At 39.0% G+C, this 72089-nt stretch overlaps 1 protein-coding gene and 1 long non-coding RNA gene across 5 annotated transcripts in view; one reads left to right on the forward strand and one right to left on the reverse strand.

Moving 5' to 3' along the window:
* Window positions 1–4245, reverse strand: part of LOC140501123 (uncharacterized) — a 13556-nt gene extending 9311 nt beyond the window's left edge. The window contains exon 1 of the long non-coding RNA XR_011966071.1: window positions 4156–4245. This is a non-coding gene — a long non-coding RNA (uncharacterized lncRNA). The remainder of the gene's footprint in view (window positions 1–4155) is intronic.
* Window positions 4246–8069: 3824 nt separating this feature from the next.
* On the forward strand, window positions 8070–51145 carry GATA6 (GATA binding protein 6). 4 transcript variants are annotated; one of them, XM_072604375.1, is made up of 8 exons: window positions 8070–8343; window positions 10052–11212; window positions 17033–17199; window positions 21117–21242; window positions 22395–22482; window positions 22580–22683; window positions 49559–49704; window positions 49905–51145. In XM_072604375.1, coding segments are annotated over exons 1-8 (1818 nt in total). In that variant the 5' UTR covers window positions 8070–8318; the 3' UTR covers window positions 49906–51145. The 4 variants fall into 4 exon arrangements, with proteins under 4 accessions (XP_072460476.1, XP_072460475.1, XP_072460477.1 ...); XM_072604374.1 differs by having other exon boundaries at window positions 49559–51145; XM_072604376.1 differs by having other exon boundaries at window positions 8070–8338; window positions 49559–51145.
* The last annotated feature ends 20944 nt before the right edge of the window (window positions 51146–72089 follow it).

Here is a 72089-nt window from a genome sequence, read left to right on the forward strand (position 1 = left end):
CAGGTCTCTCCTCACAACCCACCATTTCTTTTTTTCCTTTCTTTCTTTCCTCCCTAATAAAAATCATTCAGAAAACCAAAAACTGAAATTTAAAAATGAGAGAAATGAGTTGTTATGGGGTTTCTCTCCCAAATCACCCTGCATCTATTTTGTGTCTTTCTGGTGTATACTTATGCATGTACTCGTTTTCTCCTCTGAGCTTATATTCATAAGCTCCTTGAGGGAAGGAACTGTTTCACTTTTGTCTTTGTATTCTCAATAATGAGTACTTTTTGGTTTATTGAGCCAATGAACTTTAGATCTATTTTTGGTTATTTAAAAATATTTTTTCTTTTAATATTTCTACATTAATGTATCCCTGCTAATTTTCCCTTCCAGAGAGAAAGCCCTTAAAGGTACTAAAAAAGAAAAAAGTTCAACAAAACAAATTATCAAAAAAGTTTGACATCATACTCAGTATTACATACTTAGAGTCTTTGGCCTCTGTAGAGAAAGGAAGATGGTAGTGCCTCTCACATCTCCTCTTTAGCAAGCTAAATTATAATTTAATTAGAATTTAGGAACATTTCATTTTGATTATTTTGCTTTTTGGTTCTTTACTTTTTCATTGTTAGAGTCATCATATACTTTGTTTTCCTGGTGCAACTTATGTGACCTGATGCAAATTAAAGTAAGCAGAACCATGCATTAGTAGAACTTTGTACTTTCTCATCATTTTGATTGGGACTTTCCTGTTACTCTAAATCATCAGGGTTTGGATCTCTGGTGTTCTTCTATGCATGAAGAAAAAGCTTGAGGGAGTGTGACATGGCTGAGACAATGGATTCCTTTATGAGAAGTTTTATCTGAAGAGTTTCAAGTTCACCATCTTTCCTCAATGTTCAGTTGGAGTCTTCTATGAGATATTTCTTATATAGGAACATTGAGGGCTGAGTCAAGCATTTTCCTTCTTAAAAGCAATCAAAATCAAGGAATGAATTTTTTTCTCATTTCATCTCCTTCCTCATGTCTTTGGACATACCTCCATGCCTGGAGGAGGTTGGGGTTGAACCTCCATAGAGATACTGTTAGAAAAGTGGCTTTGAGAGAAAACTCAGAGGGCAGACAAGCTGGGCTACTCCCAGGAAGCAGTTGGGTAAGTGAAGATATTTAAATTTGGGCATCACCTATTCAAATTTTACATAGAAACACTAGTTAAGGTCCCCAGAAATGCCCTAAATATGAGAGAACCCTTTCTTTTCTGAGTCCCAAGTATGGAAGAGACTTGAGCAATAGTTACACTTGTGGGATAATTTATTTTCCCCCAAATATTAAGGGAGCAGCTCTGTCCTATGTTTCCTGAAAATTCTGCTTAATTGGAATTTGCCAAGTCTTCTTTGTAAGATTGCCAGTTGAGAGACTTGCAAATGCTTCAAATTCAGAGTGTGAAGTTCCTCTGCCAATACAATGCATGATCAATAAGTATTAAAATAATTAATTCTTGGTTTATTGAAAATTCTAGTACAGTATCTCAGTGCACAATGTCCTTGAGAAATGAACAGAGAAGAAGATTTGGTTAAAGAGATCTCTATAGTTCCAATTTATGTATCATTGCCCAATAGCAGGATTTTAAGTGTGACATTTTCAGTAAGTAATGGAATCAGTTGGGGCTTCTTTAAAAACAAACACAAAAAAAGTCCCTCCTAGATTTAGGAGATGTGTGTGTGTGTGTGTGTGTGTGTGTGTGTGTTACATGGGTTTCTCAGGCTTTATTTGCTACTACTTCCCATTCCTCTCTCCTTCTTTGAAAATAAATTGGAATTTATGCTGAGATGGCCTTGGAGGAGCCAACATTCACCTTCCCATAAAAAAAAGATGAGTATGGCAAGGAATACCTGAGACTAGTCAGTGGTGTTGGCAGCACTTTAGGGGAACAGGTTGCCTTTATTTGGGGTTGAAGAATTTGCTCTGTTATTCATAATCACCATTGGTCCCTTGTGTTGGGACCCCTTCTTCATCCAAAGATACTTTGGATGTGTGGGGACACAGAGGAGAGGGCTGCGCTGTTAGGAGCAGGAACAGAGTTGTAAAGGTTAAGCTGTACTTCAGTGGGAATGAAGCTGTCTCAGCTTTTCTTTTTTTCTTTTTTTGGTTGGATGGGAAGAAAGAGATATTGATAATTTCTAGGGTAGAGTAAAGTTCCATCAGCACTTACTCATGTGCTGCTATAGAACATCTTGGCAGCTGAGTAACTGGACTAGGTAGAGAGGCAATAAGAAGAGAAGCTAAGGCTGTCGATTGGAGTCAGAGCAACATTGTGTTCACTGCTGCTGAATCTTTCCCCATCTATTGAATCCTTGTTAAAAGCAGCAACTAAAGCACTTCCTTCTTGGTCTGGGGTCTAGGGGATAAAAGGGTGGAGGCATGAGAAGAGGAAATGAAATTCAGGGAGTCTTCTGTTTCCCTCCGCAGTCCTCAATTTCCTCTTGATTTTTCTTCCTCTTTTTCTCAGTCTTTTCTTCCTCTTTTCTTTTTCCATTCCCCCTTTTCCAGTGTCAGAATAGCATCCTCAGGGATCTCAAGGGCTCCCAAATTTCTCATTCCCCAAAGTGGGGACAGGAATTAGAATGGGAAATGTATATTTCTTTTGCTACTTTGGAACAAAGGTAAGGCAAGGGACTAAATTAAGGTCCCTGTGGATTTTCATGTTCTCTTTGAGTATTGGAGATTTAGAGCTAGAGGGGATTTTAGAAACATCCTGTAGTAAGTCAAAATGGATGGCAATTAATTATGAAAACAAATAGAATTAATTACAACCAACTCAGTTGTTACAAGAGTTGGACCCTTCCCTGTCTTGATATCCTTAATGTTCATTCCTTTATCTACTCCCGTCTATAGGAGGCTTTGTGATTCTGGGTCCTGTTCATCACCATTTTACATGAGGATCTGCCTTCTGTGTCTGGTGTTGATAGACCTTCCATTTTATTTGGGTGGAGGGAGCAAATAGAGGTCAATGGAAATGCTATTTTGTTTGTATGATTTATTTTCACAAAATAATAGAACGTCATTTTGACTTAGCTCACCTCCAACTCCATCTACCCAGTAAGTGGAATGGTTAGATGTGCTTCATCTTAAAAAGGGACTTAGTCTATTCAATGAACATTTAGTGGGAAAGATTGAAACCCTCCATATGGGTTCCATAAATCCCTTCACCTAAAACTGTTCCACCTGAGCTTTGAAACATTTCTGAAAGCACAGGAATTCCAGGTTTTCCTGAAGCTGTCTTGGCTCACCACATTCTACTCCTACCTTTGGGTCTGAGATCCTCAAAACTGCACTGGGTCCTGATAGTCTGACTGGAGCTGAGCAAACTCTGAAGTTAGTGGGAGATCAATCTGGCTAAAACTAGTTCAAGGTTTCTGGGTGAAAGAATACGTCCCAAGAGTTCCTAGGGATCATGGCAGAGAGAAGAAGGAGAATCGGTTTATTAGGGATGGAATTTTGATTCCTTTCTTTGTTATTGTTAGGAAGGGAAGATGAATTTTCTGTAGAAGACAACCTTTTGCCATCACTGATGTTTTGATGATATCTACTTAATAGCAAAATTAATTTGGTTTCAAAACCTATGACTGGGAGAGGCAGGAAGGGGAAAAATTAATTTCTTATTGGGTGGCCTGGATAACACTATTTAAGAAGGAAAGAAAGATGGAAGGATGGTAAGAAAAAAGAAGGGAGAGAAAGAAGGAAGAAAAAAAGGATTGAAGGAAGAAGGAAGGAAGGCAAAAAGGAAGGAAGGAAAGAAAAAGAATGGTTAAGGATTGAATATTAGGTACCTCCAGCAAGGAGTTTTTCACAATCACCCTCCCCCCACCCATGCCTGCTTATCTCGACTGCCATAGCTTACCAGCCGGGTATGAAGTACATTTAGCTATATAAACATGGTGAGGAGAAGAATGCTACCAGTGACCTTTCGTACTGTATATCCCACCTCCCTGCAGCAGCGGCCAGGCCCAACCCAGCCCCGCCCTCCAGGGGACTGCAGCCTGCATCCCCAGCAGGAATCCAAGCCTAGGAACCTTAAGTCTCTCGGCTCCAGGAGCCATGGTGCCTCCTTGATTCCCGAAGGATTGTGTTTTTATATGTGTTGAAAAGATCAACATTCACAGTTTTTCTTACCTGGGGTAGGGGATTGGGTTTGGGGAGGTGGATGGATGGGGTGGGAAGGACACCTGGGCAGAATCAGCTTTCACCATTCGGTGACCTTTCCTTGAAATAAAAAATAAACATTTTTGGATTTTAAACAATTTGTATTGTTTTTTTTTTTTTTAAAGGACAATACACCAAGGGATCTCTGGTGATCCACATTTTCTGAAAATCAAAGATTTCCCTTTGGTAGACTAGACTAAGATTACTGAGTCTCTCTCACTGGAGTAGGAATAAGGGTGACAGAAACATTTAGCTGGACCCAAACCTTTAAGCAGGAGATCTTTAGGTCAGAAGAAATATGGTGTATGAGGGGAGACATCACAAATCTGAACTTTCAAAAGCACCCTCAAGTCGAAAAAACTTTCTGTTGAAGATTTCTATTGAAGTTTTTTATTTCAGGTTTTTTTTCCCCCTGAAAGAAAACCATCAACTTTGTCAAATCAAATTATATTAGGCTTGACCTTGTAAGGGTATATTATGACCTTAATCCTCTTTTAAGCTCGTTCTCACCGCCTATAGAACAGAACTAAAAACGGAGCTAAGAACACAAATCTCCTCAGTTTTGTAACTCTTCCCGAAACTCAATTAACTGACGCATTATGGTTCAATTAAAACTAAGAATAATGCGTGCAACTCTGCCAAAATAAATCACACCTCCTGACAGGGGAGAAAACCCCAGAGAAGCCAAATTCACTCGACTCACTATTTTAATGAAATCATAGGGACCAGGTTTTCCTCCTCTCTCCCGGCTAATCAGATGGAAGTCTCTTGTCTTTTTTTATGTTCTGAATCTGACCGAGTGAAATGGTTTAAGATGAACAACTTTTTAAAAAGAGAGAGAAGGGGGGAAAACGAAAGAGAAAGAGTAGTTCCTAAGAAATCAGTAGTCTACTTTTGGAAAAAAAACACCATTTTTTTTTTAGCTCTCTCAAACTCTTGAATTCCCCCCCCCCTCTTTAAAAGAGATCTTCCTTTCCACACCTTCGCCCCACTCATTTCGAAAAATGATTTTTAGTGGGAGAAAGAAAAGAAGCCAGTCCAGGGGCTCTCCAAGTCAGAGAGTCGCTTAGTAGATGACCAAAGTATGATTTGGTTTCTTTGAAAATGTACTGCATTTTGCCATCGAAATAATCCCCCAGAGCCGAAAAAGGGCAAGTTAAAAGGAGCAAACCCGAGTGCTCCTTCAACCTAAAGGAATTAAATCTTTGATTTAGTACTTCTTGTTATTACTACATTATTTTAATCTCATTTTCTCTGAGATTTAACCAGGGCAGCCCCAATGTCAGCTCTGGTGGGAAATCAAAGCAAAAAAATGCATTGCTCAACAGAGACTTATACAGATAGTTTTCTTCTCTGTTTTAGGGGGAAAAAATTAAATAAAAAGTTTGGGAGTCTAGAGCCATAAGAGACTGAAATTTGTAGGGCCACTGTCTCTCTTCCTCTCATTCCTAGCCTAGGCAGAGCTTGGCAGAACTTTCTCTTAACAGCCGGTGGTGAGAGACGTGGTAAAGAACTGGTCAAAAGCATTCAGTTCCTTTGTAAAAATAGTAGCCCAACCCTTCAAACCTTCCCCTACTCCGCGCCCCACCTTCATAATCGAAAATTTCTAGATGGTATCCTTAGACTAGGTAACAAACATTAGAAAAAGTCTTGGGGACTTCAATGGACGTGTGCGTTCGGACTCCGAAGTTAATTACTTAGCTCATAGGCAAACCTCCATGAAATAGCTATTTCTTTTCAGAAATCACTAATTTTATGGGGTGGGGGATGTTAGTATTTTTTAATGGGAAAAAACCGAACAAAATAGTTGGATTCAATTGGAAAACACGTCTAAAGCAGCGATAGTTCCGACAACTTTAGAGCAAACAAATCTGATTTTAATTTAACTACTGCTTGCTAAAAAATTCTAAGGTAATTCAGGACTCAAAACTCGTTCACTTAGCAACTGAACAGAAGCCTTACTTTCTCTTCACAATTACACTCGATCAAAAGTGGATTAATTTTAAAACTACTCAATCGTTTGTATTTACTCTCTTCTCTATTTAACTTCCTTTCCAAACGCGACTGCAGTGAAATTGGGATACATGACTTTAACTGGAGAGGAAAGTAAGCAAAACTAGGAATCTTCACAGTAAAGATTTAAAAATCCCTAAGTGTTTAACAGAAATTTACAACGAAGAACTGGCGGAAGGGGGAAGGGTAAATTCTCCCTAGCTCATTCCCTTCCCCTCTAACCACCCTCACTCCCTACCAGTGAACCATAGTGCTCACAATTCAGTTTTTAAAGAAAGGAAATAAATTTTCTGTTTAGATTCGACACCGATCACTTAGACCCCAATAATATCTGAATATTACCTGCCTTGAGCGGTTCTATCAAGAAGCGTAAGAGAAATCTTAGAGAAACCGAATGCAAGAACAACAACAACAAAAGGCAATCAGGACTAACGCGTATTAGAAATGCTTTTACTTCTATTTACCTGGAGGAGAAAATGGAAAGAAAAAACGCCCCTCAAAACACAGCACTTCCTACCCCAGTTAAATTCTCTGTCCCCAGTCTTTGGGTCACGTCCATCTGAAGGAATGATGTTTGTTAGCTCGAGGGAGCGAGACAGACTTCACACAGCTCCCGCCAGATGAGACTCTCTCTGTACAAACTGATGCGGACTGATATCCAGCTGATAACCCCTGGGGAACGAGTTATTTTAATTCCCAGTCACTTTTCCTGCTAAGAACCGTGTTGATTTGTGCCCAGTTGTGATAACCATTTGGAGAGAGAAAAGAAAGGAGAAAATATGAATACTCAATTCTCACCGAGACCTGCCAGAAGGGAGACTTACCTGAATTTGGAGTGGGGTGGAGGTGGGCGTGTAGAGGGATATTTAGAAGACCAAACTGAGTATACAAAACCTGATAAAATTTATGGTTACTATTTACGCCTGAATATGGGAGCATTTTTCACTCACCTGATCCCATACACTTACATGTTCACTACTAGCCTGAATTGTAATAACAAGGGAGTGGCGGACGTGAACTTCACGGAACCAGATGAAAGATTGAGACAGAGACATAGTTGAAGAGGGAGAAAGAGAGTGGAGACAGGGAGAGAAACTGAGATGAGGCACAGAGAGAAAGGGAGAGCTGGTTAATTTAGCAGTGGAATTATCCTGTAGCTGTTTTAGAAACCAAATTCCCCCACTAGTGACAAGACTAGCAATCCCGGGAACCCCGGGGAAGCGGGTACTAAAGGTCTAAGGTCGGAAACAAACTTAAACCAACAGCACTCCCCGCCCCCCACTCGCTAGTAGCCAAGACCATCCCCCATTGTCGTGTTTAATTTGTGGGGGTGGAGGGAGTGAAGAGAGAAGGAACCTGATACCAATCGAATTTTCTCTTTTAGTCGAAATATTTTATTTGGTATATTTCTCTCCCTGTTTGTTTCTGAGTGGACAGATTGGGAAGAACCCAAGGGGAACTTTTTTTTAAGGACGGTGTGGGTATCGGGCGTCTCTAAGGTGGCAGGGTTGGGGTGGGTCTTGTGGGACACTTATTGACATAGAGACTTTAGCGGTGGATCTCAATCCTCCCACCTGTGCCCCTCAGGCGTTTGGAACCCGAGCTGCTAGCCATCCAGCACAGCTCCGATCCCCTGTACTCGGCGTAGTGGAACTAGTCTTAATTCTGGGACTGGGCTGGGACTGGGCTTCGCGGGCTACTCTCCTTCCTCACCCCACACACTGCAGGCTCTGTTCGAGCTCAGCCTCTTTCTCTAGAACACGCACAACGTCCCCTCCCCCTCCTCCTCCCCTCCGTACTGGTCCCCTCCCCTGCTCTTTGGATCCCTCCCCTCCCCTCCCTCTCTCCCTCCTCTTCACCTCCAGAGCCTAGCAGCTCAGAGTGAGCCGAGAGGGCCCGCTGGCTGGCACCCTTCTGGCGAGCGCTGTTTGTTTAGGGCTCTGTGAATCCAATCAGGAGCAGCAGGCTGCAGTTTTCCGGCAGGGCTGTGAGAGGCGCCTCCTCTCTCCTTTTTATACTTGAGCAGCTCATTGCCGCACACCCGGGACTCTCGCCTTCGCTTGCTTTCCTCGGCTCCAGCTCCTAGCTCTCGGGATTAAACACCACTGCAACCAGCCTCGATGCAAATCGACCACACTAGGTTTGGTTCGTTTTTCTCCCCCTGTCCCCCATTCCCTCCCCTTTTCTTCCCTTTGCCACCCTCCCTTTCCTCTTTTTAGTCCCCTGCTTCTGGCCTTGCCGTTTTCTCAACTCCTGGGGGGTGGTGGTCAGAGGGGTGGGGGAAGAAGAAACACACTCCCGCCACCAGAAAGCTACGTCCAGGATTCCGGGTGGGTCCTTCGCTTCCTTCTTCCTCGATGTCGGTAGCTGCTGCCGGGTTTTCCCAGGACAGAGCCTCCCGCGGGCAAACTTCGACTCTTTTTCTGAGCCTGAAATACTTATCAGCTCACACAGCCTTATCTGCGAGTTATCTCAAAGGGAGAACTGGGGTGGGGGGGGTGGGAGGGGTGAGCCCAGGAAGGGGGAGCAGACAGGCGGGCAGACAGACTCCTTTTACTCTCTGCAAGTGGCGATTGTGGGTGCTGTTACTTTGACTACGGTTATCCTCCACAGTCCGAAGGGATTTCAGAAAGCAGCCTCCGAGGAGGTGGGACTTTCTGGTTTCTTCCGTGGCTCGCTGTCACTTCACTCTTCTTTTGGGCGGACTTGGCTCTGGGGCGAGTTTCTTCCCTTGTGCCCCTTTTCTTCCCCCTCTTTCCCACTCCCCTCTTTTCCTTCCCTCCCATCCCGTAATTATGTGATCTTTTTGTTGCATGTGAGTATGGTCTTGGTGTGGAATAGATGGGGTAGAGGGACCAGGGCTACAAATCCTGTAGGAATGCTCGCGCGTGAGTGTGTATGTGTGCGCGCGTGTGTAAGTGCGGTCGGCACCGCAGGGCTTGTTGATCGTGGAACTGTGCCATTTCTAAGGTGTGCAATGGCAGCTACAGCGCCGACTGATGAACAAGGTTTGGGCTTGAGTCTCAATCCTTGTAACTATTGAGGCCCGCAGCTGATGGCGTGGCCTGGCACAGCCTCTCACCAGAAGGTAGTTGGCTCCATTTGGGCTCCCCGTCGCCCCCGCCTCCCAGTCTCCTAAGTCCTCTCACCACTAGTGCTCATCTTGGGATCTCTCTCTTTTCTTTCCCCCTCAACCCCTCCCTCTTCCCCACCCTCCTCCTTTCCTCCATGTCAGCTAGGAAAACTCTAGGAGAGAAAGTCCGCGGTTTCGTTTTCAGGGACAGGTTGCTTTTCTAGGGCTTTTGCTAGCTTTTACCCGGGGAAACCTTAGACACAGTCACCCAGGCCAAAGATGGAGTGAAAAGACAGGGACTAGGAACCCCCGAGTGCATGCCCTCATACACATTCTCTTAAAAAAACCCAAAAACCCTTGTGTTTTTCTGATCCCCTTCCCCAAGGGGAATTAATTAACTCCCAGCCAAAAAAGCTGCCTAAGCGAGACTTCACTAGATTGGACCGTGTCAGGGACCCTCTAGGGCTGATATTGGGTCCAGCAAAGGATGCTGAAGAGGTTGAGGGCAAGAGGCGCGGTGGGGGTGGCTGGGGGTGCGATGAAGTATTGGTTATCTCCGGGTGCGAGTGTGCAATAGATTACTGCTGCCCCAGTCCAAGCCTTTTTTTTTTTATCTCTTCCCCCCCCCCCCATGGTAGGAGAAAGGGGGCTTTTCAAATGACTGTTGAAAAAAGAGGAGAGAGATTTGGAACGCTCCCTCATTTTCTTATTTGGTAATATTTCGGTCTCTCTCTCTCTCTCTCTCCCTCTGGTTTCCATCCCCGCCCTCCCTTCCTCCAGGAGCTAGCGGAGCTGCTAGGTGCGGCGCCGGACCTTGGATGGCCTTGACTGACGGTAGTTGGTGCCTTTTGAAGCGGTGTGGGCCCGGGGCTTCCGACGCCAGCGACTCTTGTCCCTTCCCAGCGCGGGAGCCCTCTTCTCCACCTTCCCCCCTTTCCTCTTCTTCCTCCTCTTGCTGCTCCCGGGGGGGCGAGCGGGGCCCCGGCGGCGCCGGCTCCTGCAGGACGCCCCAACTAGACCCGGACGGGGCCGGGACCCAGGCTCGATCATTGTTGCTCAGCTCTTATACCCCACACCACTTCGGGCCCCCCCACGGCCCTTCTGCACCCGGGGTTGGGGGACAGGGGAGCTCCCTGTCGGGCTGGGAGGATCTACTACTCTTCACTGACCTCGACCAGGCCGCGACCGCTAGCAAGCTGCTTTGGTCCAGTCGCGGCACCAAACTGAGCCCTTTCGCAGCTGCGGAGCAGCCCGAGGAGATGTACCAGACCCTCGCGGCCCTCTCCTCCCAGGGACCAGCGGCTTACGACGGCGCGGCCGGCGGCTTCGTGCACTCTGCTGCCGCGGCCGCAGCGGCGGCTGCAGCGGCCGCCAGTTCTCCTGTGTACGTGCCCACCACCCGCGTGGGCTCCATGCTTCCTGGCTTGCCTTACTTACAAGGCGCTGCCAGCGGGCCTCCTAATCACCCTGGCGGCGGGCATCCCGGCTGGCCCCAGCCTTCAGCGGATAGCCCCCCATATGGCAGCGGTGGCGGTGGCAGCAGCGGAGGAGGCAACAGTAGCACCGGGGCTTCGCATACTTCTGCCCGCTTCCCTTATTCGCCTAGCCCTCCGATGCCCAACGGCGCGCCCCGGGAATCCAGCGGCTACGGGGCCAGCGGGAGCAGCGCAGGGAGCGGCAGCGGTGGGGGAGGCGGCAGCGGGAGCCTTGGGGCCATGGGCAGTCGGGAGCACCAATACAGCCCGCTGGCCGGGCCTCGGCCCCTGAATGGATCTTACCACCATCACCACCACCACCATCACCACCCGGGCCCTTATTCGCCCTATGTGGGTGCGCCGTTGACGCCTGCCTGGCCCGCTGGCCCCTTCGAGAACTCCGTTCTACACAGCCTTCAGAGCCGATCAGGGCCTCCGCTCACAGTGCCCCGGGGTCCAAGTGCAGGTAAAGTCCACAAAGCACCCCAAAGGCTGGGTCGGCGGTGAGAATCGGAAGGAAGCCAACCAATTGGATGAGTGGAGAATAGAGGGAAAAGGGAAAGGAAGCCAGCATACTGAGCTGAAGGGGAGCAGTCGGGGTGGTAGAGTTTATCAGAAGCTGGGAAATCGCTACTTGGAACGTTTAGCTTAGATGCTGGGGCTATGGGCTCTTTCTAAAATGTAGTTACTAGTACCCCCTTTTTTTCCAGGCAGTTTTGTGTGTGTGTGTGGTGTAAGTGTACTTGAGGGCACTCAGCTAAGTTATACTAATCTGGGGGCATTGTTATGTTTAATTAAAAAGGACTGTTTTCATTTAGCTTTGTATTCAAATATCTAGGATTTTATACATATTCGGGCAGGGGGCAGGGTGTTGTGTGACTTGTGGAAAGGGGGAGAGTATTAATTTATTTTGGTTCTTGGAAAAAACAGGCCTTGCAAGATAAACTCTCCCAAAAATTCTCTCCTCCATCTTCAAAAAATTCTCTTACCCTCTCACCAACATTTAGGGGTTTGCTATGAAAGTTGGGGAATTCTACAGCGAAGATGAGATTTTTGATTGACTGACTGGACCTTCAGGGATTTAGGAGGGCTTGGAAATTTTAATTATCCTCTCAGCCTTCCAATTCCCACAAACACATCAATTTTCTTTCCTGAGGAATTTTATTTTATTTTTAAAAAATATTTTAAGGGACTACACAGCAGTAAGGGATCGAATTTAACTTGTCTTCTCCCTGAGTTTCTGGAGACAGAGGAGCAGAGGTTAGCCAGTCTTGTCTTGGATTATGGGGGGGGGGGTACCATTTTCAACTGATAAATATACTGCAGAGTTGGCAGCTTGGGTGATTATTCCCTGAAATCCTATATCATTAATTTGCCGTTTTTTGAAGGAGACTGTCCTGCTGGTTGGTGTAAGTGAAGACCCCTGGGCCTTAGTAGCTGAAATCTGCTAGGCCTGCTTTGGGTTCCAGTGTTCATATTCACTGACAGGCCAAGTTTGGGTGTCTGGGGGTGCTCTTTGGGCCATTCTGATGGATAGATACTGAAGGGCACCTTCCGTTTCAGTCCGAACTGGACATTTTTCAGTTCATATGTTCTTTCTAAGCATTTAGGGCAATTGACCCATACAATAATTACTAGGACACTTAAACTGAACCAATCTCATTTATTTTTCATTTCCATCTAAGCCTTTCTCAGTCCTTCCAGGAGCACCATTCTGACCTAATGTTTGATAATCTGACAGATTCAGTGGAATATATTTTCACTTTAGGAGAAGGCGCAGATAGGAGCATTGATGCCAGAGAAGGTACCAACTAGTGTCAGATGCTCATTCATCTATATAGCTTCTTAGCGTTCTCCAAATACTTTCTTAGGTCCAGATGTTAAAAGTTGAAGTGTAAAAACAAACAGTTATGAAACAGACAAATTCTGGCATACCAAGCCCCCAACCCTTTAGAGGTCACTACAGGCATGGGTTGAGGCATCTCAGTGTATGGTGTGACTATGAAGTAAAACCACTAGTTCCAGTAGCCACAGGCCAAAATCAATTTTCTTATTTTATTTGGAGCAGATAAATTGGAGACAATTGGCACTGTCTTGCTCCCTGTCACCTCTCATACTTTTATTTGCCCTTTTGGTACATTCCCCCCTCCTCAGCTATCATTTAATGTTCATATGTTGAAAATCACCTGCATAAAAGCGTGTGTGTTGTTATATGTGTGATTTGCATGGCACTAACTAGCCACAAAACTTTTCCACTTCCCCACCCACCCACTTAAGATGACATGGGGGTCCTAAATCTGCATGGAAACAAATCCTATTTGTTTCTAGGAATGAGAATATAGAACCTTTTTAAAAAAGGAGATGGTAGTGCTGATTGGTGGAGGTATGCTTGTATTAGAGGAAGACCAGAAAACAGTGAATGCAATATATTTTTAGATCAATATTTAGCAGCTAAGGCAATTTATTGACAAAGAATGCTCCTTTATCTCTCCTCCTTTTCAAATTATTCTGGTATTTGATAGGATAGTGTGTGTGAAGATAGTTTTCTAAAGAGCGCTAAAGAAATCTTTGAATAAGCAAATTATTTTAAATGAAAAGATTTCTATGATATCTGTAATAGACGCATGGTGGCTTCTAATTTCAAGTAACACATCCATCTCAAACTTTGTCTTTTCTGCTATCCACACTCTTATCTTACCTTTAGGTCTTATTTTTCCAATGTGAGCAGATAACATTTGCGGACAAAAATTTTTTTTTTAATTGAATGTTGAAAATAGAATTATTAGGAATAGGGCTTAAAGAAGTTTTCCACGATTTGGAGAAGGAAAGCAGAGAGAACTCCCTGACTAGAAGGAAGGAGAAACTAAATATCCCTCTTTTCTTTGATCCCTAAATTGCAGGTGTCTCAATAACTAATGTCTTCTAAGGGCCAGTGTTACACTTAGCTAGCTTTCCACATCTCATCTTCTCCCTCCACCTTGGACAGATAGAGTATACTCATGAACAAGAGAACTAAAGCACGAACGAAAATCTTTTTTTCAGCATGTACAATTTAGAGTTTTGGAATCTAACCCATGTTCCTCATCCCTGGCTCCGGGGTTTCCTGTGAGGTAGTAAGTAGAGGACTCCGTTCAGTCGCCTTGGTCTTTCAATTTGCCGAATCTGCCACAACTCATTCTAATCTCATGTCCTTTTACATAATGATTCTCTTGTGGTGAACAGTGTGTAGTTAGTGATCACAGTTTAGTGAACACAGCCTGAAGGAAACCAAAGGAACCAAGACCTGGGGTGGTTTTTCCTGCTTTGTCTTAAGTCATTACTGTGTGGGCTCTGACCTTGGGGAAGAGGAGTGATAGAGATTGATTTACACAAACGTTGGGTATTAAAATGAATGAATGAAACTGCCAATTGAATCCAGAGTCCTTCCTCCCATTTTAAATCAAAAGTAGAGTTTAGATTTGTAGATGCATCTAAGCCAGATAATAATGGAAAACCCCAACAAACCAAACAGCAATCAAATTGTAAAACGAGTGTTTGATTTTCCTTGTGAATCTAAAAAATGAGTGAAATTCACATTAATATCTCAGTCAGATTTGGGGCATTATTAATATTCGTATTCTCTATAGGAGACTGCATACTTTCTGCAATTTCAAAATGATATGTAATGTGAACAGTGCAAAAAAAAATATAGGGAGAGGAGAGAATTTTCAAGGCAAAGTGAAATACTCCCTCTAATAGGTACTCTGAAAGGTAACATTTTAAAGTCAACAACCAAGACAAATAACTGTTTAACTTCAATGTCCTTGAAGTACTAAGCATTTTTACTGATTGCGGAATTCAATGGTAGCTTTTAGTGAGGAGAACAAAACCTTTGCCAGTGAAAACCTTAAAAACTGCGTTCTCTTCTACAGGATATTTAGTTCATTTCTGAAAGATGGAAAAAGAATCTTTTATAAGGTTTGTTTTGTAGATGAAATAGTGCAGTTTACTAATTGCAAACCTTAAGCTTATTTAACTAACCTTACAAGGAGCAGTGAGTAGAGTTTTTGTTCTTATTGGATAACAAGCAGTAAGAGGGAGTAAAGTCTGGTATAATAATTGATCAAGTGGTAATTTTATAAAGTATAAAGAAGCAGTCCAGAATTTCCAGAGAGAGAGAGGGATAAATAGAGAAAATGTGTCATCTACAATTTAAGGAACCTTAATGGTAAAAATATTTACAAAGATTGAGCTACATCTTCTTCGTAAAGTCTTCCTCCACGAAGAATCTGTTTATCCATCCATTCACATTCAGTTGTTTGTGTGTAGGGGAGAGTAATAAAATGTTACAACTATTTGCTCTTAATTAGTGGTTTTTATTAGCAGGTTTATTTTAACTGTGAGTCAACAGAATAGGCAAATCTGTGAATCAGGATTCCAAGAACATCTTTAATAGATCAAAATTTTAGTCTGGATGAGGCTAGATTTATGCGGCAAATTAAAATAAAAGAAAGGTTGGGGGGAGCGATATTTAATGCTGTCAGGCATAGTAGTTTTGAAAGGGGAATAAAATGTTAATGTTACAATGAAAAAAGAGGTTAGAGGCAGCTCTATATACCTCCCACTCTTTAAAATAGCCACTCTTTAAAATATAATTGTTTTACGGAGAAAGAAATGTTTTCAAGTAAGGTGTTTTCTCTTGAGCAAATCTTTTAGACTCTGTCCCATTAATGTTTATTTGGCTGATAATTTTTTCCTTAAAGGATATTGGTTATTTTTCCAATTAATTGACTAAGTTTCAAGAAGAATGACTACAGTTTAGAGAGAAAGAATCCCACCTGAGTAGGAAAAAAAAATTCTCTACAAATAAGTTTCATTTCAGCAGTCTTTTACTGAATTGTTGAAAGAGAGGAGGCAGCAGTAGAAACATTTTTTAAAAAACCATCATGTTATGCTTCAAAAATGTTTTAAGGTAAAATTAGGAAAAGATAAAATGCCACACTGCCTCTAATGTACTTTTCCCAGGTTTTGGGAGTGATGGTACACAGATCTGTGTTAATGTTTAATGACCTCTTCTGGATTGGCAAATAATCTCATTGTAACTGTGCAGGCTTCATTCTTGAAAGTGTTCAGTCTAAACTTGAAGAAAACTAGAGTGGGATAGAGAGGAGAGGGAATATTGGTATTAGTAACAGGTTCTCCAACCAAAGAACCTTCGTTCCTCTGGAATCTCTCTTTCTCAACAAAAGTATGCCAAGACCCCTGTTTTTTTTTTCCCCTTTAAATTGAAAACTATATAACAATATCAGCCTCCTTTTGTACAGTTTCCAGTGTGGCTACAAGATCAAAATTTCATTAACACTCCCCTCCCCCCCGCCGTTATAACTTTGTCAAATGCCAGGATGGTGTTGATCCACCAAACTTGTGGAATAAAATGCTGGAGAATAGCTAGTATTGAGCAATAGAAATGGGAATCAGACCTTCAGTTTCACTGGTTTAGGGATCTCCCAGGTGAGGAATTCACTCTTCCAGTGAAGATTGGTACTTTCTTTGTCAATTTATGATCTTAACTAGAGCAGAGCACCAAACTTATGGAGGTGGGGGTGCTATACCTAAGGATCCTTGGGTGGTGAGTATTATTAGATTATATTTTTATTTTATTTATTATTTCCCAATTACATTTTAATCTTGGTTCACGTCATACTGGCAGGTAGGCCAGGTGATTGAAGCCCCTGGCCTCCAGTTCTGAGAGGTTATTACTGTTCAGGTTCACACAATCAGAATTTTTTGGAATTGAGACTTAAACCTAAATCTTCCTGGCTTCGAGGTTGTTCTCTGTCCCCCACTGGAATGGGGGAGTTCAAGGAAAACAGGTCTTCTTTAGAGTAAACCCTGAATAATTTCTGATTTGGAGACTACCTTGGATTGTTAAGAGAAAGGAGGAGCAGAGAGAAAGATTGCAGTCGAATTTCAGAGGGAGCAAGGTAATTTTGTTTATAACTCCATTGGTTTAGTAGGGAGAGCCATTTAATTTCCAGATTATTTGGAGGAAAGCAGATAAGGGCAGCAGCTGCCACCTTATGTCTTTAGTATAGGCTACATCAAAGGAGATGTAGAGCTGAAAACTTAGAGATCCCTATTAGTTCAGCCCCATTCATTTATAGATGTGGAATCTGAGGCTCTGGGAGGTTAAGTTTTTCTTTCAAGTTCTTCATCAAGTTAGTGTTAGCTTCTCAGTCTCTAGATATTTGTATCAACCCTTGTCTTTTTTCTTGTTCCCTCTTGGACCCCCCCACCCCCACCCCAGAACTGCTGGAGGATCTGTCGGACAGTCGAGAATGTGTGAACTGCGGTTCTATCCAGACACCCCTGTGGAGAAGGGATGGGACAGGCCACTACCTATGCAATGCCTGTGGGCTCTACAGCAAAATGAATGGGCTGAGTCGACCCCTCATCAAACCTCAGAAAAGAGTGGTAAGTGGGAACATACGTAGAGCAGCCTATGTATGATTGAGGGAGCATTCACAGAGCAGCCTACATATTGACTGAATCCATATGAGGTTGAATTAACCCTTTTCCCTTTGCTGTGGATATCCCAGAATTCGGAGCACCCTGAGTGGCACCAGGAGATATGGGAATAGAGGGAAATCCTGTGGCTAGGACGTAGCCAGACAGTTCTCACAGACTTGTTAATAAGTAGGGGAGATAGAACGGACATAGAAAGCTGTTTAATTCCATCTGGGGCTGTGTGGGGCTGGGGCTTCTAGGTTAAACTGAATTCAAGCAGGAAGGAAAGAGGTTTGAGATGATTTCCCATGTGCATTCTTATTCACTTCTAGATTCCCTTGTGAGTTATCTCTTAGGCCAGCTTGCTTTTGGGTCCTTTTTAGGTTCCTAATTCCACTTTGAATTAAACATCTCCAGCTTTGATGAGTAGAATACTACGCATTCTTTTTTTTTTTTAGGGGGGGGAAGGTGTTGGATTTTGGCAAATCTGGGTCATTTTTGCTACCATTTTTTGAATTACTATTAGCTGAGACCTTTGAAACCTAGAAATTACAAGTCTTTCAAGTTTATGATGCTGAAAAGCTCCAGATTTTTCTTCAGGGATCAATTTCACCTCTGTGTGGAGTCTCTCTCTTGGTAAGAGAAGATTATTACTGCTCTATTTACTGGAGAAAACACATCACAGACAGTCCTAGTAAAACGACGGAACAACATTTATTTTAAAGAAATACCCTAGTCTCTAATGCATTTTAAAGTAAAACATTTTTCTCTAGGATGCTAGATTTCTTAAGTTTGTAGCTAATTTATTTGTTATATTCTAATTAGCTGGAGCAAATGCAACACTTTATTGTGCTAAATAGATTAGATTGAAATTGCATCACAATGGAAGTCTGTCACCTTATAGGGAGGCAATTAGTTTATGGGTTTGTTTCTAGTGTATTTAAAATAAAGTGGCTAAGGTGAATTTAATGAGTGTGAATGTATATGGTTAAACTTAATTATAACTTCCTACAAATTAAACCTCCCACAATTTATTGCTTCCCCGAAACGGCACTCTTTTAAGAACACAGTAAATAAGTACAAGGATATGGGGTGGGGAGCATGGATGTTGCTATAATATATTATATATAACTATATATAATATATGTATGTCTTCCTGGAAAATGTTACAAGGAAATTTTAATCTTTCCACATTTTAGTTAATGGATGATTTAGTTAATGATGAAAGCAATGAAACTACATTTATGGTACTGAAAAGCCATATTGAGTTAAATCCTCACTGAGCTCTGAAGGGTGATATTTTCTCCAATTTGGGTCCCAAACTTCACTGCCAAATAAGTTTGATCTATTCAAAAGAAAGATTCAGGTTTTGATAATACCATTGGTTATACAAATTTTGTGTATATGTACCGATAGCTAAGATTGCTTTTAGCCAGTGAAGAAATGTAGGGGTAAGAATTGAGAAGAAAACATAGAAAAAAAATCCCAGAGTTGACTTGTTTTCCTTCAGTGTAACAGGTGTTTTAGTGGAAACCAAGGTCAGCCAATATAGCTAGCAACTAGGCAATAAATGGAGCCAATGAGAGGGTGTGTCATGAACAATTAGTAGTCATTGTAGACTCCTTATTTATGGTCGCAGTGGATAGAGGATACTTCTTAGAAACTCAGTGCTATGCTTAAGTTTGTTTAACCTGCAGTACATAACCAATCACAGTGAATTTGACATTGCAAAATAACAGATTTATGGTGTAACTTGAATTCCTTGTTAGTGATGAATGTAACAGAGATCACTTGTTACAAGGGACTTTTATAACCCATTCACCTTCATTTCACATGTTTATGAGGACTGGCTTGACTTATGATATATGGTCAACAGTCATAAAATTTTTTTGTAATAGTGGCAATTTCTGATGCAGAGTTATTTCGCATTGCTTCAAATTCCACTGAAAACTCATAAATAACTTATTTACAAAATGGTTCTTGCTGTCACTAATTTACTAACTTCATATACTCCTAAAGAGGAAGCAATTATCACTCTTAACCCCTTCTCATTTGTTTTTTGGAGGTGGAGGAAAAAGTAGTGAGCTGGTCACATCTTAACTCCCTCAGTTTCTCTCACATGCTTATTTTTGTCATCATATCAAATATCACTCCAAATATTCATCAGATCAGCCAGGCTCATAAATTTAAACCTGTGAAAATCAAAACTGATTTTTAATGTGAAGTTTAATTTTCAGTTCAATGCACTGCTTGATAGGTCTACCAGTGGCATACTTTTATTTTTTTCTTTATGTCAGATCTTGAAAGAATGCTAATAGAAGCAGAATATAGAGATATAGAGATACACATGATGCTCAGTTTTTCTTTGCAGTTTAAGGTCTTTCAAAAATTAGTCTAGTATTGATCTGGCTTATTCTGTCCTGTGTTTGCTAGCATTCTCAGTGTATATAAAAAGATGAAATCCTTTAGTCCCTCTAAATTAAATGTTTATCCCTGATAATATGGATTATAATATCTCACATTTATAGAACTTCAACTGTTTTCCTCATAATAAGTTTGGGAGGCTGGTAGTACCTCTGTTATTTAACATTACTCATTTTATAGATGAGGAAACTGAGGTTCAGAGAGGTAAATGATCTGCCCAGGGTCACAGAGTTTCTAGTAAGTGCCAGAGTTGAGATAGGGAACCCTGTCTCCTTACAGTAGTTTATTCTTTCCACAACCTCAGGTTGTCTTTGAAGAGTTAGGCTTCTGTATTCTGATAAACTTTCAAAGAGTTTTGCCATTTTGTTGGTAGATTTATTACACTTTATAAGGTACTCTCTGGGTCTTCACAATGACTTTTTCTTAAATTAGAAAAATGCAAATTAAATGCAAATTAAAATGCAAATTAAATTATTTGCATAGCTAAGTTTTATTCCTTTACCGTACAGTTTTTTAAAATCAGCATAAATAAGACAATGTTAGCCACTAGCGTTAAAACAAAGAAAATATCTACATTCTTCCTCTGACCATCAGAAGAACAACAAATTTAGACAGGTAATAATAAAGATAACAATTGAATATAGGGCATACAACATACTCTTGTCTTTTGCTCTATACTATATAGAGATAATATAGCTCTTTCCCTATCCCTTCCCTCCTTGATCCTACATTCCTTTTGTCAGTCATTAGTTTGTTCCTTTCTGAAAAATACCATAATTATCTTAATTCTGCATTTGAGAAAATGAAGATGAAAAGTTCAAAGGGCCTCAGCCTAAAGTAATTCAGCAAATAGTGGCTCCTCAGAGATTGGGTTTCCCAACACTTCACCTAGATATAGTGATTGACTATTGACCATCCCAATAGGAAGGATGGTCATATTGTGTCCTTACCTAATCATAGCCAGTTGTAAGTTTGGAATATAAAATGCACTTGGTAACCTTTTAAACTGCAGACCTGACTGTTCCATTTAGACAAAACAAAAGCAAAACCCTCAAATATCAACAGCTAGAAAGTATTTCCAAGTTCTTATGAGAAAACACCGTTTCAAATATATTCTCAAGGCAATGGTGCTACTAATAGCTTTAAGCCAGAACCAATTACCTCGATATTGCACGGATACTTATCAACGGCTATTTTATAAAACAGAGTAATACACCATAGCAAATCTGCTTATCAGCTTTGCGAGATAAATCATACTATATAAGCATGTAGTCTTGATCCAGGAAGAATTGTAACTGATTAATTTTATTTCCTGCTTTTGCTTTTTTCTTTTTCTGGGTATTTTAGTTCCTACAAAAACTAAAAGATGTGATTTGCCAGTGTCAGGGATGCCAAACATTAAAGGACACAAACAGATGGATATTTCTCCCAAAGTTTGATTTATTTGTTCTTGTTTCTAGCCTTCAACACGGCGGCTTGGTTTATCCTGTGCCAACTGTCACACCACAACCACCACCCTGTGGCGTAGAAATGCAGAGGGTGAACCTGTTTGCAACGCATGTGGGCTCTACATGAAACTTCATGGGGTATGCCATTTAATGTGGTTGTACATCACTGATGCAATTGAATGTGGTTTTACATCATCAAATATGCAGTTTGGCTCTGGTAAGATTAGTATGGGCCCAATGAACTGAAATGTTAAAAACAAAAAGAAAAGAAGAGAAGCATTCAGGATATTGTGTTTGATAGAAATGTCAGACCTCTTTCACAAAGGTAAAGAAAAGCAGGAATAGGTAAGCAAGCAAACAAAAGTTCTAACAGAATTGTACAGACTGACCGGTTATGAGTGTGAGAAAATCAGTAGAGCTTTTTAAACTTACTTTGTGTATGTGTCTGTGTGTGTGTGTGTGTGCTCGTGCGCGTGCGCTAAATAGGTACAAGGTATCAGTGTTTTTGTTAACAATTCTAGCCATTTTCATTTTGAAACATGACAAAATACCATCAACATGTAGAGCTTCTTTATTTTAAAGGGTGGAAAGGCATAGCATATAGTAATAAGTATGCAAAAGTTATTGAAATTGTAAATTGGATTTACAGTTTTTCTCTAAAATGAAAAATTTAATCTATTGCCTTTCTCCCCCTTCCCCTATCCCCTCCATGGTTGATTGGAAAAAAATAAGTTAAAGTGAAGAAATAGAGATGTTCTGTTTAGCAAATCATTCCTTTTTTTTTTTTTTATGAAAAGATTCATTAACACGAAGCTTCATTATTTTAAAGGGATCATGGGGATAGATTATGTAAAAGTTATTGAAACCTCAAATTGGGCCTCCAATTTTTCCTTAGAATGAAAAATTAATCTCTTGCTTTTTCTTCTCAATAAGCGGGCTGATTGAAATTACACACACACACACATACACACATGTATGTATATATAGTATATATATACACATATATACAGATATACACGCTAAAATGAAGTAGTAGAGATGTTCTGTTTAGCAACTCATTACTTTTTTTTAATGAAAGAAGTGTATATAATATTGAGATGGAGACGGCAAGTGATGCTAGCTTTGCACATATGAAATTCTATTGCAAAACTGGTAGAACTGAGCTTTTATAGGTGTTCCTTTTACCTGATAGATGCGTCTGAAAAAGTTAGTTGCAGCTACAGTTTGATTTTTTTTTCAATGAAGTATTTACTAAACTTTAAGTTATGTGTGGAAATTTTTTTCTCCCAGGTCCCCAGGCCACTCGCTATGAAGAAAGAGGGAATTCAAACCAGGAAGCGAAAACCAAAGAACATAAATAAATCAAAGGCATGCTCCGGTAAATATAAGAAAATAGAATATTTTGTTGCAAAATCTTTGCCAAAGTTTAGAAAGGAAACTATGTATAGTGATGGTGTTAATTATGTCTCTTTCAGGTAACAGTAACAATGCAGTTCCTATGACTCCAACTTCCACATCTTCTAACTCCGATGATTGCAGCAAAAATGCTTCTCCTACCACACACACCACAGCCTCGGGGGTGAGTGATAAAAAGGCTATAGTACCTTTACTTCTAAAGTAGAGTTCTCTGTAGTTTGTTATCTCAGCTTTTATCTTATCTAGTGGTTACAATAATCTAAACCTACAGTTTAGTTTAGTTTAGTTAGCTGATACTCCAATAGTTTTTTTTTTTTTTTGAGGAAATTACATTTAAAGGTAAACATATGACAAACTTAAGTACTTTACAAACCTCTTAATTAAGATCCATATCATTTTTATGGTTAAATTAACCCATGTGAAACCAAGAAGTTTTGGTTTGAAGAGCCTTAAATTGTTTTACTTCCAAGTTTTTATCTGAGTCTAGTCACGTGTACCACAAATATAGATCAGAAAAAAATACCAGGTCAACAGCCAACTGGAATCTAGGACTGATGGTACTTAAAAAGTCAGTTACCATGGCTTATCAACTCTTGCTTTAATTATTTATTCAAAGTGTGGTATACACTGAACTCTATTTCTGCTTTCGCCCTAGAGTCTTGCCCTCAGCTGTGTAATATCTTGGTTTTTTGTATAACTTTCTTTTTTCAAACCATGTTAGTGAAGTCACTTGTCTTTAGCCTCATAGAAAGACTGTGGGTGGGTGAGTGGTAGGTAGGTAGGTAGGTAGGTAGGTAGTCAGCTGGAGGAGCAAGTCATTGTTGAGAAAGCAAGCCATAGAGGTTTAAGTGAGCAGAACCCAAGGCTTCTAACTCTTAACTGATCTTTCTGTTAGATGCCAACTTGTCTTAAAGATCCTATTTTTTCTATTTAATTTATAATTTGTTGTCAGAATATTTAAAAAACCCTAAATCTATGATAATGTGTCTTAAGCTTATCCTTTATTGAAAAACAAAACTCAAAATAAAAATTGTTGCTTAAAATGATTTTTTTGGGTATGTCTCAATGTTCTCTAACCCAAATTCCTTCCAGCTGTTTCATTACTGAAATATGCAGCTTCACTGTAAAAGTTTCAAAAAGAGGAAAAAAGGGAACCTTTTCCATTTGCTTTTGTTGTTTGTAGATGCATCTTAAAGAATATTTATTGACTTTAGAGGAGAAGAACTTGAGATGATGATTTTACAAGGAAGATAGAACATATTAACTTTTGAAGATCTTGAGTAGAATGCATTAAACATGGGAAAAGTAAATACTAAAAAGACACTGAAAATTTCTTCTTATTCCAGCCCTATAGAGCTATGATTATCTCCATAAATCAAATAATACGAATCCAGTTTGCTTTAAGCTTTATTATTGAGAGTTGAACAAACTTTTTTTTTGTCCAAGGCATTCTATGTCAGTAGACAATATTGCACAGTCGTTAGATAATTGCCAACCTTATTTTATGTTTTTATTTTGTAAGCTCCCCTCTCCATACCCAGCTTGCATCTCCCAGCATTATAATAACAGGCACATTTGCCCAACAATGGGTGTTGGGAAATAGAAACCATTCAGATAGAGAGTAGTTTATCCTTTTGTGGTTCCTATTTTAAAATGTCAGAATGAACGACTAGCGATTGAAATCTATTGCCCTCAAGGGGAAAAAAGCATACTTAGCAAACATATCTGTGGTCCTAAGAAGCAGTGGAATGTTGACTCAAGTCGCTTCTGTTTGGTGTCCTTGGATTTGAATACGAAGGTCTGCCCCAGGGGTGGGGTTTTCTTGTCACAGGTCTGGTCAGCAGTGGTTATTATTAATATTACTTTTAGTAAGCCACGTTGTTGCTATCAGCCCAGGGAGGGGAGAATATGGCCCACCTGGTAGGGAGCAAACTTTGGAAGACTGCAGAGGATTTTGGCTACTTAGTCTTCTTTTCTTTCCAGAGTAAAGGTCAGTTGCCTGTTTAAGGGCCAGGAAAGGCAAAACAACACATGGGCTTTTGGAGTTGTTTGGAGCTGTTTGGAGAAGGACAGATGAGCTTCATCACCAGTTCCTCTTCTGTTGCAAACCACATGTCCACCATGCTGGGCTGGGTCATCATGCCACCACTAGGTCCATTAGAGCCTGTAGCTGTTAGCTTTAGGCTGGGTCCCATTACTGCATGGCATGCTCATGGAGTAAGCGGGAAGTAGGAGATGTACACAGACGCATGCATGGCTAACCATCCTCCCCACACAAAGTTCCTTTACGAATATTTCATAAATGGAGATACTGATAATCCCAGTTAGTGGTTTTGGTCATCATCTCATCTCTACCCACTGCCATTTGGAGAAACAATTGCTGAATTTTGCATATACATATCTCACGTACATATACATGAGATAACAAGTATGTGTTATCTCCCCTCTTGGAGTGACACTTCTTTGAAGGTAGACTGATTTTTTTCTGTGTATCCCCAGGGCTTGGCACAATTTCTGGCATATAGTAAATAAGAGCTTATATTCTTGTTGACTGATTGAGAAACCTCTTTCTACTACTTGCTTTCACTGCAAAAACATGCTGTCCAGAAATAAAGTTTTTGTGATTCTTAGGCTTCTAGAGCTCTCTTTTCTCCTCTTTCTTTAGCCAAACTGACCCTCAGAATATCATTAATATCCAAACCTTGACATCACCTTTAGGGGGAGATTTGGGGCATTATGCATCTTGGGGAACTTTGCATATTTTAGGTTCCATATTGTAGGTTTTCCTTAAATCTTCTCTCTGACTTGAGTATCAGCCACTATAGATGAGGAGGGAGATGAAGCTTGAGGAATTCCAGAGGCTCTAAATTACTTAAGAGAAGGAGGGAGACTTGTCTTGGAATAGGGGTCATGGTTCTTTTGGTGCTTCATTGGCCGTTGTACTATTGTCATTAGTGTCTGCTGAAGATGAGTTGGCAGCAATAGCAGTACTCTTTTGTGTCATTTTCCCAAGTGACCTTAGTATGCAGGGTTATAGGACTATTTATAATTTTGTGGCTAATTTTTGTGGATTTTTAAATTCTCCCATCATCAATCATTATTCAAGAAAGAGACCCATTCATTTGCAGAGGAGGAAACTGAGACCCAGAAGGCTAAATGACAGAGGAAAGGGCACAAAAAGCTGAAATTCAAGTCTAGATCTCTTGATTTCTGGTCCAATACTATTTCTACTGTGACACAGAAAGCCAAGTTTCATTAGTGTAGTGGAAATATCACTGCATTAGAGGCAAAAGAATCCTGGGCTAAAATCCTGCCTCTCACCCTTATTTAATTACTTTGTGGAAATTATCTAATTTCAGGGCTGGAAGGGACTGCAGGGGCTATCTTGTTTTACTTGTATATGAATACTAACCTACGCTGCAACGGGCTCAAGAAGTGATCATCTGACTTATCCTTGAAGATCTTTAGTGCTGGAGAACTCACCACCTCTGAGCCCATTCTATTTTCAGATAGTTCTAATTGTTAGGTATTTTATTCCTATGTTGTGCTGAAATCTAACTCTTTGCAATTGCCACCCATTTCCCCACAGAATAAATAGTCTTCCTTTTCTACATGACAACCTTTCAAACATTCGAGGGAAATAATCATGCCTCCACCTAAGACTTCTCTTTGCCAGGATTAACATACTGAGTTGCTTCAGTTTAATCCTTATATGTCATAAACTTGAGGGCCCTGATCAGGATGAATGCCCTTCACCAACCTGGTTACCCCTTTCATTACTGCCAGTTTATCAGTGTCTTTTCCAATATAATGCCTATAACCGGACATAGTATTCAAGGGTAGTTTTTTTCGGGGTGCAGTATAATGGACTTTCTCCTTACTGGCCCCAGTATAACAATATATGCAGGGGCTTGCTAGAGTCAGTTTGTACCATCTTGAGCTGATTGTTAAGTTTTCCATGTGAGCTTGTACATATCAGAATTGATTTTATTTTTTTTATTGTCTAGATTTAGAAAAAAGTGGAGAAAATGTTAATAATGCAGATTAAAACTGTTTTTTTCCCCCAGAAAGCCTGTTGTTAAACGTTATGAATACACTAAACCATACCTCTCAATGTAGCCAAGGAAAGTATTCACTTTTTTGGAGGCCATATTTCACTGTTTGCTCCTGTTGAGCTTGGAGTTCACTAAAACATTTAAACTTTTCTAACATGATCTGTCTACTCATGTCTTCATATTGTACTCATCAAGGTGATTTTTTGAACCCATCTATAAGACTTTACATTTATTTATGTCTTTTGAAAGTCATCTCCTTAGCATTAATTTTAACTTGTCAAGATCTTGGCTCACTGACTTAAGTCTGCTTATTTTAGTCTTCCCTCTCTCCTTTTTCTCTTTTGGAAATCAGAACAACAGATGCCCTACTTTAGTCCTTCAGTCCCTCTCCCATGTTCCATGCTCCTTTTTCTTTCAAAGAGCACTGACACTGACATTTGTCTATTTTTTCAGTATCCTGGAGTGTAATATAGTATATCTAGGAATGGTGACTTGAACTCATCAGAGACATCTGAGTATTTTATTACGTGTTTAATTATCTTCAGTTTCAGCTCCCTATTATTATCTATTTTTGTTCTGTCCTTTCCAACCTAAATATCATTCTCTTTAGCAGGAAAAGTAGAAGTAAAGTAAAAATTGAGCATTCTTCCATCATCTGATATTGTTTCCTTCACCCTTAGCAATATCTGTTTTTTGACCTCTTTCCTTTAATATACCTAAAACCCTATTTTTCACTAGCTTTTTTGCCAACCTGAGCTCATTCTGAATTTTGGCACTTCAGACACAATTCTTCTAGGGCTATGGCATTCTTTTGTATTAATCCTCTGTGATCCCTACCCATGCTTCTATATCCTATATGTCTTTACAATTTTTTAAATTGGTCTCTGAGTCTTCTGTACATCCATATCACTGTGGTGTGCCCACATAAGAGTAGATGCAGAAATGAGACAGCTCAAAGGAAATGCGGGATGTGCAAAGTTAGAGAATCCATCCCAAATGTTCACACAGACTATTTGTGTCGCACCTGCGGTAGAACATTCCCAGCTTGCATTGTTCTGATCAGTCACAGTTGGACACATTGAAACTTAACTAGCATACTGGTGTCATTTTGGTCCTCTTCAAGAATGAAGGAAAACAAGCAACATACACACCAGTCTCTTTAGCCATGTCCCTCTTTCCCTCCTCTTTAGAATAGTTTCTCCTTGTGTTTTCAGAATTTCAGTCTTCAGAGTTACCTATCTGACCTTGCCTGGAGAATTTTCAATCACTGGAATCTCTTATTGCTTTCTCTATGAAATCTGTTCTTTCAAAATTTAGAGTGAATGATACCTGGCTTTCTTCTCTCATTTGTCACAAATAGTAATATGGTGTGTGTGTGTGTGGGGGGGGGGGCATTTCCCCTGCAAGGTTCCCATCATCTCTACTTTGGCAACTAGTTCCTTGTTGGTGAGAATTAGATCCCAAGAAAGAATTTTCCCTCATTCTTTCCTCCACCTTTTAAAGGATAAAATTATTATTAAGACTAGCCAAGAAATTATTACGTATTCTGCCATTTTGAGAGAGAGAGAGAGAGAGAGAGAGAGAGACAGAGACAGAGACAGAGACAGAGACAGAGACAGAGAGACAGAGAAATATAGACAGAGAAAGACAGAGATCGAAATGGGGTGAGGGAGAGACAGAGACAGAGAAAGACAAAGACAGAGACAGAACTAAAACAGAGAGACTTGGCATCTGTGTTCCTCATCTTTTTCATTTTTCTGTCCAGGTAATTTGTAGTGATTTGTAGTGTGGTCTAGTGACCACATTAGTAATTAGATGACATTATTAGTCACAATAATGTGGTCATTAGACCATTAACAAGCTCTAATGACCATATTATTTCTAATTCTGTCTGATATGATCTTCAACCAAATGTTCTCCAGCATGTTTTTTGTCTTCTTGTTCCTAGATTTCCCCACATGGCTTTATATGTCTTATTTAATATACAGTGATGTTCCACTCCCCATCCCCAACACTTATATTTAACCCATCCACTTCTACCTGCGTAACATATATTCTTCCTCACGGCTTTCATTTCAGCAAGTCCTTAAGGTCAAATTTTCTTCTCTGCATTAGCATCTCTGGTTTACTTTGCTTATTACCTGTAACTTTTGTATTAGTACATAGCAATCTCAAGCCATAGGTTTTATTGTCTCCTCTATTTGTGCTGTTATTGTCCTTTCTAAATTATGATTACATTTTGTAGTGTAGGATACATGTAGGAGATATTCTGTTTCCCTTTTGGTTCAAAGTGTTTTTTTTAAAGATTTGTGAGGTACCGGGCAAGTTACCTTATTCCTGACAGAGGAACTTGTCATTTCTATCTTTTAATCTATTTCCCAGAATTCCCAGTCCTGTTCTTCTATGCTATGTTCTTAAACGTTTCCCCAAATCTGCTTTTCTCCTCCAAAGGCCTTACTTACATTAGGCAGCAATGATGAAAATACTACTTGTGCCCCTATGATTCTCAATTTCTTGCTCAAAACTGTATAAATACTCTTAGTAATGTTTTCTTTCTAAGCCGTTTAACTCTCTGAACCTCTGTTTTCTCTTCTGTAAAATATAGTAATGGGCATATTTATTGCGAAGCTCACTGGGTTATTGTGAGGGTCGGAAGATATGTCTGAAAAGCTCTTTGCAAGTTATAAATATCAGTGATTATCATGACTGACAGTATTGCAGTCTTAAGTCTCTTATGATAATTGTTCAGTCTTGAGCTTATCTCAGTGAGGTGAGGAAACAGAGGAGCATTTTCTTTGTTTTGAAGTGAGTGGCTATAGTTGCAAACCAAAAGAAATTTGTTACGATTCTGACAGACCTATTCCTCTTTTATTAATAATAATAACAGCATCTAGCATTTATATAGTGTTTTAATGTTCCCAAATCACTTTACATCTATTATTCCATTTGATCTTCACAACAATCCTGGAAAGTGGGTGCTATTATTATTCCCATTTTATAGATGAGGAAACTGAGACAGAGGAAGGTTAAGTGATTCCCTCAGAGCCACATAGCTAGTAAGTATCTGGACCTAGATTGAACTCAAATCTTCCTGTATCCAGCTGCAGCACTATGTCCACTGCGCTACCTGGCTTAGGTTATCAGCCACTTATAGAGTGTTGTGGACCGCAATCTGTAACAGGTAGAGAAATCAAGTCCTGCCCAAATGCAGGGATAGTTGTGTCCTAGTAGGAAAGATGCTCAATGTGAAATCCAATGACTTGGGTTCAGATTTTGGTCTGATCGTTAATAGCTGTATGTTCTTGGGCAAATCACATCCATTCTCTGAGATCCATTTCTTTACCTGTAAAAGGAGGGAGTTAGACTAGGTTGTCTCTAAACTCCTTTGTATTCCTTAACACTACTCTGAGGTCTGTAATCAAAGGCAATCTCTCTAGTGGCTAGATAGAAATCTAGTTGGCATTCAAGTCACATAGAGGCCAAGGACTGAAAATATGTCATGGTATTAGGAAAGTATAAGTTTCACTTTCAGTTGGGAGTTGTAGGTTCATAGTTTTAGAATTGGAAAGCATCTTAAGGGCCCTTAAACTTAGCACAGTGCCTAACTCATGCTGTTCAATCATTTTTCAGTTGTGTCCAACTCTTTGTGAAACCATTTGGGGTTTTCTTGGCAAAGATGCTAGAGTAATTTGACATTTCCTTCTTTAGTCTATTTTATAGATGAAGAAACTGAGGCAAACAGGGTTAAGTGTCTTGCCCAGGGTCACACAGGTATTAAGTGTCTGAGGCTAGATTTGAACTCAGGAAGATGAGTCTTATCTGACTTCAGGCCTAGCACTCTATCCACTGTGCTACCTAGCTAATCCCTAAAGGGCTTACAGTCTAATAAAGGGATGTATTAACCCTAATTAATTTATTACACAATATTAGAGGATGCATTCCAGCCCTATCTTCTTTCCTTAGCTTTAGGTCCACATCAGTGACTGCCTTCTGGACATTTCTAACTGGATGTTCCGTAGGCACCTCAAACTCAGACTTATGGTTTTTTCTCCCAAACTGACCTTTCTTCCTTACTTCTTTATTTCTAGTGAAGGCAAAGCCATCACTCCAACTGCCTATGTCTGCAACACCAGAGTCAGTCACTCTCAACTCTACATTGACTTTCACTCTACATCTCTGATCAATGGTTCTGCCACATCTCATGAACCAAAACATGGCTACCACCCTAGTTCAGACCATTACCCATAATCTAGACCCAAGTGTGGGGAGTCTTCAGCCTCAAGGCCACATGTGGCTCTTTAGGTCCTCAAGTGTGGCCTTTTAACTGAATCCAAACTTATATTTTTTAAGGGGATAGGGAGTTGTTCTGTAAAACTTGGACTCAGTCAAAAGGCCACACCCAAGGACCTAGAAGGTCACATGTGGCCTCAAGGCCATAGGTTTCTAAACCCTGGAGTCCTAGACTATTGCATCAGCCTCCTAACTGGTCTCCCTCACCCAAGCATTTCCCTTCTCCAACCCATCCTTCAGGGAGTTATCAAAGTGATATTCCTAAAACACAAGTCTGCTGTTTGCTGTTTACTATGTAAAACCTATGGCTTCAGCCTACATTTCTGGTCTTATTAGAATGGAGCTTATTGAAAGCTTTTTGCTTGAATTTGCATCCCCAACATTTAGCATAGTGCCTGGAATGTAGTAAGTATTTAATAAATACTTTTTCATTTTCACATTCATTCATTCAATCCTTCATTCATAGATCACTGACTTTCATACATACTCTACTGTTTTTGCCAAACTGGCCTACTAGCTGTCCTTTGTACACAACCTCTTATCTCTTGATTCAGTGCTTTTGGGTAGGCTCTTCTCTTGGGATGGACTGCCACCTCACCTCTGCTTATTAGAATTTCCAGCCTTCTTGAAAGTCACGTGCTCTCTCTTACATAGATCTCCTCTTTTCAGGTGTTAGCGTGCGTTGCTGTACTCACCTTATATTTATTTTGCACATATTTTGTATTTATTTAACATTTTATATATATTGTTTTCCCTTGGAACCCAAGCTACTTCACTGTCAGGGACTGATTTGTTTTTGCCTTTGTTTTTGTCATGATTAGTGGATTGGCTGCCAGCCTCAGAACTAGGAACTGCTGATTTCAAGACCTGCCTTTTACATTTAAGCTGGTTGTGTGATACTTGGCAAACTATTCCACTCTTTAGTGCAGCTCCCTAAGACTGAGTAATAGGTGAGTTGTCAGTGAGTTGCTGGTCTGTATTGGTAGAGGGAGTTTTCCTTACTATGGAGTTCCTCCATCATCATCATCATCATCATCATCTTTGCCACCATTATTACCATCATCACTAGCATTTATTCAGGGCTTTAAAGATGGCAGACTGCTTTACCTATATTATCTCATTTGATTCTTATAGTAACCCTGGACAGTAGGTGCTATTATTATCCCCATTTTAAAAATGAATAAACAGGCATATAGTGTCTGTGCTTAATAAATATTTATTGATTGAAGCAAATGGAGATTATAACTATCCTATACTAACTAAATCTAAAATTTGGACAGCTCCTTCCCAAACAAATGAACAAACAAAACAAAAGCCAATGAGAAAGCAACATAAAAAACCAAAATCCTTAGTGCCTAGTACAGTGTCTGGCAGAGTAGACATTTAATAAATGCTTGTTGATTGATTTAAGTGACTTTCAAGTTTTTAATTGGTGCTGGAAAGTTCTAAGGAGAAAAGATTGATCAGGGAAGTTTATCTTTATCTCTCTATAAGCTATAAGTTTAGCTTTATCTCTCTATAAGCTCTCTATAAGTTATCTCTATAAGGAGGGATGACTAGATCAATAGCAGGTGACAGTATCCAGAGAGGAAAGCACTTACTATATCTTGTATTGAGCAGAAGGACACATAATTTACTGCTTTAAGACTTAACAAAGTGGTTTCCTCACAACTACTGGGAGGGGATCATGTGTTATTATTCCCATTTTACAGAGAAGGAAACTGAGGCTCTGTGAGGAGAACTGACTTGCCCATAGTCACTCTGCTAGTAAGTGGTTCATTCAGCATTTGAATTCAGCTCTTTTTTCTTTAAGTACTTTTCATTGATTCACTGATCACATTGTCTGTACCTGTAACAGGCATCCTATGAAACACTTAGAAGCATACTGTCTGATACAAATGCATTACTTGTCATCTTTCCTTTTCCTGACTTTTTGGAGTTTTATTACAGCACTCTTAATATAGTAGAATTGTATGCAATTCATTACAAAATGTTTTGGGCTTTTTTTGGCAGAGGTATTCCTATCAATACTGTAAATTCAGTTTAATTTCAGTATATGAAATTGATTTAATTTTAGTACTTTTAATCTAGATATGTTCAATTCAGTACTCTCAATGGTACCATCTTCCCTCTGTGGATGATATTTAGAATTTGTCCTGTATATGTCTTGCTTGTATAATAGTAGTAGTTTGCATTTTATCTCTTCCTTTAGACTGTGAGCTTTTTCAGAGCAGGGACTGTCTTTTACCTTTTTTTTTTTTGTACTTCCAGAACTTAACATGTTGCCCAAAACAGAGTATACACTGGAGAAATGCTTGTGATTGACTCTGTACTTCAGGGGTTTTTTGGGGCAAGTTTCACTCAATATGGCTAATGTTCTTTAATCTAACATATCAGATATACATAATCTTAGATACAGATGTAGGGGTTTGTCCAGTATAACTAATAATTGTTTGCTTTAATAGGAGTTTTTCAGATTGTTGTTTGAGAGTACACAAACAGAGCAATAGTTTCATTTACAAGATTCCTAAATAGAATTGCTTTCATCTTTCCATAACTAATAATAGTCATAGAATGATAGTGTTGGAATGAGCTTATTTAGCCCTACCCCATATTTTATTAATTTTGCTTTTTAAATCTTATTTTAATCCATCTTTCATAATTTAAAAATTTATCCCTTGCCATCTCCTACCCTTTGAACCATCCCTTATAATAGAGAATTAAAAAAAAAAGGAAAAAAAAATCTGTTCAGCAAAACTAATTACTGCATCAGTCATAATTGATGGGATATGATTTTATTCCATACTCATAGCCCTCCATTTCTACAAAGAGAGGAGGTGCATTTCTTCAGTTTTTCAAAGTTATCAAACTTGGTTAATATAATTATGCATCTTTTTATTTTGCTTTTCGATTCTTCCTATTTACACTTAAAGTCATTGTGTAGGTTGCTTTCCTAGTTCTGTTTACTTCACTTTATATCCATTCATATATGCCATCTCAAGTTTCTTTGAATTTTTCTTAATAGTCCTTATTTTAAAAATTAAAAAATGATGGATTATTTTGGTGGAAAAGTTACTAAAATGCAGTTAGGAATGGAAATTTAAAATTTTGAATAACAAAAAAGGAAGTGAGTAAGGAAATTCTAGCTTTATGTGTATTAGCTTCTATGATAATCACATGTTTATATCATGCCTTGTGTGTTTTTGCATGCATTCTCATTTGAACTCTGTGAGGTAAGGAATGGTGCTGGAGCCAGCTCCTACCTGCTTCGGAGGTCAATTGCTAAATTTTCAGTGTGAGTACTTTACCTTCAGAAATTGGCAAACTCTATAAATCAAGGCTTGATTTGCTGTTTTGTTGATTATCTAGGCTTAAGAAGGTGATGGAGAAAATGTTAATAATACAGGTATACAATTCTCCCCCCTCTTCCCCCAGAGAGTTGGACGTGTATTATTTACCAGTATACCCTCAATGATAACTCACATTGAGAGTGATTTAAGGTTTACAAAGAGCCAGCACTTTTCCTGCTATTCCTTGTTCCTTGACAGATGAAAAAACAGGTCAGAGAAGCTATGTGACTACCCCCGTGTCATGTGGCTAGTCATTGGTGAAATTAGGACTTAAACCTGAGTCTTGTGACTCCCAAAGCTAATTTAAAAAAAAAAAACTGCACCATGTTCTAGAAATATTTGGCCTCTATTATTAGTGAAACCTCTCTGATAGTCCCATTATTAAAATTACAAAGTCCAGCATGTAGTATTGAAATTATTGCCATAAAAAGTAACACAATATAATTAGGCTGGCATGCAGCTCTTTCGTAATTGACTCTTATTTCAGGGCTCACTACTACCTTGCTAAAGAAACCTGAGCCAGCTCTGGATCAGATCTCTTTATCCAGTCAGTTGTTAAGCCAGACCCAAGCCAGGGTCCCAAGCTCCCTTCTTTCTAGATGGTAGGAACTTATCTAGTTCTTACTTCTCTGTGAAGTACATTGTCCTCCTATTTTAAGACTAATAACTTTTAAAATTACCATTTATTTATTTTTGATATTTTTTTATGTCAACTACCTTCCCCCATACCAGAGAGCTATCTTTTTGACAAAGAACTAAAAAAAGAAAACAAAAATAGTTGAGCAAAACTAACCGTGGTACATCAGATGGATCCAAATATTTTTATTATTGTCTTTTAATTTATTAAAAATTTAAAAACTTAATTTAAAAATGAAAATTTAATGAAAATTAAATTTAAAATTTTAATTTGAAAATTCTAAATCTAAACGTAAACAATCCCCCAAACAGGAACATTTCCATGTGCAAAGTAGAACACGAGAAGAAAATTGTGTATGAAATTGAATCTATTTATTATTGCTTGGCTTTTAAAAATCTTAATTCAACTTGTTACTTTCAAAATTATCCTGTTTGTACTTCCTTCTGAATTTCTTTCTGATCTTTCATGATTTTTCAAATATTTCAATGACTTTCCTATTTTTTGGCTTCAGCAAGGCTTATCACTTTCTGTTCCAAGCTATTTATTTCATTTTTCATCTTCCATTCCATTTCTTCTGGGCATTCTTTTATTATTTGTAGCAAATTCATTTTTCTTTGAGTCTCTGCTTGTTAAACTGTTGTAGAATCTTCGGTTCTTGGTTCTAGGATCTTTGGTTACATCTGGATATGTAATATATAACTATATATAACATGTGAGATATTATATATAATTCTTCATGGATCTTGAGCTCGTTTACTTATCTCTCCTGTCTTAGTTCCTGGATGGAGATTTTTATGCCTGTGCAAGGCTTTCCCTGTTATGATTTTGTGTGAGATGCTTGGGCCCCTGATTGGTCTTAACCTGGACCATCTGGGTCCCTGTGCTGACCGAGAACTCCCTGGAGCTTTGAGGTTTTAGAACTTTGTGTATTCAACGCTTTCAATGGTATCTCCTGATAGAATACTGGGGAGCTTAGAGTCTCTATGCCTGGAGCTTCTCACTCTGCATGCTGCTGAACCTGGACTGTTTGCTTCCAAAGTCCATGCTGTGGGTTTCCAAGCACCCCAGGGCTTTCTCAGATGGAGCTCTTCACTCTTGTTGTTTCTGGATCAAAAACACTGCAGGCTATTAGTGTCTCTGGCCACTCTCTGCTTGTGCTTGTGCTGGCAGACCCCCCTTTTCTATTGTCTGTACACTTCTTATGACATTTTGTGCATTTCTGGGGTAGTTGGATTTTCTCATTGGATTTCTTGATCATTATTCTGTCCGTTGCTATTTTTAGGTTTTGCTAGAGAAGGTATGTGGAAGCTGGGCTGTCTGCCTCTGTTCAGGCAGCCATCTTGACCGGAAGTCCCAAGTCCAAAGTATATGTAGTGTTCCTCATCCAGAGAGTCTCTAACTGTGCAAAGAAAGCAGGGGAGAGGGGGATGGGCATTGTCTAGTAGGCCAACAAGTTAAAATTCCTACTTTGCAGTCTCAGAAAATTGATTTGCACTCGAAGGAGCTAACATACAATTGTTTGTAAACTAGCTATAAATATTTAAAAGAAACTGATTTTAGTAATTAGATAAGAGAGGTGGATTCCTAGAGAGGCACTTCTTAGTACCTTTTCTAGTTACCTTGTAGTTCTTAGTTTTGATGTTGTCCAACACAAACATTTGAAGAAGATAAAGAAGGCCAGGTAAAAGGTATTTAATGTAAATTGTAGTTTAATTTGCATTACCCTGAACATTTTGTTGGAGGATAGTAAGGAAAAAACCCAGACTCCTTAACTATTCCAGTGGGATAATAATCTTTCCCCCTCATTTATGTATATATGTTTGTATGTATATGTGTGTGTATAAACGCATGCACACACACATAATGTACACATACACACATACGTATATGCAATTAGATGGCACTAGGGATGGAACACTGTGTGTGGAATCAGGAAGTCTCATCTTTATGAATTCAAATATGGCTTCAGACACTTTATTTTCTGTGACCCTGGACAATCACTGAACCCTGTTTGCCTCAGTTTCCTCATCTGTGAAATGAGCTGGAAAAGGAAATGGCAAACTACTCCATTATCTTGGCCAAGAAAACCCCAAAATGAGATCATGAGGAGTTGGACATGACTGAAATGACTGAATAATGACAACATCAACAAAAACGTTGAAAGTTGTCTTTCAGATAGATAGTAGCACATGAAATAGTCAGATGGATTAATAATTGGTTGGATAGCCAAAGTCAAAGAGTAGTTCTTAGTGGTTCAGTGTCAGTGTAGCAGGTCTCCAGTAGAGTACTCCAGGGGATCTGTGCTGTTGGACCTTCTTATCATTGATCTGAATAAAGGCACAGATGCTCTGCTCATCAGATTTACTCAGGAAGATTTCAGAAAAACCTTTGTAAAAAATAGAGTTGTCCCAAAGTGACATGAGTGGCCTCAAGAGGTGATGGCTTCCCCCTCCTTGGAGGTCTTTGAGCAGAGACTGGACAATTACTTATTGGATATGTTATGGTCGGGGTTCCTGTTAGTTATGGGTTGGGTTAGATGGTCACTGAAGATTCTGTGATTCTAAAGAGTGTTGTTAATTGCTTCCACTTGGGAAGAAACCACTTCCCTTTTGAAACCATGTAGATTAGGGAACTTGAATAGGAAGAAAAGGGCTGACTAAAGGGTCAGAAATTTAGTGAAGCGGTTGTTGTCACTTTTCACAAGTCGCTGGATTTTCTGAGCAAAGTCTTTCAGCAGACTGTAAAAGCAAACCCTATTCTTGGCTTTACCATTTTGCTTTGACCTTTAGGAAATCAACTCTGTCAAGCCTAGTTTTTTTCATCTATAAAATAAGTAGAAGAAATATGTCCCCAGAAATATGTCCTTGACTCATGTGGTATGATAAGAGTACAGACGATTTTTACAGCCAGTTCCTTCATTTTACAGGTGAGGAAACTAAGGCCCTTAGTGATGAAGGTATACAAGGTCACAGAGCTAGCTAGTGAGCATCAGAGCCAGAATTTGAACCCAGATCGTCTGACTTCCCAAGTTTCTGCCTCTTTTATATAACCTTAGGTATGAGACTTTAGAAGCTGAGTAGGCCAGTGCTTTCTTTATAAAAATGAGGAAACTGAGGGAGGCTCAGAGGAAAGAGTTGACTTGCTCTGAGTCACACAGCTAGTAAATAGAAAATGAAATTCAAACCCATGCCTTCTGACTCCAAGTCCATTGCTCCTTCCTAAGACATCAGGGCTGGAAAGATCTTAGAAGTCTTCTAGTCCTACCTCCTCATTTGACAGATGAGGAAATTGAGGTCCCTTGAGAAGTGACTTGCCCAAGGTCATGCAGCAGGTTGGTTGTGGAGCTGGGACCAGAGAGCCCAGCTTTCTTCATAAAGGACTTTTTTAGGACTTTTCCCACTAGCTAGCATTAAAAACTCAAGCTTGGGCAATAACTCAGAGAATTAGAGCATATGACAATTAGAGACCACTTTCCACTGTTATCCTTAGTTCTCTGAAAACATTTTAAATCAAGTAGATAAACTTGACTTTATATTTATTAGTAACTACAAAGGACAAGTGGTACAGTGGTTAGAACACTGGGCCATGAGTCAGGAAGACTCATCTTTTTGAGTTCAAATCTGATCTCAGACCTTCCTAGTTGTGGGACCCTAGGCAAGTCACTTAACCCTGTTTACCTCAGTTTCCTCCTCTGTAAAATGAGCTAGAGAAGGAAATGGTAAACCATTCCAGTACCTTTGCCAAGAAGACTCCAAATGGAGTCATGAACAGTTGGACATGATTGAAATGACTCGATAACAAATAGCTACTGAGTGCTTTTCTTGCAGTATATTACAGAACATAATGTTTATATTCCTTATATCATTCCTTTTGAGACAGGGAATTATGAAACAGCAGTATTTATGTATGGGAAAACCAGCATCCCAAAGTTGTTCCTATATTCACATATGCAAATCAGTTCTTATACATTTTCTTATAAATATGATATCCATTTGCATAAATGTAGTATGATAAAGATAATGTAACCAGGAGGTGACTTTTAGGCAGACAGAATAGTAATAGAGGACGATAAAAATTGCTGTGGTTGTTGGTGTAGCTAATGTGATTATTATAAGGTTCTATAAAATATTAAATATAAGATCATATGTGTTGTGGAAATCCTCTTAAGGGTTTGCGTTAAATCCATGCACAGTTGAATGCCAAACCTGTTAGTCAGTATGTAAAATCAACTGTTTTGTGGTTAGAAATCATAGCTACTTTGAAAAACGATGAATCAATCTTCAGCCTTGGTAGGGTTATTTGTTGGTTTTAGAAACTATTTACTTCTTATCGATGCATGATAAAAATGTTATCAGTCTTTGAGGAAAGGGATTGCTTTTTTTTTGTCTGTCTCCCAGAGGCCTCGCTCAATGCCTGGCACATGAATTGAATTTAAAATTGTCTTCTGTGTAAACTGGGCTTCAAGTTACTTCTATGAAACTACTCATGAAAACATTTTTGAAATGTTTTAGGAAAATACTTATTGAAGACAATTTACTTGTCTCCATGTGTAGATAGACGCAGAAACATATAATACTGTATATGTCTACTTTTTGAGGCATTAAAAGTCATTGCACCTTTTCATACACTTAAGAGTAAAAAAAAAAAAATCATTATTCCACAAGCCTCTGGGTGGTGAGGTGGACAGGTCCTATGATTACTCCTTACAGATGAGGAAATTGAATGATTTCAGGAGGTCATAGACTGAAACCGGGACTGAAACGGATGTCTCCTAACTCCTAAAACAGTGTCTAACCCTCCTAGGGAGTCGACCAGTCATCAGAGTTATTAATATCCTACTTACGACATGCTGCTATAAACCATGAACATAAATATTTTGCTGGTGTTTTATCTCCTTGCTCCCTATGTGCCAGGCTCCCTTTCGCTCACTTCGCAGTGTGACTGACCACACTGGCCATGGTCATGCATGCTGTGGGTCACCTTGTCCAGGAGTTGATGTTTGCATATGAGTCTGTACGATTTCATGATGATATGTGCATGTGACTCCTCTGTACACAACTTTGTTGTGCTCTCCAGTTACATGAGGAGCTTTTTTTAAAAACTTCTTTTCAAATTTTTCCTCCTGTTTGCTTTGGAAAATGTGGCATGCAAAAGCAATCGTGGATATTAATAAGCAGTACCAAAAAATTAATATTTAGTTTTCATTTAATCCACCCATTTTATCACAGAATCATGGCTGATTAGGCAGGTGACTCGTTGTGGTGTGAGAAGCAGAGCACTTGGTAAAGGAATGATAAGGGTTCACACAAACTGTTTGCTTTTTAACCTGGCTACATGTTTTAAAATATTTTATGATAAGACCCAACCTTCCTCCTCTCCTCTATCCCCTCATCAAGAACTTATAAAATTGTCACCAAAGATGAAAAAAATATGTTACAGGAAAACATGACCGAAGTTTTAGAAATCTGGCCTAGAATGCTGTGAAATGTTATTGCTAAATGAATCTTCGAAGAAAATGAATTCCTTTACTGGAACAAAAGTAATTTATTATTCCTTTCATGGATGCCTGCCAAGATTGTTCCTAGCAATATGAAGCTCTAATGGGTCTGAAATCAAACACAGTCTGCATTCACAATGTTGCTCTTCAGGAGAATCACCTTCTAGGGAAAAGAAATGTAGCAATGGCCAGGACTGAGGCAAAGATGCCTCGGAAGGATTATGCTTCACCTACCTCGATTACAGGGCTTCTTTGTGGACTGATGGTATGGTCTAAAATTTGCTTAGAGCAATTGTTTTTACTAAGCACTGCTCTTAATAGACAAGTTAAAAAAAATGAATTAACTATTGATTCCTGTGAGTAAATAAAATTCTCAAGTAAATGTCTGGAAGATGTTGAAACAATGAAGAGAATGCACTCTGCATTTGGTTGTTAATATAGGATAGAGCCACAGGACTGTAGCCTGTATTCCCTGGTGCCACTTTATTCTATTAAGGGCCAAGTATTTTCAACTCTAGGCTGTCTCTTAATTTAATTACTAAAGACATACGGAAGCCTGAGTGTAGTTCAAAGTTTAAACTGAGAGATAGCTTAGATTAGAAGTGAGGGGAAAGCAGAATCAGCCAACTGGGTTCCTGGTCCCGGCTCTCATTGACCATGGCAAGTTACTGAGTTGTTCCTGGGCCTCCATTTTCCTTGCCCATTAAAGGAAAAAAATAATTCCTACCATCTGGTTCCCAGGGATGTTGTACATAGTGAGTAGGAGATGCCTACAGAATCCTTTAAAGTCCTGGAAGAACAGTGCTATTTAAATAAATTATTGGAAGTTAATAATGATATTCTTTGGTTTACATAGCATTTTTCATCCAGAGACCTGAAGGCACTTATAAATATTATCCCCATTTTGCTAATGGGGGAATTTAGAGTCTTAGAACTATTGTGTTAACATAAGTGACCTCCTTCTACAGAGGATTTTATTTCTCTGAGGGATGGCCACTTTTTTTTTTTCCACGCTAGCAGTTCCTGGAGTATTTTTTTTTTTTTAACCATTCTCTATGTTGATTTGAGGGCATTACAAAAATTTAGGAGTTAATTCTCCAAATCTAATTTTTGGTTGAATTCTCCTAATGCACTTTTTATACTGAGACTTGTCTATCTTGAAAAGAAATTGTGAAAGTAGGGTTAGAAATTATCATGTTTTGTAATTGGAAAAAATTAAACACTGTTACATGCAATAATAAAAAAGGACTGATACCCTCAAATATCAGTTCGGATTCAGAGTAAAAAAAAGAATAAGAAGAAAAAGATACCATATTTTAAATCCTATTTATAACTTTAGGTCACTAAACCATTTACCTGGTAAAATGAAAGAATTCAACTTAATATATCTCAGAAGTTAAGTTGGTTCTTTAGTGTGCTAATTGGTCCCACCTCATGACAATAAAAGGATCTTGTATTTAAAGACTTTTTTAAAAATCTGATTAGTGCTGAACAGTGAGTATTGTATATTCCATATGTGAGTATTGTATATTCCATTTCCCTTAAGGTAGAAAGATAGGTAGGTAGAGAATTTTTCTTAGCACAGATCCTTTGTTCAATAAATATCTAATTGAACGAATGTATGAGAGCACAGTTAAAAGAGGACCAGCACTGAATGTGAACATAACCCCAATCTACACAAGTAGATCACCAAGAACTTGTGAGGTTGAAGTGGTCGTCTTGGGATTTTTTTTTTCTCTGTCCAAGGGTCGCTAGGATGCTTCCTAGGGAAGAGTCTTATTTTTACTGGCTTTTGTAGATTTTATAGGCAGCTACACAATACAGTGGATAGAGGGCCAGGCCGGGAGTCAGGAAGACTTGTCTTCCTTAGTTTAAATCTGGCTCCTGACACTTACTAGCCATGTGACCCTGGGCAAGTCACTTAACCCTGTTTGCCTCAGTTTCCTCATCTATAAAATGAGCTGGAGTAGGAAATGGTAAACCCCTTTAGTATCTTTGTCAAGAAAACCCCAAAAGGGGTCATGAAGAGTTGAACAGGACTGAACAACAATTTAAAAGACATACTTATGGGGATTCATTATGTAATTGCAATCTCAAAGACAATCTACTTGGAGAAGCAGTTGTTTCTATACACATTTTAAGTGGGTTCTTCCCACACAGATTACTGACACAAATATTAAATCCTCTCCACACTGTGATTAGCATCCTTTAGCAGAATTGGTATAGTTTAGTATAGTTAGTACAACTTTTTTTTGAGGGGAGGTTTAACCAGCTTAGAATTTATACATAAATTGTCCTTTTTTAGTGAATCTTTCGAAGGAAAGTTATGTATGAAGCACTCAAAAAGTCTAACCTAGAGGTTATAAAAGCAGATAAAGTAGCTTCAGTGGTGAGGGCATGTTGTCTTCCTCTCACAAATGAAAAAGTCTTAAGCACAGACTTCTTGAGATGTAACAAAGGAGAGATCAAAGTCAAGAGCAGCAGACAGATTTTGAGTTGAATGAAGCTAAGGGGCCAGTCCATGTGATGTCAAAGTCTGAATGCAGTGAGAATCGGTTGTGCTGTTTCTTTAAATTCAGACCATATTAAAAATAGATCCCAGGACAGAAAACTGAACATAATCTCAGAGGCCAGCTTTAGTTTTCTTCCCTCCAAATGGCATTCTTCTCTGCAGTCCATATTGCAGAGAATCCACTTTAGTTTCTGTGGAACTCCAGGGCTCTTCCTAAAAGAAATGTTCCCTGTTCATTTGGTCTCATGAAAATATAGTATCGTTTCTAAAAGAGGTTTCATATTTCATCAAAAAGTTGCTCTTGTGTAGAATTGTCCATCTGGGTTTATTATTCTTATCCTCTGTCCTGAAACTGTGACTCAAAACATTGCAAAATCTTTAGTTGTTCAAATGGTGAATGCAGAAAATTAATGAAGGCTATAGGAAGACCCATCTTCCTGAGTTCAAATATGGCCTCACACACTTCCCAGCTGTGTGACCCTGGGTAAGTCACTCAACTCTCTTTGCCTCAGTTTCCTTATCTGTCAAATGAGCTGGAGAAGAAAATGGCAAACCACTCCAGTATCTTTGCCAAGAAAACCACAAATGGGGCCATGAAGGGTTGGACAGACATGACTGAGATTACCACCACCACCAAGATTTATGCATAAGAAAAGCTGGGTAATTTAAAGATTAGCCCGTTGCCTTCTTCAGAGTGTGTGTGTGGGGTGACAGGTGGTATGTCTTTCTGTGGGAGAAACCCAGAATTTTCTTGAAGTTTCTTTCCTTTAAGAGGAGAGCTTTCCAGCCTAGTTATCCTGTCTGTCTTCTACCTAACCTGCCTTGCTTTAGAAGCTAAACCCAGGCTAGGTCTGGTGCTGATAATGTAGTCTTTCAACAGGAAATGTCTCCATTTTTGGTGTTGTGTAGGAGGGTGGGGGCAGATAAGCCGTGAATGGAAACACAGAGCAGATTTCTGCCCCACCCTCATACCCTGACTGCACTTTGATCAGGGAAATAATGAGTTCCCCTTTCTGGCTAAGTAACAAACAGGTTACATGACTGTACTAATATAGGAGGGCATTGACCTACCCACTGAGAGGGAAGGTCAGTGGATTGAAGCTTGTTTGACATTCTGAAGACTTTTCTGTATTTCTGAAGTTTATTAATAACCTCAGCAATTTGTTACTTCTAACCAGTTGTTCACCTCTGGTAGGCTGAGAAATATGCAATGTCAGATTATGTCCATTTGAAGGGCTAGACTGGATTTGGAGAAATTCATGAATTAAATGTCGTCCAAGGCTACAGAATCTGTGCTCCCCTGCAGGAAATTTCTTGATGTTATTGAAGGGAAAGACTTGTTAATTAATAATTATTTATTAAGAACCTAGTATAGGTCAGGGGCTATGCTCCTTGCCTTATGGAGTTTCCATTCTTGGGAGGGAAAAAAATATATACCTATATAAGTATATGCAGAATAGATATATATTAAATAAATACAAGTTCCTTTTGGGAGGAAAACCACTACCAGCTATGGGTTCAGGAAAGGTTTCATGGAGGAAGTGTAGGGTGCTATAGTTTAACCTCACAGGAAAACTAGGGAACCCAGGATGTGGAAGTGAGGAGAAAGAGGACATTACAGGAATTAGAAATAGCCCAAACAAAGGCAGCATTATCACATGAAAGTGAAAAGGCAGGATTTGAAAAAGAGAGGATGGCATTTGTTAATTCCAGGTTCCCTATTTAAATGGATTCAAGGGTGCATTGATTCATGTAAACATGTTTTAATTTACTCTGTGAGAGCACTGTGGAATGGAACACAGTTGTCAACTTTAGGGGAATACCAGAATCAGCAGCCAGGTGGCACTGAGAACATTTTGGGAGTACCCTTGTACATCCTTAGGGTCTTATGCAAAATCCAGAAGAGCTGGTTTGTCTTTGTGCCTTCCTTTCCATACCTTTTCCCCATCTCTTGGGCTGTTTGTTCTAAGTAACACCCTCCTCTCCCCTCTTCTTCCTAAAGAGCATTTAGAAAAATGGCCATCACATTATTTCACCTTGAATTTATTCCCATTTCTGTTTTCTAAGCTCGGTAATGGTGGTGATTTGTCTTTACAGAAGGATAGAATTTGGACAGCTTTTATAGCTCGTTAGCTTGACTTTCGAGTCCTCACAATCCTGACCCAAGCCTACCTCTCCTGATTTCATCTCCTATGATTTCCCTACACAAACTTTCCGTTCTGATAAAGTTGATCTATTACCTGCCTCCCATTTCTACCCCCATTTGGAGAGGCTGCTCATATTATGCATCCTTCCCTTTCTACTCCTCTCCTTATTGCCTCTCTCCCCCTCTTCCTCTTCCCCACCCTCTACCTCCAGAATATCTTCTACCTTTCTTTTGTCTTACTTTTTTTCCTCTGTCCTTCCATGCACATTCCACTTGCTCTGTGAAAATCTTTTCCAACCACCCAAGCCCTCAGGGTGGTCTGTTCTTCTTCAGATCACTCATTATTTCTATCACACATTTGGCACTTAACCTGTTAAAATTTTATTATTTTTTAATGGTATATTAGGATTCAGAACTGAATCCTAAGCAATTTGAAGGCATGGACTTTGCCTAATCCTTTTTTTCCTGTTCCTGATGTCCTAGCATAGAGCCTTGTGCCTGAGGTATGGCACACAACAATAGTGGATTAGTCAGAAGACAGGTCACTCACTGACTGCAAATGAGAAATCTTTGAAAAGAAAGTCCTTTGTGGGTATATGCTGAGAAAGAACACTGATTATAGTTGAACAGAGGTAACTAGAGAAGACAGATTAGGGAAAAATGAATACATGGTCTATGTTGGGACTAATAATAGGTGGGATTAGTTACTGATAAAGGTGATTGTGACAGTCCTTTTGCTGACTGTAGCACCTCCTGGAAATAAAAGGGAATAGTAATGGTTTGTGGGAATTTAAATGAGCTGAAAACTCTCAGTCTCAGGGAAAAAAAAGAATCTAGTTAAACGGATCATTTGTACTTTTACTTATAGGTGCATTCATAAAAAGTTTTTCATATATTTAATTTTTGCAAGTAGAATGATTTGAAATACTCTTGAAGAACTTTCTAGTTCAATTAATACTATTGGTGGATACATTTCAAAGTGAAGAATCCTTTTGTGGAATAAATATCGATCCTTAATTTGTTTTGGAGAAGAGGTAACAGTGAATTTTCCATAACTAGGGTGATATCTATATTCAAGAAATATATATTATATGATGTAATAGAATGATTATGTCAATAGCTAGCTTTCATACAGTGGTTAGAGGCTTGCAAAAGGCTTTATCTACATTATTACGTATATAATATATGCATATCTAATATACATATATATCATATGCATGTATACACATATTATACATTATATGAAGTATTATATATTATCTCATATGCAACTCACAACTCCTCTGTGAGATAAGTACTGTTATCATTTTCATGAGAATACTGAGACTAAGTGAAGTTAATTGACTGCCCAGAGTTCATATAGCTAGTGAGCTGTTAGATATAGTTCATAGAATTATTTGATACTTCATATTTATGAAAAGTATCCATTTAAAATTTTAGGTATCTCACTAATAGGATCATATAAGTTATATATTTTTTTCAAAATCATTCAATTCAAGTACTTCAAGTCTATATTCTTTAAGAAGTAGGTGACATTTGTTGCTGGTCAGGATTTTATATGTTGTCACAGACCTTGGTTTCTAGCTAAGAAGGAAATATTGCTTAAGAGATGGAGAGGCAAAGATGGTGGGGTGAGAGGTCCATTGGTTTGGAGTTCACAGGTTCTTGCCCCAGTTCTACATCTTATTAACTGTGTGACCTTGGGCAAGTCACTAAAGTTCTTTGGGCCTCAGTTTCTTCATTTCTAAAATTGGAAGGTAGTGTAAGACTAGATGATCTTGAGCCTGGTCCAGTGCCCGGCACATATTAGAGGAATACATGATTATTGATTGAGGTATAGACTTTTGAAGGTCCCTTCAAGTTTTAAATTCCACCATCTTTTTACCTACTTCTTGAGAAACTGAAAGGGTAGTTAGGTGGCTCAGGGGGTAGAATGCAAGGTCTAGAGTCAGGAAGATTCATCTTCTTGAGTTCAAATCTAGCTTCAGACACTTCCCAGCTGTGTGAACCTGGGCAAGTCACTTAACCTGTTTGCCTCAGTTTCCTCATCTGTAAAATGAGCTGAAGAAGGAATGGTAAACCCTCTCCAGCTTCTTTGCCAAGAAAACCCCAAATGGGGTCATAGAAAGTCAGACACTACTGAAATGACTGAATAGCAAAATGAGGAGTTGAATGTTGATGTCTAATCAGAAGACTTGGGGTCTTGGACCTGTCCTTGACACAGTCTATGTCAGATTGCTGTACTCTTGCATGTGCTGGCCTCATAACAGTGTTCTGAAAAACACTACTATTAAAGAACAAACAAACAAACAAACAAACAAACCTGACTACCAAGAGGAATGAAAGCTATTTCCTATGTCCCTTTGAAAGTGATACTTTTCCTTTTAATAGAATAACAAGGCTTAGAAGGGCCTTTTGATTTTACCCAGCTCACCCCGTTCATTTTATTTTAAATTTTTTTCAAAATTTAGTCTTTAATTAGTAAAAATCCATCTTCTCTCTTTCCTCTCCTGCCCCTCCCCCACTTTGAAAAAAGAAGGGAAGTAAAACTATTGTGACAAATACATATAATTCAGCAAAACAAATTGTCACATTGGCCCCTACTTCCTTCTAAAATATAAGTCTCAATCTGCATGTTGATTCCTTTCTATTTTGGGCAGCAGGTAGCATGTTTCATCATGAGTTCTTTGGAATTGTGGTTGGTTAGTGCATTGATAAGAATATTTTAAGTCTTTCATCAACCCTTTATTTTATAGTGGCCCAGAGCTGTTGCTCAGCTTATCTTTACTTAATGCCACAAATACAGGGGCCTTGTCTGGGCTGCCAGTCTTGCTCAAAGCGAAGCAAAGAGTGTGAGAGTCTGTTATCCAAGTCCTTGATGGACACCATCGTGCTTTAATCTCTTCCACTGTCCAAGGAATAGACAAGCATCTGTCTTGCCCCCCCATTCTTTTTTTTCATATTAAAAGAAGTTAAATTTTCCAGTGATAGAATTGTGTTATCCTTTTAGCAGCATTTCATATTCAATGACTTCCCTAAATTCACAATACAAGAAAACTTAAAAACACAATGATAACATATACGGTATTACATATTTAAAGCATGAGGCAAAAGTTACTACTAGTCAGATGACATCAATTCAGTTGAATTCATTTCCAAACTATACATACATACATTCATTTTATCACCATTAGATTTTCATATTATTCTTTTTTTTTTTTTGAAAGACTCTACAATGATATAACCCCATGGAAAAAAAAGTTTTGGAAAAAAGAAAATATTCTAGAAATAGTAGGGGCTAAATTAGCCTGAAGAAGTTGATACTTCAAGATGTGAGCCATTAACTGTTTTCCTCCTTGGATTAGAGTCAGTATTTGCAAAATACTTTTGGTTCCTAGAGGGGAAAGAAGCTGGATAAATAAATAAGGGAAGAGAGTGCAGATCTCAAGTTGGAAGGCACTTCCAAGGCGATCTAGTCCAGCAACCTCAATTTGCAGATGAAGAAATAGATGTAGGGGAAGTTAAGTAAGGGAGTTCAAAGTCACATAAGAGGAACACTTCAGAAACAGTATTTGAACCTAGTCCCTCAAACTTGTGCAGTCAAATACATTTTGAATTTTGTAATAGAACCTTTCCTTTCTACCTCTTAAAATATTCATGGATTTTATTAATTGCTCATGATTTATTCCACTTTATTATAGGAAGACATCTTTCTGACTTTTCTCTTTTGTGCAGCATAAAGAAATTAAGCAGGGAAAATGAACTTTCCCTGGAAGAAATGATGGTGGTGCTATGATAGAGATAGGATGTAGAAATTCTTTATGAAGAAATGGGGATCAACTGTTGTCAGTTTTTTGGGACAAATTTTAGGTACGAGACATAGACATTAAATTTAGGACAGTTGTGGATTAATTTTCTTATGCTCAGAAATTTCACTTTTCTGGTAGTATTGAACTGGATATTTATCTATTTCAGCTTTGATGGAAGTACCAATCCTCATGAGTTATGTAGATCTATCATAATTTTTTATGTGTTTATTGTATTTGTGTGTGTGTCTATGTGTATGCAACACTTTAGCTGTTTATAATCTCTTTTGGAATGGCTACTTTTGGAGTGTAGTTATTAAGGCTTTTGTACCAACCCCATATGGTTTATTCTATGGGGCAGGAGGTCCTTTCTGGTTGGTACTTTTTTTACAAAAAAGATTATTCCAGGTTCCCAGTCTAGGGTAGTTGTTCATCTTCCTGGGACGCTACTGCAAAGGGTAATAATGATAACAGGATAATGTTTCTAAAAGCTTAAATTGCCGTCATTGGGTTAATGTTGTACCGGTAGCTTGGGCTGCCTGTTTCAGGTATAGCAGCATCCTTTTCCTAGTTCACGTGCTCTAGGTTTATTTAAGGCCACAATCCCTTCTTTCAGTCCTCCGGATAGTTAGGATCTATGCAGATAATGAAATTGTGCTAAATAAATAGCAAATTCATCACTCTGCTTTTTCTTTCTTTCTCTCTTTGCTGTCTCTTCTCCCTCCCCTTCCCCCATCCTCACTAGGCGGGATCCTCGGTGATGTCTGGTCCAGGAGAGAACACTAGCCCTGAAAACACCGCTCTCAAGTATTCAGGTCAAGATGGGCTGTACTCAGGAGTCAGCCTGACCTCCACGGCTGAGGTTACAGCGTCTGTGAGACAGGATTCATGGTGTGCTTTAGCGCTTGCTTGATTCAGTGGAAAAAGGAAGTTGGGAGACCTCCATGGATGGGGGATGGGAGGGAGGGCCCCTCGACTTTTAGACGCCCACAGTTTCTGTAATGTTTTTTTTCAAGCAGTCTATGCAGCAGTGAAGATGCTGGCAGAACTTTTCCTCTGATGTGTCATTTTTTGTGCCTTTATTGTGATAGAGGTGTTTTTCCAAAGAGGCTCTTCTGCCTTACCATCCAACTCCTCATCTATGCAAGAGAAATGAGAGAAGGTGGATCTCTTCCAGGGTAAAGATAATACAACCAAAGAGAATATCGTCCTTCCTCCTCTATTGTTAGGCCTGCTTCATGCATCTTCAACGCAGCCAGCCAGCCAGTCAGTCAGCCAGCCCAGCCTGCCTGCCCTGGGGATGCAGGATGCATGCTGATGTGACGTCCTCATCCTTTCTTTCACGCTGGATAAAGGGACTTACCTGGGGCTTTCGCTCGAAAGGATGCCGGGAGAGATTTAAGAAAACAAGAAGACTGCTGAGCATTTACTGCCCCCAAATAACACACAGTTTGAGCTAGGATTTTGATATCCTTCAAATCAGCAAGCGGCTCCTTCATGACCATTTGATATGAACTTTTCATGTCAAAGCTCCTGTGTACATTCATGCAAGAGAGCAAAATAAGGCTGTTGGGCACAGGTTTCTCAAGGTCCAGCTGGTTCCTGACATCTTTCATTCAAATATCCTCAGTCTTAAGACTGCGTTATAACTTCTTAACGTACACTGTGACTGAGGATTTTGGAAGTTCATCTTCTATATGGCTGATCTGAAGTCAGTCAGAATTTGTAAACAGGGTAGCAAACAAGATATTTTTCTTCCATGTATACAATAATTTTTTAAGAAGTGCAATTTGCGTTGCAGCAATCAGTGTTAAATCATTTGCATAAGATTTAACAACATTTTTTATAATGAATGTAAACATTTTAACTTAATGGTACTTTAAATAATTTAAAAAAGTTAACTAGACATCTTTGTGCATTTTTTCCTTCTTTTTTTTTTTAACCGAGAACATCCCATCTCTCTATATTTCCTATTTGTTAGACAAAACATATTTCAAGAACAAATCTTCTCTCAGGAAAATTGCCTTTCTCCATTTGTTAATAAGTTTTATACAAAAATGCAAATATAGCCCCCTTATTTTACTGTGGAATATGTGCTAGAAAGTTAGAAAGATTGCAACGAAACTTTACTACCTAACTGATACATTTGTAAATACTCCATGAAATGTTTAGGCATCTTTAAGAGTTAGGATGCGGTCTGTATAGTGTGACTAACCCAGAGATAGGTTAGTTTACAATTTTTTTAAAACTGGGATGTCATTTGGAAGCTTATTCTTTCACCAGAGCTTTAAAAATAAAAGGGTATTGTTTGTTTGTTTGCTTTTCTGTACAATGTGTTCCTTCCTGGTTTTCCTTTGAGGCCTAAAAATGAGTTTAATGGAGTTTAACGCCCAGCACAAACTCATCTGCTATTTGGAAAGACTACCTGAAGTCTTTAGATTTTAAAATTTGTGATTTTCTTTGTGCTTTTGTTATGCTGTTGGGAACTTGTTTATTAGGGAGCTACCATTTATGCTCTGAAAATTGAGACCACTTCGATAAATCAGAAGCACGCAGGATTGTACCTCATTGCCAGAAATGCTTGCCATTCACATAAGGACCATCTCAAAATATTTTAGAAACCTGAGAGTTTTCTTAACTAAGTGAATGAAATAAGCTCCATGTACAACCAAAAGATGAGTTTCCTTACTCTTTCCTGTTCCAAGTCTTTAGGGTCACATCCATATCACCTGAGATCTAGTAAACTATACCTATACCCAGGCTGGTTTTTAGGAGACATTTAAAAATGGAATCTTTTTGCTTTCTTTAATATTTGGAGATATAAGTAAGCTAGGAGTTACCTCAAAAACTGAAACTGTGAGTCAGTTAATTTTTATCCTTTTAATATGTTAGATTTTTTCTTTCTTTATATATTCCCTCCTCTAAATGTTCCATCAGGGAATTATAATGGTAATATTCTCTAGTATGATTTCTGAGTAATCGGGTATGGATTTGGGGTTTAGGTTTTATGTTTTCTGCAGGAGAAAGTTCCCTTTAGCATAAGAGTTCTTAAACTAGGGTTGGTCAACTTGTCTTTTAAAAAATATTTTGATAACTATATTTTGGCATAATTGGTTCCCTTTGAAATTTTATGGATTTTACAATGCATTTAAAACCATTATCCTGAGGAAGGGTATCTATTGGCTTCCCTAGACATTGATAGACAAAAAAAAAATTAAGAACCCCTACTTTAGCAATATAAGGGTGCATCTCAATCCATTCAGTAATTCCTTGAAGTACAGGTGGCCATAGTGGGACTTGGTATGAGCCTACTCATTCATTGCTGCATACACCATCTTTCTGTCTATTGGGATTTTGGGTTCAGAAAATGGTTGAGCTGTGGTTGCCACAGAGGGCATGGGGTTTTTGAAACAGTGCCTGGCTTTGGGTTTAGAATATTTTGAAGCTTTGCAGAATTTTAATCCTAGATCATATTTCTAAACTCATTTATTCTTTCTGCTCAACAGAAAAGCAGTAGTGGGGATGGATAGTGGAACCAGGTTATGCCTCCCAGTGCAGCATGTAGACCCAGGCCACTGGCATACATATCTAAGAAACATTCATGAAAGAAATGGTCATAATGCCTGCTCAGGATTGGAAAGAGGGGGACAGGCTGACAGCTGAAGAAAATTATTTTTCCCATGAACTGATGTCTCTCTTACGGTTCTCATTAGTTAGTCTGCTTGCTTCCTGGTGGGTTGGGAATTGTTATAGTTAATGTGCTTTGATTGAAAAATGAACTTGTGTTGAAGCAGCTTCCAAATGACCCTTTTCCTGTGAATGCTCTCGAGCTTTCCTTTCCCCTTTCAATCCTAGAACTGAGCTAGGTTTGCTGACTTTTCTTTTGACATGACTCGGAAGCCAAAGGATCACCAGGTATTCGGGAATGAGTTAAAAGAGAAAAGAAGGGATAGAGGGACCTGGGGCTACTTTTAGCCTGCCTTTCCTCTGAAAGTAAATTGCATGTAGGGAGACCTTTACATGATTACTTCCTTTATCTATGCTTATGTCAAGCAAGAGTTCTTAGGATTATCTCCTAGCAACCATTTTTCCATTCAGACTAAACAAATATCACTTAAAAATATTCTATATAGATATATTTTTAAATAAACCACAAAATATAAGTGCTAAAGTCTCTATTGTAGCTGTCCATCAAGTCTGTTACTTTGGAATTTTTCTTACCTCAGAGTACAGTTTTAATGAGATTGGTTAAGCTGTGTGGATTTTAAACCATGCTGCCCCAGAGGGCTCCATGATCTCTCTTTAGAGTCAGTCATTTAGTGTTGCTTCCTGATACCTGGGGAAGGGGGAGTGGGGGTCAAGGATCAGCAAAGTAGTGGGAGCACATTTATTTTCCCCCGCAGATAAACTAACTTCTCACTCCTGGGATTTGTTTTCCCCAGGCTTGGAAATTTGATGCAATTTAAAATCCTAGATAAGTGAGCAGTTTGGGAATACATTACAGGGGCCTTTAGCATCAACCTTTTCAGTCTGCTTCCCAGTCCAGTTCAAGGTTAAGTGCTGTACTTTTGGTACTTAAAAGGGATCCTCTTCCTCTTTCCTTTCAGTCCTGAGCTCAGTGGGGACATCTTTGCTATCCAACTGTGGATTGATTTGGGAGAGAGAGGTTGGCACTTTCTCCATTGTTCCTGTTGTCTTGCTCCTGTAGCGTTATAGTCTGCTAAACTTAATGACATTTAGAGTAAAAACAGAATTCAGATAAGTGGTTATGATATGTATATATGTAAATTTCTCATTAAGGGAATTTGGAATGTGAGGAGCATGCAGCCCATAAAGAGACACAGCTCCGAACTGGAAAACTGCCTGGGTCTCACCCAGTGACTTTGGTGGTCATCTGTAATGGGCTTTTTTGTTCTAGAGCCTGAAGGGACCTAAGGGGCCATCTGGTCCAACCCCCTTATTTTAAAGAAGAGGAAACAATTATTGGTAGTAAGGTCATACAGATAAGTGGCAGAAATCAGATTTGAACCAAGGTCCTTTAATACCAAATATCATTATTTGATACCAAACATACCAGGCCACCAAAACTGGGGAAAGGGAGGGGGTGGTGGTGGCACAATTCTACTATTCTCAGGGACAATTTCAGTTAATGAAATATCTTATAAGATTACCTATTGTATTCTTTTTAGGCTAACTGCTACATTTTTAAAACCCAGAAAATGATAAGCAAACTTAGGGGAGCTTTTAGTGTTAAAGAAGTACCATAGATAAGTGGATGACCATTTTTGGATGAGAATCTTTGAGCTAGAATCAGAAAGAACCTTAAAGCCTGTGTAATCCAACCCTCTCATTTTACAGATGAGGAAATTGAATGAATGAAAAAAGCACTTATGAATTGCTTAATATACCAGACACACAGTGCTGCTCAGATGGTGGTAATACAAGAATACAAGGGGGGCAGTCCCTGGCTTCAGGGAGATTACATTCTATTAAGGGGAAGACAGGAACACACATGTAGGGGAGTGGTGGTCAAGGAAGGGAATTTTGATTCAGGGAGTTATAGGAATAGTAAGTAGAGTCATCCATCAGTTGAATTGTCATTTCCTTTCCAGAAGCATTGATAATGCTGATTCGATTCCGTTCTTAGAGTCCCCACCTAGAGGTGGGATGGGGCTGAATCGTATGTAGCCTGTGTCGTGACAGGGCAGGTGGCAAGGTGTCTGGGCTGGGTGAATGTAAAGCATGTTCTGGGACCCGCTGAGGCCCACGAAAGTCAAGTGACTTGTCCAAGGTCAACATTAGGAATAGTAAGCCTCAGAAAATAGATTTCTACATAGGTTCTTTAACTCCAGGATCAAGACCATAACATGGGCTAACAGGATGATTTCTGATCCCTCAAATGTTCTGGTGGCTCATCTTGACATCATTCTAGGGAGAGATTCTTAATCATTTTGCCATGGACCCCTTTGGTAGTCTGTGAGCCCTGTGGACTCTTTCTCAGTATAATGTTTTTAAATGCATAAAATAAAATATAAAAGCTATAAAGGAGACCAATTCTATTGAAATACTGTTATCTAAATATTCAAAAAGTTCATGGACACTAGACTAAAAACCCTTATTCTAGGGGAAGCTGGTAGAATCCTATATCTGCTTATCCTCAAAAGTGAGTTGATTTCCCCGCAGGCCGGAATCTCTGTAGATGTAGGCTACTATGAATGAAGAGCCCTGGTCATTCAAAAGAAAGCAAAAAGGTTGAAATCAGAAGTCTTATGGCCACTCATCTCAGATTCCCATGTATGAAGGTACCCCTGATGTAAACTGCATGCAGAGATTAGGAACTGAGACCGGAAGATGGAAAAATCTGGCAATAGAACCTTCCACAGAACAAGGAAAAAACAGCTTTGCTTTGTTTGGCCCATAGCTAAAATATCTTGCAGTTCATTTTTTATTTCTTAGAAATAACTAACCTTTCACGATCCTGGGTCTATCTTGTCTTCAATGTTGGCCTCTGTTCATTATTCTACCAACATTTTCTATTTCCTCAGTTTGTACACCAAGAAGATGTAAAACCTTTCAGTAACCTGCGTGAATTATCATTCATTTTATGTTATGTAGTACATTAGATGCAATGTGATATATATTAGATATTCACACATGTTCATTATATTCAGCAGGCTGAATCATTGAGTCTCAAATGTGAGCAAACCAGACAGAGGCACAGAAAGGAAATTAATTACTCAGATTGTATTCTTATTTTAAGTTTAAGAAAAGTATACTATGGTGATGAGAGACACAGGATGGTATCAATAGGAGAGTCCTAGTAAACTTCATAAGCTGCTTTTGGTACTTATTAGCATTGGTAGACCTCAGACAAGGAGGCTTCTACCTATGTACTTATGTGGTATGAGTTCAGGTAGTTCAAGAAGTTTATACTAGTGGCTAAAGCCATGTACTTCTACTTGGAGTCAGGAAGACCTGGGATCATTTCATGCTTCTTTGACTAGCTGGGTGATCTTAGGCTCTTTGAGTCTCAGTAAATCTTTAGAACTATAAGGTAAAGACAAGTTGCTCTCTGCGTCAGTGGTTCTCTTACGGGGCATTCCCAAACACAGGGAAATTCAGATCTTATTATTTATTTTTTTGTTTCCACATTTATTTCCATAATCTTTTGAGTTTTAAATTTCCTCACCCCACCCCACTCCCCAAGACAGTGTGCAATCTGATATAGGCTCTACATATGCATTCATATTAAACATGAGAAATACAGATCTTAACAGTGTGTAAGTAGTGTGTGGTGACTGAACCAAATATAAAACCAGGTGGTTCTGACTTGGAAACAATTTGCCTTCTCTTCTGGCTTTTCCCTGTCCCTCCAAAATAGGATGCTTCCCTGGCAGTGCTGATACAAATATGCCGCAAGCAAAACTAAAGGTATAGCCCAGAGTCATGTAATATACTAGTGGAATAATGCAGAGTAGTCAAAAAAAGGAACAGGAGAAAGAACAATGTATGAGTGTCAGCCTTGAAACTATGCCGTGTTGTGTAACCTCTCCATGGTTCACTGTGCCAAAGGGTTTTCCCCCCAAGATAACATGCACCAGATTTTGGCAATGATGTTTAGGCTTTATCATTCTCAACACATGGGTATTATGTTTTGCATGATTATTTTTTGTTAAAAATAGTTATAATGATAAGAAGGAAGATTTGTTGCCAGGGGTCCTTTAGATGCTATGTAAATACAGAAAAATGTACCCTCATCAAAGTTGAAATTCATTGCTTCACTTAAATCAGCTGCCTGTGACCCTTGGGGTCAAAATGACACAAACAATATATTAGCTTTTGGTACCCACGAGTAACTTTTGGTTTTTCAGACCTATGATTTCATAGGTATGTAACTCCTGATATGGGGACTTCTTTCACTGGGCAGATGGGCATCTGTCATTTGTAGTTTTAGTTGCCTGGAACACCAAGAGGTTTTCTCTCAGCACAGTTAATCGGTATCAAAGGTAAGATTTGAACCAATGTCTTTCTGACTCCCAGGTTAGCCCTTTAGCTAGAAATGCCAGGTTACCTTTCTGTATTCTCCTACCTCTGATGCTTGATACCTCTTTGACCTTTACCCAGACCCTTAACTTCTCTGAGGCTCCAATTTCTACATCTTTAAAATGAGGGGGTTGGACCATATAGTTTCCAAGGTCCTTTCCAGCCCTAGGTCACGATCCTATGATCCAACTGAATTAAGTATTGCTTCACTCACCAGCGTTAGGAATTTAGAATTCCCTGAGACTTAAGTAATGCTTGTGCATACAGCATTGGCCACAGGTCCCAAGCACAAATGACCACTGGTCTCCAGGAAACTATCAGGCTGTGTGTTACTAGAATAAATGAAAGCTTTGTGAGAGTAGGAAATTCAGGGAAAACACCTACACTTGCAAACCAAAACAGCTTGTCTTTCTAAGCCCCTGGAGATCAGTTATCACTAAAAGGACAGAAATATTCGGCAAAGTTTTCACAGGCTTCCCAGTTTGTAAACAAGAGGTTACATTCTTCATTTTTTCTTGTTGAAACTGGCACAAGGGAAACCTCTGGCTCATTGGCTTGGCTTAATCAGGGTCAGAATCAGTGATCATTATTCAACTGAATGATGTAAACTGATTGCAGTATATTTATTGTTATTACTATTAATAACACATTTATGTAGGACTTTAGAGGTTAAGAGGTCCTTTCCTTAAAACAAACCTTTGAGACAGGCAATTCTAATAGTACAATGCCCATTTTAGAGACTCAGAGGGGTTAACTGGTTTGCCAATAATTACATAGTTAATATATATTGGGTTGGGACTAAAACCTATGTTTTCTAAATCCTGGGATCTATTACTTTTCACATAGAGAATAAAAGAATTAAATTTTAGATAACTTAAAAAGTCTTTTGTTCTTATTTAGTCATTTCTTTTAGTTGTGTTGATTCTTTGTGTCCCCACTTGGGGTTTTCTTGGCAAAGATACTGGAATGGTTTGTCATTTCCTTCTCCAGTTCATTTGACAGATGAAGAAACTGAGGCAAACAAGGTGAAGTGACTTGCTAGGAAGCGTCTGAGGCCGTATTTTTAACTCAATCTAGATGCATCACTCTATCCACTGCATCACCTAACTATCCAAAAAGTTCTTAGAGGTAACCTTACCTAACCCTTTGATTTTGCAGATGAGGAAACTCTTGGCCCTGAGACAAGTTAAATGACTTGCCCACGACTGCAAACCTAATGAGTGATTCAACTCTTTGTGATGTATTCTTTCTCTCTGTCTCTTTGTCTCTCTCAAGCTTGTTCAACTTTGAATTGTTTTGATTTTCCTCCTATCATTCTGACTTCTCTTCTGTATCTGTGGCTGGCTCCTCTTTGTTGGCACCTAAATGTAGATATACTTAAGGCTCTCTTCTCACCTCATTTGTTTGTTTGTTTTTTAATAAGAACTTCAGCAATCTTATCCACTGGGATTTTAACTCTACAGAGATGACTCCCAAACTTGTGTTTCTAGGAAGGATTTCTCTTTGAGCCAACTTATCCTACACACTGCTGCTATATCATTTTCCTACTAACTATAAAACATCTTTAACAGCTTCCAGTTTCTAAAACAAAACAAACACAAAACCCCAAACTATTCAAAGCTCTCCACAGCCTCTACTTCCTCTACTTTTATACCTTTATCTTACATCTCCCCTTCAAATTCACTAAATTCCTACCAATCATTTCATAAATTCTTTCTACCTTCAAAACTGCGCAAATAGTGACCTGATGCCTGTAAAGAACCCTATTTTCACCTGTTGTCATCCTATTCTGACACTCAAGGCCAAACTCAAGTCCATATTCTCCAAGAAATCTTGAAATCCCCTCCAGATATAAAGTGACTTCATGGTTTTCTTTGAAAATGAAGAACGAACACAACCTGTGAGTAGACCGAGCTGCCTGAGTGGGGACCCAGCTAGCTAGGTAACTCAGCTCATCCTCTCCCTTCTGTCTCCCTCTCCCCTTCCTTCTCCTCCCCAAAAGAAGGTAAATTTGGATGGTCAGAGGCTGCCCATTTAACTTGGGGTTTACTGGCTAGATGTCTTTCTCTCCTTCCTTCCCTCCTTCTGTCCTTCCTTCCTTGTCATTCCCCAAACCTTAACCCAGTGCACTTTGAAGCTGGTAGATTGAACAACAACAGGTCCCTGCTCAAGCTCCACTTAATGGATAGCTTGGAGTGATTACCAATAGTAGCAGTTTCTCTTTCCCTCCCAGCTTGATTTAGATATTTTTTCTTTTGCTCATTAAAGGGGCCATTCCCTGACTACTTCTCAAAGAGGCCCATTCGCTGACTGGGCATTACCTCCCTCTAAGTGAGTACCTGAAAAAAGACCAAGGTCTCCCATTGCATCCTGGGCCATCTCCAGTCATTCTGATGAATATCTGATCACTGGACCCAGATGGCTCAGGAGGAGAGAGTGAGGCTGGTGACCTGCACAGCCCTCCCTCACTCAAAACAAAGTCAAGTGCGAGTCATGTCATCATTTCTCTGATGTCATGGTCTTCTTAGAAAACAAAGGATGAATGCAATTTCTCCTTCTAGTCTCTTATACCTTTCCTATGTGCTTATAGTAGTCTACTGAATTATAGTAATTTGTATACTGGCCTTCCTAACTATACTGTAAACTTCTTGGGAGCAAAAATAATGTCTTTTTAAAAAATCTAACTTTTATTTTTTTCAATGAATCAATCTTTATTTTCTTTCTCCCTCATTAAAGAAAAGAAAAAGCCCTAAAACCCTCATAACAAATTTGCTATATTCAAAGAATATAAATTTCGTTCTGCTTCTTGAGTGTCATCTCACTATTAGGAGGTGGGTATAATGCTAAGTGGCTCAGTGGATAGAGTGCTGAATTTGGAGTCAGGAATATTCATCTTCCTGAGTTTAAATCTGGCCTTATATACTTATTAGCTGTGTTTTACTGGGCAAGTCACTGAACCCTGTTTGCCTCAGTTTTCTCATCTGTCAAATAAGCTGGAGAAGGAAGTGGCAAACCATTCCAGTATCTTTGCCAAGAAATCCCCAAATGGGGAAACAAAGAATCAGACATGACTGAAAATGACTGGATAAGGGCAACAACATCGTGTTTTATGATTGGTTCTCTGTCATTTAGAGACTCATCTTTTCTGGCCTGGTATGAACCTTCTAATTGGGTTTCTCACTTTTAATTGATCCTCTAAACTTTTTTCCTCTTATTTAAAAAATTGATGCCTTTAAAAATTGTCGTAGTCATTTGTCCATATCTTCATGTCTTTGAACTGAATCCACATACATAATTTAAAAAAAATTACACAAAACTGATTGAACAGATATTCCAGTATTCTGTACTTGTAGTCTGTCACCTCTACCAAAAGAGAGATATGTGTTTCATCATCTATTGAAGGATGACTTTTATTAATATTTTTATCTCCCCCAGTACCTTGCACATAATAGGTGCTTAAGGAATGTTTAAAATTTTGTTGTTGTTGAACACAGGCCTTCCAACTTTTTCCATGGTGTTTTTTTCTACTATATTTCACTGAGTTTGTACTACACTATGTAGTTGGAAAATATTAAGAGTTAATATTTGTTGAAGTGTATGTTGGAAGCTTCTGTAGTATACCAGTCATCAGATCATTTATAAGATGTGATTATAAAAAGAGGGGAGAGAAATTATTGTCACTGATGTGACTATAAAGTAATGAGATTGGTCTTTTTGTCTTTGTAACTCTGCAAGACCTCTTACTCTGGGTCCCTGGTTAGCTAGCTGAGGTTCTAGGTCTTTTGTGGGTCAGAATCCTCCCCAAAAGGTCCCTCTGATGTGTTTTACTTCTTATTAGTCAGCCAGATGACACTTATTTAGTAATAATGACATTTAAATTAAATAGCAATGTAAATAAAGCAATTCTCCTTCTTCCATAAACATATTTCTCTTAGAAATATATATATATGTATATATATATATTTGCATTCAGTGGCAAGAGTAAACCTTTACAGAAATTACATTGTTTTGGTTCAGTTCTTTCAGTAGTGTCCATCTCTTTGTGACCCCTTTGGGGTTTTCTTGGCAAAAATACTGGAGGGTTTGCCATTTCCTTCTTCAGTTCATTTTGTAGAAAAAGAAACTAAAGTAAACAGAGTTAAGTGACTTGCCCAGGGTCACACAGCTAGTAAGCATCTGAGATCAGATTTGAACTCAGGAAGATGAAATCTTCCTGACTCCAGACTTGAGCTCTATCCACTGAGCCACTTAGCTGCCCTTAGGGGCATCAAAAGCCGGTGTACCTGTGTGAAAGGATGTGTGTATAAAGAATACTTCTGAGCAGGATATATGTGTGGAGGGGCAGACCTATGCTTCTGATACTAAAAAGGTAGAAATACCTTCTAGGTATTGAAGTGAGAGATCCAGGAGAAAGGGATAAAATTCAGTAAAAGCTCAGGAAAAAACTGAATTAAAAGGGGCTCTGTACACAGGAGAATTCTAAGAAAAGCCAGTCCGCTCTTCTACGCCTTCCTAGTGCAGCCCGCAGAGAAGACTGCAACGTACTTTATAGTTATTGAGTAAGATTCCATGAAGAGAGCTGAAAAGTCATCTTCAGACCATTGGCAGAGAATGTTGCTTGAAGCTAGAAGCAGCCTTTCCTGTGGGGAAAATGATCATTGTGTACACTTTTTGTAGACAGAAGACTGAGTTAGAGGTGGCTCTGAAAACAGTGCTTCACCTGATGTCCTAGAATGTCATTGTGTTACTGTCTGTTAGACCCATTCCTGGACAAGTGTTATAGTCTGTTCCAATCTATGCTAGCCATTGCTCTCTGTTTTGCCTTATACTCAACTCTAGCTACTTTAACCAAGAGGCAACTAGGTGGCACAGCGGATAGTACGTTGGCCCTAGAGTTAGGGAGATATGAGTTCAAATCCAGCCTCAGGCATTTACTAGCTGTGTCACCCTGGGTAAATCATGTAACTGCTGTCTGTAAAATGTTTCCTCAACTGTAAAATTAGAATTATAATAACATCTATCTCACAGAGTTGTTGTGAAGGGCACACTAGATCGCACTTATGAAGCACTTAGCACTGTGTAGGCATTTAATACCCAAATGCTTGTTCCCTTCCCTCTTTCCTCAGGGTTACTCAAAACTATGGAAAAACATCCATTAGAAATACTGTAGTTGTGGCTCTTTCACCAACCATTTGACCACCTTCATCTCTCTACTAAGCAATCCATACTCTCATACTAAAGTAGGCTGTGATAAAGAGACCATAGATCTCCTCTTTGTGTTTCTCAGCTATGAAGACAGTCAAAAAATATTTATCAAGTACCTACTAAGTGCCAGGCACTGTGTTAAGTTCTGGATATACAAGAAAGGCAAAAGACAGTCTCTGCTCTCAAGGAGCATGTGGTCTAATGGAGAGACAATGTACACACCACAGTATACAAACAACATCTACTCACAGGAATAATTGGAAATAATCAACCTTTGTTAATACTAGGATTAAGGTGGATTGGGAAAGACTTCTTTGAGAAGGTGAGACTTGAAGGAATTTTAGCTGGGCCTTGAAGGAAGCCAGGAGACCTAGATGAAGAGAGAGAGAATTCCAGGTATGAGGGACTGCCAATCAAAATGTCAGAATTGGGAAATGGAATGTAAGATAGGACATCAGGTGAAGGACTGTTTTCAGAGCCACCTCTAACTCAGTCTTCTGTCTACAAAAAGTGTACACAATGATCATTTTCCCCACAGGAAAGTCTGCTTCTAGCTTCAAGCAACATTCTCTGCCAATAGTTATGAAGAATACTTTTCAGATCTCTTCATGGAATCTTACTCAATAGCTATAAAGTACATTGCAGTCTTCTCTGTGGGCTGCACTAGGAAGGCGTAGAGGCATAGACTTGTTTTTCTTAGACCTCTCCTGTGAACGGAACCCCTTTTAGCTCAGTTTTTTTCCTGAGCTTTTACTGAATTTTATCCCTCTCTCCTGGGTCTCTCACTTCAATGGTCATCTAATTTATGGTCAGAAATCCATTTGAAAGATCTATTTATTGTACCCTCTTGTCTGAGAGAAATCTCCCCAGACTTCCATTTTCTCCAACAGAAAAGGAGTCACATGAAATCCAGTTGGTTAGATTAATAGTCAATATCATTCTGTTTGCTCAGTCCATTTTACTTCTACTTCCTGAATTTTCTTGGGTTCCTTTAGGAATTTCTTGGTTGGTTGAGGGTGGTTCTTGTTATTCGGAAAAATTTCAGTATGAGCTTAAAAAATTATGATAAAACTTTTTCTCCTCTCATTTTTTTGTCTTAACATGATGTGTATGTATTGGTAATAATAATAATAATAATAATAAAGCAATCCATTGGAAATGCTTTTGCAATATAGCTGCATCACTATAATTTATAATTTACTTAACAGCCTTACAAAGTAATTAGAGTGCCACTGATGCTCTCTGTCACAACCACTAACTTCTGCTGTCTTCAGGCAAAAGCTATCATAGACAAGTAAAAGAATGAGCAAGGCTGTGTTCCAATAAAACTATTTATGGACACTGAAATTTGAATTTTGTATAGTTTTTACATCACAAAATCATTTGGCAAGCCGCAAGTGATCTGTGGGCCCAATGTTGTTCAGGCCTGATCTAAGCCCTTAGTCTCCCGAGTTAACTAAGTTTTGAGGACATTTTCAATATATATATATTTTAAGGAAAAACCAGGCTAACTTTCATGAGGAGAAGTGTTCAGGTATTGTTCCACCAAACAGGGGTCCTTTTTTGTTTGCTGAATTCCTTTTGTAGACTGGTGCAGCATATGGACCCTTTCTTAGAATAATGTCTGCTTCCTATATTCATAAGGAAAGGAAATGCTAAATTTCAGTTAATGGTGAGTGAAAATAATGATATAATTTTTTTTCTATCCATGACATCTACCCCATCCATCCTATCCATGACATCTACCCATAGACCTCTTGGGAGGGGGTGGAGTCTGTGGAACTCAGATTAAGAACCCCTACCTTCCTTATTTCTGTTACCAGCCTCATTCCTCAAATTCCTATCTTACTGGTACCATTGAATTTAGTTAGAAAAATTCTTTATGTATATTATTCCATTTAAACTTCATAGCTGTCTTGCAGGTACTATAAGCACCACTGTTCTTGTTTACATATAAGAAACTGAGGCTCAGAGAGTTTAAATGACTTGCTTTTGGCTCTATAGCAAGTAAGTGTTAGTGGTCATCTACAAGTCTAGCACTCTACCCGCTATTGCTGTCTCTCGTGAGATGTATCCTTCGAGGCAGTGAGGTACAATGGAAAGGTATAATGTGATACAATGTTGGATATGGTGTCAGTGGAGACCTAGGTTTGAATCCTTCTGATACAGTTTACTAATGGAAAAATCAGTCAACTTGTTTAAGCTTCAGTGCAAAAACTAAGTTTCTTTTGTAGAATCAGAATAATAATACCCACCTCACAGGGTAGTTGTAAGGGTTAAGTGAAAAGATGGATAGAAAGTATTCTGTGCACCTTGCAATGCTACATATATGCCACCGTAAGGTTTCAGAATAACTTGTAAGTTTGAGGCTAGTGGCCAGGCCCTTTGAAGTCATCCCTGAGCTCCTATGGGCCACACTTGAGGACCTAGAGGGTCACATGTGGCCTCCAGATTCCCCACCTGATATGTGATGGGAAGGCTCAGAGAGGAATTTCCTCCTTCAAAGCAATTCAGCAGTAGGTCTGAGACTGAAAGTCTTAGGAGAGTCTGGGGGCACTGAGACACTTCCGGATTTGTCAGAGCCCACCGAGGTAGTGTGTGTTAGTAGTGGGACATGATCACAGCCCTCCATCCAGAGGCTGTTAGACTCGATGTTTAGAACCAGGTTAAAATATAATTGGGACATATTTAGCAAAATAAATAAAAGTACAGTAGATTATCAATAATGTTAATATGTGGTTTTCTTAAGTTAATTAGTAGCCTGCAGGAATTCTTCTTTATGTCCCCCTTGAGTTTGACACCAGGGCACTATGCCATGCTGACTCATGACCACCTACTCTGTATCCTGCTGATTCATGCAAATGTCATTTCCTCCCATTAGATTGTAACTTCTTTTCTTTGTATTCTCCCTCATTGCTTAGTATAGTGTTTGGCATATAATAGATGTTCAGCAAATATTAGTGGATGGATGTATTCCCACTTTCCTGTACAGGGTAGAGCCGTATGATTAATTAATCTTCCTTAGGAGAGGTAGCTGTGGTGTATATATTGTGAAAAGAGCCCTAGCAAGGGGTCCAGGAAATAGGTTTTCATTCTTTTTTTTTTCCTTTCTCTTATTAATTGGACTAAGATGAATCCTTGAAAAGCGGATGGAAGGCACAACTTGGAGCTGTGATGAGTTGGGTTCAAATCCTACTTCTGACGCATGGTAGCTGCTATATGATACTGGGCAAGTTATATAATCTCTTGGTGTTCCACAGAACTCAATAAGTCTGAAAGTCTTGGATTAATTACTGATCTTTATTGGTAGGTGGAATTTCCTCACTGGGAGCTCACTAAAGCTCTAAATCATAGCCCAACTCCCTATTCCCACACTAAACAAACAAAAATAAAATTGGCCATGCTTGGGTATTATAGAATCTCAGAGTGGAAAGAAACTTCCGATGTCATTTAGGCCAATCCATATTTCTCTCTTTTGTAAAACATCTCTGACAAATGGTTATACTTTGTACTTGTATTCCTCCAGTAATGGGAAACTCACTACTGGAGACAGCCCATACCCCTCTGAGACAGCTGTAATTATTGGAAAGATTTTCCTTGCGTCACACATTACATTGGGTGGTCATCTATACTGTAATGCCTCACACCTCTTATGCAGGACATGTGGACATCTATTTACTTCTCCAGGCTGGCTCACCTACTCTAATTTGCCTTCATACACAAAGAGTAAGGTTCTCAAAGAAGGTTTAGGTAACCACATGGTTATACTCAGACTCTCAGGGTTCTGGGGGGGGGGGCACCTGTTTTGGGAGAATGCATTCTCCCTGCTCATCACTTTAACTCTCAGATAAAGTCGATGTACTCCCATTTAAACAAAACCAACTATTCACAGTGATAATGTACTTCAATCTTAAGGGTAACCATTTGTTTAGCAACAAGACAAAAGAAATAATATCATAAGCATTTATTTGCTAAAGCAAATGAATGAAGAATACACATATCAAAATCACCTCTGACTTGAGTGACATCCTCCCAATTATTCATTGAGTATCTGTGGGGAAAAGGAAGCACACACATACAACGTGGCCAGGAAGACACGGATGAAGAAAATGCATGTACTAGAGGTAGCAGGCAACTCTGTAACTATAACCTTCAGTATCCTCTCTCTGTTTCAGGAACTAAAAAGTTACCTGATGAATGTATCTTCTGTGTTGAACGGATGTTTCCAGTGCTAACTTGAGGTGATTGGTGCTGTATTAACTAATACCCTAACCAAACTAGTTAATATCCTTGGTGAATTCTCTGCTTTCAGGCTGATCTTCTGCTTAGGTTAACTTATTCCTCTCAGCAACAAGATACAATACAGAGAAATGGTCTTTCTTTAGTACATTTCTGAAGTCTGTCCTTTCACTTCTTTCATATCTTTCTAGATTCAGACTCTGAATCTTCTCTGCAAACAATTCCACCTTAGCTTAAAGTTAACAATCAAATTCTCAATTTTTGTTTATGATCAGGTAAATTACATTTGGGCAGCTAGGAGGCACAATGGATGGAGTGCTGGGTTTGGAGTCAGGAAGACTCATCTTCCTGAATTTAAATCTGGTTTAAACAAAAGTGACCCTGGACAAGTCACTCAACCCTGTTTACCTTAGTTTCTCATCTATGAAATGAACAAGAGAAGGAAATGGCAGACCACCAGTATCTTTGACAAGAAAACCTGAAATGGGGTCACAAAGAGTCAGACATGACTGAAAAAACAACAAAAACAAAATTACATTTGTCTCAAATCATTGAGCAGATCTGGTGTCCACAAGTCACCATTTGTTAACCAAAAAAGTTCTATGGTTTTTCAATTCTTTATATACATGTCATTGAATCATATTATATTCCCAGTTTGATCCAGTATACAATAGGCTGACATATTCAAAATGAACAACTGCTATTTCAGAACTCTGAATCCGAATACTATAATTATTTCTCTTACAGCTCTGAGCAGACCTAAGTTCAAGACAAGAGAACTATAAAGGCAAGACAATTTAGCAACTACTCTTCTTAGAAGCAAACGCCCCAGAAAAGTGAACTACGACTTCCTTATTTTGTCAAGAAGAGTGGAAAGGAAAAAGAGAAGCATCATACTGAGTTGACTATTGAACATAAGGTTCACTAAAACGTCTTTTTTTACATGAACATTTGTTCAGTCATTCCCCCCCTTTATAGTACTTTTTTAGTTGACTTTTTAAAACCATGTCAGACTTTACATGGATCCATATTGTTTCACCTTATTAAATTTGCCCCATTTTTCTAGTTTGTCAAGGTCATTTTGGAATCCTGATTCTTTCACCCAGCATACTATCTACCCCTTTCATCTTTGCATTATCTGCAAATCTTTTTTAAAAATTATTTTTAATTTATGGAATAAAACAAGCATTTCTGTAACACAGTACAGCAAAAAAATTATTGTGTGTGAGACTATAAATCTACTATGCACAACTTGCTATTCCTTGCAAATATACAACAAAATTATCTTGTAAATTTCTTTTCTTTGTCCCTCCCTCCTCCCTGCCCTAGAGATGGCTACCATTAGACACAAATAGGTATATATTAAAATTATTCTATACATGCTTTTATTTACCACTTCTTTCTCAGAAAGTGTATTTCTTCATATTGCTAACTTGGCTATTTATAATAGTTAAAATAACTTATTTGCTCAAAGTTGTTCTTAAGACAATATTCCTGTTACTCTGTATAATGTTCTCTTGATTCTCTGTTCACTTCACTCTTTATTATTTCACATAAATCTTTTCATGTTTTTCTGAAATCACTGAGGTCATAATTTTTTATAGTACAGTAGTATTTAATCACAATCATATGCCACAACTTTTTCAGTTGTTCCCGAGTTGATAGGTATTCTTGCAGTTTCCAGTTCTTTGCCACCACAAAGAGAGGTGTTATAAACATTTTTAGAACACATAGGTTCTTGTCCTTTCCCCTAACCATCTTTGAAAACAGACCTAGTAGTGATATTGCCGAGTCAAAGGGTATAAGTAGTTTAATAACTCTTTGGGCCCAATTCCAAACTGCTCTCCAAAATGGTTGGATCAGTTCACAACTTAACCAGCAATGAATTAGTGTCCTCATTTTCCCACATTCCCTCCAACATTTGTCCCTTTCCCCTTCTATCATTTTAGCTAAGCTGGTCAGTGTAAAATGATATCTCAAGGTTGTTTTAATCATTTCTCTAATCAACAATGATTTAGAGTGTTTTTTTATTATCTGTAAATATGAGAAGAATATACTGTCTTGTTTTTCAAGCCACTGATAAAAGTGTAGAACAGAATAGGAACCAAGATCAGAACTCCATGGCATTCCACTGGAAACTCCCCTCCCTACTGATATTGATTTACTAGCACTCCTCTTTGGGTCTAGTTGTTCAACCAGTTACATATTCTTCTAAAAGGAAAGCAACTTTTGAGGAGTCAACAATCAACTTTAATCAAGCACATAGATCATTCACTTAGTTCAGGGAAAAAAAGTCAGCACCCTGAATGTCAGAGAAAATGCAAAGACATAATAATCAACAGACAGGGCTTCCAACTGTCTAACCATAAGCAATACATACATCACAGATCAACAGACAGATCCAACTGTCTGACCATTATATACAAACAGAGTTACCAGAGAGAGAAGCACCAACATCTGGGTTTTCAAAGGGTCAGGGGTCTCCTTAGCAACTGTCCAGAGTCTTGTCTGGCCAAATAAACACTTCCAATGAGTAAGCCCCAAAGTAAAACCTCACCTCAGAGTATTTATACACTTTTTAGAACTAGAGGGCAGGACCCTCTCTTTCCAGTGCCTCAATAGAAATTAACAAAAGGTGCTTGAGGCCTACTAATGGGCAGGGAAGATCTAATTAACATTACACCACTATGGATCTCAGTTTCCTCTTGTGAAAAATGAGGGAGCTGGATGAGAACAAGGGTCAATAAACTGTGGCCCGCAGGTCAAATCCAGTCTGTCACCTGTTTTTGCATAGCACCCCCTTCCTGGCTTGTTGTGAGGATCTAATGGTATAATAACTTTAAAGCACTTAGCACAGTGCCTGTGCATAGTAAGTGGTACCTAAATGTTAGCATAGTTAGTGCATATGTTATATAAATGTGCATAGTTAGTGGTATCTAAATGGTACCTAAATCATGATTATTATTAAAAATAGACTTTACCTTTTAAAATCCAATACAACTTGACTTAAAAATATTAAAAAAAAAAGTTTGTAGTTCACAGGCTGCATATAACTGTCACTGGGCCAGATTTGGCCTGGGGGCCATAGTTTGCCTATCCCTGGACCTGGTGATCTCTGAGGTCCTTTCTGCTTGATATCTGTGTTCCTATTATACAATCATGCAGGTGTGGCTTGACTGAATAAAAGTGAAGTAAGAAAAATGAAAAATAAAAAGGAACATGAAGCTACTAGTTGTGTAGTTGGTCACCTGTGTTAGCTTGTGTTGGGATACAATTCCTTTCCAACCTTGAAATTCTGTTATTTGTTCTAAGATTACTATAGCTTACCCTCACTCTGTAAGATGTTGCTTGTAAGAAAGTACAGTTATCTCTTCTATATCTCAAGGGTTAGGGGCATCACACTCCCTCTTTGATCTGGAAAATTCTCATAAAGTTTTTTGGCCCTTCCTTTGTACCTGAGAAGTCTGAAGTTTTTCTTTTTCTTTTATGGGGTATTTACCTCATTGTAAAATTTGGGTTAAGTATTTGATCATAGGCTCTGTGTCTTCTGCTGACCTTCTTATGTCATCCGCAACTTCTGCAAAACTCCCCCCAAATCCCCATTCAATTTCTTGTGCTGATCCACGATATAGTGATACCTCAATGGGGTAAGTTGTGATGTGGAAGGGACAACCGTAAAACAAGTGGGCAAATTAAGTAAAACTAATTATACAGCACTTTCATCTGAAAATGCAGGCAACATTCCCCATCCAGAGCACCTCTCTTTCCTCATAGCTTTGAGCTGAAGGACAAGACCCAGTTGAGAGGAAAAGGCATCTTATTTTCTTCTCCTCACTGAAATGGATGGTGTGAGCCTTGTTGGTTGTGAAAAGGAGGGCCAGGCTGAGAAGTCTGATATTTACCAGTCCAGGATTTAGTTTAAAAAACACAGTCCATAGTATTCTAGGAACTGACAATATTCTAGGAAAGTAAAACAAAAAAATTTACAGGACACTTGTGGGAATCAAGGAAACCTGTTTCCACAGGTTAAAATTCCCAGCTTTAAGTGATCAGAGTTGTGACCTAGCATGGTCAGATTAAAGGTCAGAAACTTGTGTGCAGGTTTGATGAGCTGTTTAAGGGAAAGCCTATCAGAGAGGAGAACATGAAGTCCCGTGACCAATGGATGGTGTGGTGAGAAGTCTAAAATTTGACAGTATAAGAGGGCTTGCATTGGTCTGAACAAATCGCAGTTGTCCTGTAGCCTTACTTGGGAGCTACCCGTCCATTTAGAGAGAATGAACGTAGAAGGCACTCCCTCCTCCTGAAGAGGGGTGAAGTCAGCTTTGGCCAAAGTGTTCAATTTCTCTGAACTCTACTTTAATAAATTTTCCTAGATACTTTTCAGTGTCAAGCACATTTTTAACACACTTCTTCTTTTTTTTAAATATGCTGCCAAAGAAAGCATTTTAAAAAAGAAGTAATTTCCAGTTAGAAACAGCTTCAGAAGAGAGGGGCAGACTGGTTTAGTGGGCTGTGCCTTCATCATTCTCCAAGTCTGACATATTGGATCTGCTGTTATCCCATGATGAGTCTGGGCCTGACACCCACACTCTCTGGGCCTCAGAAGATGCAGCTGAGAAGAAGAAAAAGAAAAAAAAGGAAATTATCTCCATGGATTGCCATCCCTTCTCTTTTCAGATGACCTTGCTTACCCTGTATCTCTTCCATTTAAATAGTAATTTACTTGTCTCCCCCATTAGGATGTGTGCTCCTTGAGGGCAGGGACAATTCTTTGTTTTTCTTAGTTCTGAGCACAGTGTCTGGCATATGGTCAGAACTTAATAAATGCTCTTTGATTGACTGACAGGTATTGCTGATAATAAAAAAAATGACAAAGCCTTATGCAAATATAAAACTGACAAATGTGAACTAAAACTAAAACTGTGTGGGATGGCTCAAGAAAAATCTGTTTTCTTAGTTCCCTGTAAGTGAATAGCTGTAGGCAGAAACAGGGGGAGTAGTGGTGTAGATAAATAAAAAGAAAATGTGTCCTCTTGTCCTAGCTTGTCAAATGGAGACAATAATACTTGTACTGCCTGCCTCAAAAGGTTGTCATGGGGGAAAATGTTGTGTAGATTGTGTGAACAAAAATGAATTATTATCTCCACAAATATTCCTCAGTTTTCCTCATATTTAACAAAGGTCACTGAGAAGATATATTCCATGGCAGTGAGCAGTAAGGGTTTGAACAAGTCTATTATCTAGCTATGAATCGATCTATCATATACGTTTGAATCTATCCATAAATCTATGAATTAATGAGTCTCTCTATGAATCTATCACCTATCTATGAACCTATGAATTAATGAATCTGTCTATGAATCTATCATCTATCTATGAATCTATCTGAGAATTTATCATTTATCTAGGAATCTATTATCTATTTGTGAATCTATGATTTTATGTATCTAGTCATAGTATATTCATGTACTCTATGTATTGATTCATGAATCAATGAACCTATCTCTAACATGTATATATGCATACATGCACGTGTCTATCATGACAGTCTACACACATATGTGTAGATCTAGCTTTCTGTCTTTGTCTATCATGCCTATGTACATGCAGTACACACCTATGTCTACCATGCATGCATGTATATATGTATCTGTAATCTATCAATGTGTTTGTCATGCATGTACATATATATGTCTAATCTATCAATCAATTTATCTCTCTGACTTTGTCTAGTGTATATATGCTATCATGCATGTATAGATGCATGTATGTACATGTGTATGTTT

The sequence above is a fragment of the Notamacropus eugenii genome, chromosome 4 (genome assembly GCF_028372415.1).
Source record: "Notamacropus eugenii isolate mMacEug1 chromosome 4, mMacEug1.pri_v2, whole genome shotgun sequence".
NCBI lineage: Eukaryota > Metazoa > Chordata > Mammalia > Diprotodontia > Macropodidae > Notamacropus > Notamacropus eugenii.

Excerpts from the sequence above, each read along its gene's own strand:
- GATA6 (XM_072604374.1), top strand. The coding sequence starts at position 8,319 with ATGCAAATCGACCACACTAGGTTTG. Across the intron at positions 21,243-22,394 it reads TCTACATGAAACTTCATGGG|GTCCCCAGGCCACTCGCTAT; the intron begins GTATGCCATTTA and ends TTTTTCTCCCAG. Across the intron at positions 22,483-22,579 it reads TAAATCAAAGGCATGCTCCG|GTAACAGTAACAATGCAGTT; the intron begins GTAAATATAAGA and ends TGTCTCTTTCAG.